The following is a 62409-nucleotide window of genomic DNA, read 5'->3' as shown; positions in this document are numbered from 1 at the left end:
TCATAGCTGTCACAGTCTCTCCCTCCAGTGAGGGGCTGCTGGGGGTGATAGCTCTGACAGCTCTGGGGAAGAAGCTGTCCCTCAGTCTGCTGGTGGTGGTGCGGATGTTCCTCTACCGCTTTCCTGATGGAAGCGGTACAAACAGTCTGTGGCCTGGATGGCTGGGGTCCGTGGTGATGGATCTCGCCCTCTTCCTGACCAGGCCTGCATGTATAAAGTCTAAGTCAGAAAGGGGGCAGCCCAGGACCTGTGAAGTTTTAACCACCCGTGCCAGTTGTCCCCTCTCTTGTGCCGTGCAGCTGCCATACCACACTGTCACACTAAGGCAGAGGATAGTTTTAATTGTGGCCTGTAGAAGTTGACGAGCAACCGAGTTTTCATTCATGTTATACATAGTCATGTATACCTTGTATGTAGATAATAGTTCTGTGTTTATATTCACCTAAATTCTCTCTTCAGCTTTCAGCTCCTTGATTGTACATGTACAGTGGCCCCATTTGGCCAATAAAACTCAATAAGAATCAACATACTGTTTAATCTGTAGCCGAGGCTTATGCTTCCACTGCTTCACTGCTTCCACCTTTGCCAGGCGCACACAGGTTCATCCCATTTATGTTTCCTTCAGAATAACAGCTCTAGACATATGGTGGCAGATTGAAGCCATTTAGCAACTCAATAAAATATCTGACAAATCTATAAAATGACATTGTATTTTATTTGTTGTGTGTGTAAACTAGTAACTCAAGCTGTGAAATAAATGTAGCGGAGAAAAAAAAAACATTTTGAGATACAATATATTAAGAAGAATAAAAATAAAAATAAAGTAAAGTACAAGGACTACAAGCGTGCACCACGTGTACTTCAGTACAATTCAATTTAAAACCTTTATTCAACCCTTGAAATTCGATTATGTCATTACATTAACTATTCTGACAGCTTTTCCTACAATTCAACGGGAAGCTGGATCTGTTTCTGTACAAAAATCTGAGTTTTTGCAGTTTGGCGATGAGATTTTCAAAATGATGTTTAAATGGAAATGAATCATCAAGCCAAATGCCTGCTTAGTTGCTTCTGTGTACAGGAAGAATCAACAGCTCAGCAGAAGTGAAAGTGACATAACTCCACCTTGTCTCTGATTGGAGGAAGCCGAGTTACTAAGCACATTTACTCAAGTACTGTACTTAAGTACAATTTTGAGGTACTTGTAGTCTACTTTACTTGAGTATTTCCATTTTATGCTACCTTGTACCTCTACCCCGCAACATTTTAGAGGCAAATATTGCACTTTTAATTCCACTTGCGTTATTTCAAAGCTTGGGTAACCAGTTAATTCCCACATTCAGATTATTAATACTAAATATAATTAACAAATAAATGTTGTGATTTTATTATGGATCAAGTATAAAGTCATTAAAATTAGCACTTTGGTCAGCTCCTACATTAAAGTGATGATCCAATAATAATCCAATAATAATACTAATCAAATGTACGTTACATAACTCTGCATAATGAGTACTTTTGGCACAATTATATTCTGATGCTATTATTTTAGTACTTTTACTCAAGTTAAATTTTGAATGCGGGACTTTTACTTGAGTATTTATACACTGTGGTGTTCGTACTTTTACTTGAGCAAAAGTCCTACTTCTTCCACCACTGGGTGCACCATAAAGTACGGTAAGGTTATACAGTAAATGTAGCGCACATCATATAAACGTAATGGGGAAAATACAAGCACAAATCATGTCGTGGGAATACCTCATCCCCGCTGAGCCGCCCGGTGTGTGAGGGGGGGCGGACCAGAGGACAGCCGCAGAGAGGAGACGCAACTCTGGTGACACCCACAAACAAACTCCCAACCGACTCCCTCCCGGAGCGGAGAGACGACTGAAGCTGGTACAAACATCAGTGTGGATTAAAGGTGGGGAAAGTCTTTGCTCATTAAGCGGAGAAGCAGCGGAGAAACTTCAGGGTTTTTTTTTTTTTTTTTTTGGATAACGAGGCTTTTTCAGCTCTCGACAGATTCGGACGGAGCGCTGCGGGCTGCGGGAGACGACGGCAGGTAATGGCACGCTGACTCATCTTCTGGGGGAAAAGTTAAAAAAAAAAAGCTTTTAATAAAAGCTTAAAGAGGAGAACACCGTGCAGTCAGATTATCGAGATGACGCCCACTTTCACTTTCTAACATCTGTCGGTTTATTGATTTCTAGACGATCGAATGCTGGTGCGTTCACAGGTAAACTGTCACAAACCCAGCAGCTCCAATGTATGCGGATTCAAACTCCCACCTCTTTGCCCTGCTGCATTCACTGACTGGGTTTGACTGCAGGAGTTACTTCCTGGTGAAAGCAGTAGAGGCCATTGATTGTTCCTGAAGGATATATTTCAATGCTGATGGAGTCATTTTTCTTGTTCTCACTTCTTTTATAGACTAGTCCTTCCAGTGGCTTTGCAGCGAGGTCATCATGTGTTACTGTAAGGGTATAGAGGTGACTAATTGTTTGCACTTAACCTTGTTTCTTTATAAGATTTATATCTGTGTTCCTATTGATGTACTCATTAAGTTGTCTGAAAGAATGTTTTTGCACCGTTTGATCACGATGACACATTTCCATGCACCGTATGATGGAGGATGACAAAGAGCTGAAAGCAGAGAGCGCCACCTTTTCATTCGGCCTATGACTGATTGCAGCTTGTCATGTGAGAGGAATTAGATTATTCAATCATGCATCACCTGAAAAAATGTTCAGGACAACAGGATCAACTTGCTCGCGTCTGAAAGTATTTGCATCGCATATATAGATGTCAAAATGAGCTTCCCAAATGCTTTTTGACAGCGTGCGTTCTCTTGTTATGTGTAATCTCTTTTCTCACGCTCTGTTCTGGAGTGCGTGGCCACCAGCCAGGTCAGGTCTCCTATTCACATCCAACATTTCAGAGGCTGAAGTCATGCTGAGGACAATGACTGACACCAGTTCTTGTGCAAACGAGAAAAACTGGACTCTGGATTTAAGATTTGTCCTTACAAGCAGCCACCGCGTCTTATTTAGGTCATGTCGGTTTGCCCGCAGATGACTCAAAAGTTGTTTCCAAACTTTGAACTCAAGAAGCTCAAATCAAGACGGATCTTGATCCTTCCTGTGTGTGGATTCGGATTACGTCTTTAAGCCTTCCGCAAACACGGGCATAGCAGAATATTGACGTTTGTTGATGTAATTGGGTGCAACCTGCCAACGGAGGACATTGTTTATTCTACAATGTGACACATAAGCCTCCTCTAGTTCCACTTTACAATAGTGTGACCCCACTGATACGAATAGGATTAAAAACACAGACACCCAGGCCTGTGGCACTGCACTCCTCTATAGATAAGATGTCCTTTGGAGACAATATTACAGCACGCAAACGTGATAGTGATATTATTGTTAGATAAACCCAAAGGACCCAATCATTACAGTATATTGTGAGTGGACCTGCTGTGACGACACTGGGTCCTGGTGTCCATCGGCCGTGTCATTTTATGGTTTTATTTTTATATAATGACATACAGCACTCTTGGGTTTAACCCAGATTCAGAGGTTAGTGCCTCCTGCCACTGGAATTATGATGTTAAATGCACTGACTTGCGTATAAAAGTGTCAATCTTAATCTTTTAATAATCTTTTAAGTAATTTTCTCAAGCAGAAATGACAAAGTCTCTGATTTTAGCTTGTCCGGTGTGAGGAGAGGTGAGGTTTTCCTCATTTACTCTGTTTACATGTCAAATTATATGTATAGTCTGGGTTGTGCACAGTTGGTAGGGCAAAACAACACATTTCAAGACTTTGTGCTATGAGAATGTGTGATGGGCACCGAGCGATTGACAGTGAAAATGATTATTAGCACTCCTGCTTGGGACCTGAAAGAGAAAAGACAATTATTTGGCGGAGACTCACTACAGAGTGTCTCCCTCTGAGCCACAGAATTAAACCGCCGTGGCTGAGTGGCACCAGGTCATGCAAATGAGTGTCTAGACAAAGTACAGCCTGCAGAGCTGACACCACTGTGCAGCTTTGAAGTCATGCACTATTCACAGCTGCGAGTGAAGTCACAGGAGATCAGGTGTGTGATGATGATGATACAGTTACCCTTTCTTCCGCTGCTGCGTCCTGCCTGAAGAGTCGGACACCGACTGTGCTGCAGTTCGTGCAGCTTCATCTCAGCTACCTAAAGGAGCAGAGCAGGAGTGGTTCCATCTTATATTTCACTGGAAAGTGACCTCAGATTTTGTTGCATCTACTGTTTGAAATCATTATCAGTTATCACCTGAGCTCATCTCAGTTTACCTGCTGCAGCAGTTTCTGGCCATGGGAGCCAACAAATTTTCACCATTTCACCACATTTGACTCTATTGTTTTCTAGTTGCAGGTGGTTGTAGATTAAACGATACAACAAGAGACAACTTTGGACAAAAAGCAGAGGAAGGTTGAAAAGTGTTGGTTGTTATTGTCTGAACATTGTAGTAACATGACTATTTCCTCCCCAGGCTTCTGGTGGATGGGGAGAAAATGGAGGTGAACAGAAGAGAGGTGCCTCTATATGTAAGTGCCTATATGTTTCACTCAAGTCTGTGATGTGTTGGTGGTCTAGCAGAGAGGTGCAGTTGAACTCTGAAGAGCAGTCTCCCATTTCCCCCCCAGAATTAGAGCACTCTAGTCTTTCCCTCCAGCCATCCCTTTGCACTCTCTCAGTCCTGACTCTCCCTCTGTGCAGCGGTTGACTGGCAAGCCTTGTGTCGCAGGTGAAACTCAAGCCAGGAGGGTTTCAGTCCCTGGGGAAGCCGGGCCTCACACAGCCTGCTCACCGAATGACACGGCCCTCTCAATGCATGGCTCCCACGGCGAACATGGGAGCCAGAATGACCAAACCAGTTTCTTTCTTGGTGTTGTAAGAAGCATGGCAGTGTATGAATTGAATAAATACACATTTTTCTGGAGTGCAGGGAAGGCAGGTGTGTTTGAATTATTGTTTTTTTTTTTGACATAGTAGAACTCTGTTTCTTGTACTACTTTCATTTCTTCCATCTGTCTTCCTTTTCCCCTTCAATCCACCATATCCATGCTCTCTGTCTCTCACCCTCATTCTCCCCTGTGTGTGTGGAAGCCTGGGTGGGCCAGTCACTGAAGCGTTGCCAGATTTCTGGTAAGCAGAGTGTCTGCTTGTTTTGCTGTGTCACCAGTTTCAGAGGGGGGGGCGGCTCCAAAACCTTTGCCTCCTCTCGTTCACAGAGGCCGATTGAGGACCGGTATGAAACCCAGGCGTGTGAATCATTACGGGCTCTACCACTTACACATGCACCTCTCCATTAAGAGGAAGTGGCGTCTCCACCCTCTAAGGTCACAGCTCAACGGGAGCAACTCTCGCTGCTGAATGAGATCCAGATTTCAATGCCGGGCTTTGTGTGGGCAAGCCACGGCACACTGCTGTCATATAAAGGCTGTTATTGTAACACCCTTGGTAAAGTGTTATGGTGCACCTCCACAAATGCAACACAGTGTCAGGCCCATAGCAGGTACTGCTAGGCCAGATCAATGCATAAATGGTTGCATTGAATTGCAGGCAGAGTGTGGGAGTCCCTGCGTTTGAGGAGGTTTGATTGAGCTCCAGTGCAGGACTTCACCTCAAAGGGATTTTGTTCATTCAGGTCCACACGTGTGCATGTGTGAGTTAAAGTGATCTCCCAGCAAGAACACCGGTGTACTGAAATGTGCGAGGTCCAAATCTGCTGCGAGAGAGAAAAAAACAAAACAAAACAAACAAATCATCAAAAAAACATAAACATGTTTTTCTGTTTTGAACCATCTCTAACAGCAAAGCTCTCGCGGTGGCACTGTGGGCCTGTTAGCCTATTAATCAGTCCACCACTTTGGTTAAAACTGAAATATGTGATTGCAGAGGCATTTATGGTCCCTAGAGGGTGAATCCTACACAGGAAAGGAGTTGAGAATCTGGTACATTTTCAAAATAAAACACCCTGTGCAGATTCCTGAATGTACACCAATAATAAATGCAATTAAAGCAGACAATAAAGTAACCATTTAACTACAAAGCCTACATAACCATGGTAGAGGCACAATAGTCAAAGAAAATGACCAAATAAACATGATCTGAGCAAAATAAAGCAAAGCTTGGCAGGCAAATTACCTGCGCCTGTGCCTGGCTGTGTTGCACTGTAGAGCTGTTAAGTGCTAATTAGCAAATGGTAGCATGCTACCGCACTAAACAAAGGTGACGATCATGGTAGACATTACACCTGCTACACATCAACATGTTGGCATTGTTATTGTGAGCATGACGTGAGCATTTTGCTTAAAATCACCACTGTGGCTGAGAGCCCGGCTGTAGACACTGTTGTTTCTTTATGGCAGCTATTAGCTCAACACAGCACAACATCATGTTCACAAGTGGAGATAGTTTAGCTATATCCTCATGCCATGTTTGTTCATTTGCCCATATGGTGTGGTGGTGACAGTTATCACAGTGCTCTTTGAGCTATTGGGTATCTATGTGTCTGTGTTGTGGTATAGGATTTTTCCCTGTTTAAGTGCTGTGGCGATTGCCCTGCTTTGCACATGTCACACCAACAGACAAACTCACCCTGCCAGTCGTTTATTGATGTTTGATAAGCCAGTCAGTCATAAGAGAGGGAAAAAGAGCCTCTTACTTGAACAAATAGCCATGTGCTCTTATTACAGAGGCTTTCTCAAATATAGTAGACCTAAAACTTCAATATGAGTCTTAATCGTGATTAATGTCAGTAAACATTTTGCACAAAATTAAGGCACTTCTTGGTATTATTATGCAACAGCGAGTGTATACTTGGCAGCCCTGGCCTTTGAAATGAAATGTTTGTGGCACCACTCCAGTTTTACTGACAGCATTTTCTGACATGTAGGCTAGTTATTAGTATCTCATTTGCACAGCAGATTAAATCAGAGGTATGTGTCTCAGCTGAGTATGAGAAAAAGCCTGCAGCACAGTTCTAGCTAACACCCAACCAATGAGATTCTGGCCCACTGAATTTCTTTTAGCCCCTGATATACTACATGTTGCTCTGGTGGTGCTTGACTTAGAAATATTCAAAGTATTTTCACTGGGAATCATTCTTGCGAGTTTGAAAATGTCTTTTCTTCATGTATTAGCTTGTTTGAGTGTTCATGAATTCCACTGAGCCTGCGGAAGGTGGTAGAATGACCTAAGCATGTGCTGGAAGCATGATCAAAGTCAAACCATTCAGGTCTAATGATTTATAAAGAATGAAACAGACGGCTTTTTGTGTCATTTCACATGAGGATTTAAGCACACTTCAGTGTTCAGTAACTTTTCTTAATGAGACAATATGTCATTTGTGTCGGCTTCTCGACTGGAAGTGAAAAATACTCTGTCCCCGCCGACGTCACGCCGTCTTCTCACTGAGAGGACTGGCTGTTATTGGAGCTGTTTTTGTTGTTGCACTGGCAGTGATCTTGCTCCCCTGACGTCACCTACGTGTAGCGCTCAGGAGATCATGGCAAAGACCTCTGAAGCTGATGACTGCTGGTTTCCTGGAGACCACAAGCAGCAGATCTAGTGTTGTTTTTCCCCCTCTGAATGGCCAAAAACATGGGGAGATTATAATCATGTCACCGGCGTGTGCTTGGGTTTGATATTCTGCTGAAAACAAATATGAATACCCACCAGTTCTTATGTCATATGAAGTTAATCTATGCAGCACAAATACCTTTTTAGATTTGTCTCAAACTCCTGCTGCATCTGTGAGGAAAAAAAAAGTTTATGTTCCATAATTAACCGTCCATATGGGAGGCATGAAGTAAAACCACAAGGTGCTGAATATTTCATTGTTACTGGATCAGGCTGTGTCATGATAAAGCTGCGGAGAAAAGGCCATAGATCACATCGGTCTGACGTCTTATCGCCAGCCAGCCGTCCTCCTTCCCCTTCCCCGAGGCACAGCAGATACAGCTAGGATCAAGCAAATTCTGTCTGATCAAATTTGCACCTGTGTCGACCAATATTATCTGAGGTTGGGACAATTGAGTGGGAACTACATCCTCCTCGGAGGGGTGAAAACCAAATCAGAAGATATTAGAAATAAGTGTTCACATATGTTTCTGTGTCTTTTAAAGGCATCTAAATCTAATAGCTGCAAAGAAGGAGAATAAATAAAGCTACTTGTTGCCGGTGTGATACATCAGGATACAACTTGTCAGATAACAATAAGAATTCTAGTGAGAATGAATATGATGTTCTGTTGTATTTTAATCAAATTACTGAAGTTCTGTTGCTGTCAGAGTGTAAAATAACTGCTGATGTTGAGCCAGCCGAGGAAGAAATCAGGAAGGCTGCACAAACCACAGGCTCTTATCTTTTTGTTAGGTGGAAAAACAATCACTGATAACATTAACGGTGATAAGTGTGCACTAAGTGGCACTGCAGCGAACCACTTAGTGCACACACTAGGCTGAGAAACTGCAGCCCGAGTCAGACCTTTATTATCAGTACAAACCCACAGCCTGCTAGAACAAGAGCTCAGTCGCATTTCTACCTTTGAACCATTATGGACTGGACTCAGGTTGCAACTCTTGAAAGCTCCAGGAGTCCGGGGGCAAAGTAAAGAGAAGGCAGTGGTTGCTCCCCCACTGGTCCAAGAAGCACAGCAGACTGATATCAGTTTGGAGGAGTTGTAGACTTAATGCTAGCCCTATTATTGATTGGTTAGCCAGGGGCAAGATGTTCTTTCCTTATGGGGCTGTGTAAGAAATCTTTCACCTGTAATAACATTAACAAGACGCATTTTGAAAATAACATCATGTAGCCCTTGTCTGTGTCCTTCCAAACAGCTTGCTATCCCACCCTAGCCCTAAATGTACTTCAATGGCCAAATCTAGAAGAATCATAGAATAAGAAATTGTTCATATTTGCATGCAGCAAATCTTAGTCTCGTATTTTGCTTTTATTGACCGTGATTACAGATGACGGTCAGTCCGCCGCTTCATACTGAAACATCTCAACAACTGGATGGATTGCCATGTTTTTGATTCAGACATTCATTGTCCCCAGAGGATGCACTGACTTTGGCGAGGCCCTGATTTTTCATTGGTCACCACCTTCAGGTCAAACCTTTCACTGATTTAGAGAAATAACTCAATATCTACAGTACCAGATGGACTCGAACAACATTTTGTACGGCCGTTCACGGTTTCCAGACGATGTAGGCTAATGACTTTGGCGACCCCTGACTTCATTTGGCACCACCACGAGGTTTGGATTTGTGGTTTTGAGTGAAATGTTTCGTCAGCTGTGCGATGGATTGTCATGAGATTCATGTCTCGCACAGGATGAAGCGTAGACCGATAAATCTGCCTGGACAACATATAGGCCAATGTTAGCTTATTTTAGATTGAGTAAAGGTTGGACCATAGTAGCTAATAAGTTTGGTAATGCCCTGATTTTTTTTTTTGTCCAGTGCCATCATCAGATCAAAAAATTAAATGTGTTCAATTTGGTTTATGATCAAATACCATCAAAATTAATGACATTCCCATCAGCCTCATTTTTAGTCCACACATACATGGCCTTTTCTCCTTCTTTCTAAAAATCCTGTCCACATAAGCACTGTTTAAAAACAATCTTTGTCCAACTGAAAATATGAATCACAAATGAAGCGATTTCAAGAGCAATGCCAAACCAGCAGGGGGCGATATAACCAGAACCATGTTGTCAAAGCCATTTTGGCCAATCAGAAGAACAAGAACAACAACCAGAGGTCTGACCAATAAATTCCACTTAACATGTAAACAAAGCAAATAACAGCTCAAACTCTGTTTTCCCTGTTTGTACGTCAACAGTGCAAACAGAGTTTCTCAATATCTTCATCCTGGAAGTTTTCCAAAAGCTCCAGTTTCAGTGACCTGAAACTGTGTGAGGACCAGGACGTGTAGAAAATTCTGCAGCTTTACCTGTGTTTAGTGCTACTTGGCAAACGAACATGGTAAACATGTGAGCATTGTCCTTGTGAGCATATTAGCATGCAGATGTTTGCATTTAAAACAACCGAGTTCAGCCTCACAGCTTCTAGACTCTGTTCATACACAGTCTAAGCTGTGCTCATCAACTTGTACATGTGTCCTTCCCTCCAAAATGTTGCAATAATTAAGACTCAGTAGTGCATTGAGAAGCCAGCGAATGCGTCTGCATCAGGTGGCCTGAGAAACGGTTACATACTTCATGTGCAAAGCTAAACTGACGCGGGCCCTAAAAATACATTTTAACATGAACGGTACGAATAAATTAAGGATGACCCCATAAATCACAAGATAATACCCTGAGCTTAGCACAAGAAAACAGAAGATAAGGATGTTGCACAAGGGTGGAACTCCAAGTATGTGATCCCTCTTGAACTTGAAAGATACACTCTGAACTAACCCTCTTGTAAAGGTCATGCTGTGGGGGAAACTAATACTGGGTAGGGGAAGTAAATCTTGTGGTTCCTGTGTTTGGTAATCTATATTGATATTGAGGAGAAAAAACATTTACTCAGTGACTAAGAGGCACCACTTTCACTCCTCCGGCGTGTTGCAATGGTAATGTTAAATGCTGCGTTCGTGCACAACATGAGCTTCTACTCGATAAAATCTCTCTGCTCCTCGTGGCCCTCCATGTCTTCAGCAGATGGTGGACTCTCATGAGAGTCGTGGGTGTCTTTGGGGTGATGCTGGGGAGAAAGCAGGGTTTAGATGAGGTCAATAAAAAACAAGTTCAGTGATGTAACAGAAATAATGAATCTCATTATGAAGGAGGATCATGAAGTGGATGCTCAGTAGGGTGCAGCTCACTTCCTGCTGCCCCATTTTTACCCCTTCCATCCAGTACAGTGAACCAAGCTTGAGCAGGGTGATATGCATGACACTCCCTCTAGAGAAAGCTGCACATTCAAGGCCTCTTACTTATTTTCACTTTCAATTTGAGCTATTACAATGTCTTAATTCAGTACATGATGATTTACATTTTACATTGGTTGTGAGTGATGCTGGAGACTGTGAATTTTACACTTTTGTTGTGTTGTGAAGACAATTAAATGGATTTTTGCTCATCTCAGGGACAGGTGGAGGCCCATGTAAGGTTGCAAACCAGCGCTCCTGAAGATGCAGAGTTTTATGTTGTACTACAAGGCTCTAGACTCACACATGTGACTGCAGCAAGAAGAGGAGATGGTGGGCTGACCCTCTGCTTCACAGTTCCTGGTATGTCCTCCAGTAGACCTCTAACAGCACTTCTCTGTTGCCTGTCACCGTCTCACTGCCTCCCGTCACTCTCTGTCTCCCATAGGCCATGCCCTTGTGGAAGCTGTCACTGTCACATCCTACTTTTACACAGAGGGACAAGCCAAGCCCATAGATGGCGAAGCATCTCTCGAATACCTCATGGACATTGCCCAGGAGGCCGCGGAGTACCTTTGTGCAAACAGGGACCAGCTCGGCCCACAGAGCTACCTAGAGGTCCTGAAGAGGTTTTCCACGTGGGCGCAGGCAGCTGACGGGGAGCTCTGTGCTGAGGGTTTAGACGGCAGTGAGGAGGATGTGCGGCTCAGACGGCGTTCAGGTGATGAAGGCGCTCTCAGGGAGCTGGATGAGAAGATCACGCAGGCTATGGCCAACATGGATTACCCGCTGCAGTGGAAAAACACTGACGGCCAGCCGGGGGAAGGTAATAGGAAGTAGGAGTGTAACACAAGCTGTGCTCTCGTAGGTTTCTATTTACCAGAGGTAATTTTGTAACCCCTCCTGTCCTTCCCTGTTATTGACGCTTTCTGGCACTTTGAAAGCACACTCACGTCCTAGTTTGTGCTCCACTACATCCTAGATCATAGAAAAACCACAGAGGTTAAATATCAGGGATTCCCCTCTGCTCAGCAGATATGGGGAAATCTCTCGGATGGCTGGCAGAAAGTCTGCAGCTCCTCAACTTCCAAACTTTTCTTTTCGTTTCTCTTTTCCCAACAGCTGGTTCACTAAATTCAAAAACCCATGTTTTGTGATTTAACTCTAGTGTTATCTGGCCGCAGTTTTGGTCTAATTTGCCCAGTTTTTGAGATATCCATCCTGTTTTCATGAGCAAAGCTTGCAAAGACATGCTAATGTTGATTTTTTTAACCCTTACCTGCAGACATCATGCAGAAAATTTATATTTTTGCTCAAACTAGTAACCTGATTTCCACATAAGCATATTTTAACGTTTATAACGTAGTCATTTTTATCATCAAATGATCAAACTTAAAGTCACTAGTCTCTGTGTCTGAGATATGCTACTAAGATGCTATGCTACTTAGCCCTGTCAGCTATTCATCTGCAACTACAGTAACATATGCTAGCTGGCTATTGTTAGCTCTCTATGGAGCAGGGTAATTTAATCATGACTGCAGATTTTCTTTTAATCAAGGAATAATCAAATAATAATCAAAGAGTAAATCTTTGATTTCAATTTGTCAATTTGTGAGATAAGCAAAAAATGTAATTTTTGTGAACTGACCTTTTAAGGGACAAACAATATGAATCCTTCTGGTTAATATCATTGCACTGGTGTTCTGGTGTTCAGTAGGTTTCAACCGAGACATGAGATCTGACTGCACAGCCCGACTCTTTCATCACATGATGAGCAGGACCGGCCAGCCAGCCGGGCAGAGGCCGCTGTGCTCCAAAGAAGGAGCAATTACTGCCATTATTCCCCCTCAGTCAGATTAGAGTTGTCTTGCAGACCTCTGTGTCTATTAAATCAACTCCCACAATCCTCCTCTGCACTGCACTCGCGCAGCCCTGCACAGCTGTGTCAGAGTTGTTTTTGGCGTTTTGTTATTTATGATGTTTCGTTTTCAAAGCAGCGCAGTGTTTCCTCATCATGAAGAAACAAGGGTGAAACACTCGCAGCATGCCAAGGTTTTACTGTATATTGAACATGCTGTAGGTGCATTTTCAATGAGATTTAAAGTCATTTAAGACATCACATGCCCTAGTATGGAAAAATATACTGATCTTATAGAGATGGTGCAGATAGTTTATTGCCCACTTACAGTTGTAGTTTTTATTATTTAGCATGGGAGGAAAAAAGAAGTGACACCAGAGCCAGACTGGATCCTGCAGCAAGTGCACATGTCCGGTTCAGTCCTCTGCTGAAGGCTGCGTACAGTCTTAGTGGGTGCCCTCTCATTGGACAGCAGTGCAGTATATGTACAGAACATAGCTTGTGTGGAAAAAAAGCAAATGTCCATGCAAAACATGGGTGAGGTTCAGATGCAAAGTAGCTGTCAGCCCCTTGTCCCTCTATTCTGCACTATTTGCTGGTCTGTTTGACAATGACATTCTTGTTAGTTGAACTTTGCATGAAGAGCATGTTCAGTATTCACTCCTCTCAGTCGGTCGAAACTGGGTCACAATTAACGGCGCCATTGTGGGGGTGACGGGGCGTTTCAGTTCATCTCAGGGCTCCAGCAACAAATTGGAGGAAAAAGAGAGAATAAGAGTTGATTTTTTTCTGCGCATTGTTTGTGGGTTTGAAAGATAGCGCCATGGCAACCTTCAGCTCTCACCCACACTTACAGGGAAGGCCCAAAGATAAAGTACCTCTGGTCCTCTCTGAAACAGCCTTTCATCCTGTGCTTACAAAACAACAAGTGCGTATATGGAGCATTTGTGCCAAGCTGTTGCTACCCTGCGCTGCTACATGACGTTCACCTAGAGAGTGCAATTGAAAGCATCATTCAGAGTCACGACCAATCAGGATTGTATATATATGCCCTTATACTTACTGTTTCTGCTCCCCTGTGCTCCACTGCACACAAGGCAAAAGGCAGCAGGTGTTTTTTACGGCAAGTGTTGACTCAGTGAAACATCCAGTTTTTCTAGATAGTAATTTTTAATACAGTCCGGAACTTATGTAACCCGGAGCCCAACATTCCTTCATCTGAACAGTTTGTTACCGTCTTACATTCCGTACATATGCAGCAGGTGATCTGTACGTCTGCACAGAGTTAAGAGAGCATGTGTAGAATACCACACCATGATCAATTTCAATTTGGATGGAAAGATTTACTTAACGAAAGTATAATATAGCCAATACTGGATTCTTGTGCCTGATGCTAATATTGATTTTTGGGACTTTCCAACATATCAGCCTTTAGCTTTTTTTTTTCTTTCTTTCTTTCTTTCTTTTTTTTTTTTTTTTACATCAATGCATTACACAATCAACAATCTTGACAACTCACTTATTTTTATTTATTTACTTTTTTTTAGGAATCGTAACCAAGATACTCAGCGGCTATTTTGCAGTTGGAAAATCAATTTGTCAGCACCATCTGGTGGACAACTGTGTAATGGTGACACTTTTGTTTGGCGTTTCTGAACTGCATTTTCTTGTTCCTTGTCAAATTCTTTTGCCCATAAATGAGTAGGTCATTTGGACCTACACTCTTCTACCAATGGGGCCAAACAGTATTATTTAATCCTTGTGTGGTGTTCATGCTTTTATTACTCAGCCAATGTTCGTGGGTCTTGTGGACCCATCGCATTATTGGCTTTTTAAGTCAATACAGCCATAACAATTTATGGATGTTTACTTTATCCCAATTACAAACAATATATACAACACATATGGTTAATATTTGCCATTTTTTAATGAATAAAAGTGATTTTTGATTTTTTCAAAAATCAATTATAATCAAAATACGGGTGGAAAAAAACATTTTTATTGTAAACAGCTGTTTTTTCTTCACTATTGATGTTTATTACTTTGAACTTTGAATTAGAAATTGAACACATTCATGTCAGTCAACACAACACATGAACTGTAATAACGTTGCAACCTTATGTGGGAATAGCAGGAGCAGAATTAATTCGATTAAGATGAACGATTAAGATGAACGTACACGAGTTCAGTACTCGTGTACGTTCATTCGTGTAAGATGTGCAAAAGCCTTGTATAACTTCTGAAAATCTGATTCAACATGGTTCCTCTTTAATCTCAGGTAAAAGTACAGCGCACAGCTTTTTTCTGCCTGCACATCATTCCCTCTTCACTCTGTCTCCTCTCCAGCTGCTGAGCTTCAGCCTAAAGAAACCCTCCTTCACCTTGCAGTGCGCTTGGGTTTGGTCCATCTCTCCCGTTTCTTAATCCACCAGCCGAGAGGTCAAAGGGCATTGACCTTGCCCAATCAGGAGGGAGACACACCCCTCCAGCTGGCCCAGAGGGACAGACAGCATGCCATGTTCAGGGTGCTGGCAACGTAAGGCTACGAGTCTATGTGCTTCTCTCTCATTTGTGAGAATACGACTGTTATTAGTTCATATTTTACGTAATATGTTATATTAATATGACATTTTGCTTCGTTAAGCCTTTTTAAAGGGAATTTGTTGAAGTATTTGAGGAGTTTAAAAGTTTTCTGGAACCTTTTTTAATTGCAAGTGAAGCTCCTGCAATTAGCTCCTTATTGAAATAGTAAGCTGCTAAATAACATGATCCAAGACCATGTTAGCCAGGACTCAGACATTATTATGAGCTCAGCTTTTCTTTAGAAGACCCCACATAGAAAGATCATACACCTTTGTCTTATCAGCTGATTGCTGTTTTCTATTGGTAAAACTGCACACAAGGCTCACAGATAAAACCATGTACAGAAAAGGCAGCAAAAGAAAATAGCAGTTTACTGACTGCACAGTGGAGATTCTTCAGGTGTGATAACAGGTCAAATCTGTCATTAGAAGGTAACAGCAGCTGCTTGCTTTGTGTCCTGAAATGTACTATGTGCAAAACACACCAGTGACATATCAAAGAGAACGCATGATGACTAATGACGACCTCTGATAGGGCTGACTCACAGGGGAGGCTCCTATCTCATTAAATGCACCATATGTCAACCTCTCATCCTATAATTTGTATTCTGATTCGTGGTGCTCCTCATCAGTCCTCCAGGTCCTGCAGTCGGCCCTGTTCCAGGTGTGTGGTGTGTGTGGTCCGACAGCTCCTGCATGCTGAGGTTTTGTCCCGGGACGGACTCTCTGACCCTGACTGTGCGACAGACACCCGGCAGCTGCCCTCAGGACGGCATCATGGTCCTCCGAGACAGACTGGGAGACCACGGCGTCCTTCAGCGGGTGAGAGCAAACCACCTTTATTTAAATCCTTCCTGTTATCACATGTAATATAGGACAGAAATGGCTGTGAAATATTCCCATGCGTTCTTGTGCTTGATGTAATGTGTGTTGCTGTCGAGATAAGGCCGTTTGCACAGGTTTTGTTCGAGCTTGTGTAAACAGTGAACCCTTGGCTCTCACACTCGGCAACGTGCAGTTAGATGTTTTGATAGGAGTTGAGCAAGTAACTGCAAGCAGAACGCTGCAGCTATTGCAGCTTGTGACTCAGAGGACATGAGGGGGTAACATGAAAAGGACAGACAGGTCAGGATGCAGTGATAGTGGCGTGTGCAGAGTGAACCTGCATGATATGTTGAAATATTTGATTGCAGTAGTTTTTGCTTTTACAGTTTTACAGCTTTTTTTATTCAATAGATTTGCACAAAGCCATATAATACCACAATTCTTTTTTGTTTTTGCTCCAGATCAATGTGCTCAAAGCTGATTGTGAGGTAGACAAGATGGACAAAGATGAATTTCTTCCTAGTGCTGAAGGTAAGGTGACTTCATACATTACATTACTGTTTACAGTGGACACTTAATACCGTCAGACTTATTTGCAGTCACCTGATAATGAAGTTTGGTCATCAGTGAGGATTCAATTATGCTAACTGTAAGTAAGTACGACTTGGTTGTAATCAAGTGTGTGTTTACTCACGATGCTCCTGCATGAGACATTACCTGCGTTCTCCCTCGTGTGCTGCACGCTAGCTGTCACATGTGCCAGCTGTGTAACATGAGCTGCAACAAACAAACGTCTCTCACACACACACACACACACACACACACACACACACACACACACACACGCACACGTGCAGTGACATGAGCACATTAAGACTCAGAGATGTTGCCGTCTCTCGTGCTGAAATGATTAGTCCATCCAGAAAGCTAATGGACAACAATTAATATTATAATTCACTTATGAAGCAGCTTCTCGGTGCTGATTTCCTCTGTTTTATGTTGGTCTAAATTGAATTTATTTGCGCTGCTTTGTTTGTGACAGAACAAACAATTAGAAGACGTCCCCTCGTGCTCTGGGAAATTATGATGGGCATTTTTTTTTCACTCTTTTGTTACACTTAATGACGAACAGATTGCTTAATAATACAGATAATAATTAGCTGCAGCCCTAGTATTGCCATCACAGAGGTCTCTGCATGCACAAACAGCTCTTGTACTTTGCTGAAGAGCGAACCACCACAGATCCACTTTAGGAAACATTGGTCAGACATCCACCACTTACAACCTAAAGAGACTGAGAAAACACTTCCAGCAGACACCATAAAAGGCACACTCCCCTTTAGACGTGTGTTTCTTCCTCCTCACAGAGTGCAGAGAAAACTTGAGGGGGCAGACTGTGTTTTTCCTCTCCTGAGGTGACATGCTCAGGCTGGCATGCAGCCTCACACACAGAGCGATCCCTCAGTGCCGCCGCTACCTTTTATTTTTCTGTCTGTCTCTCCCAGGCATGCGCACACACATTTGGTAGCTCTCAATTAACCTGCGGGCCGCTGTTTTTGGTAACCATAGAGATGGCAGATGGCAGTATCGACTCATAAACAGAAGCAGGAAGTGTACCTCTGTATTGACCTTAACCCTGGCCCGACTTCAGCAGCCGTCCATTAATCCTCTCGAAATAACAACCTCACAGTAGGGAGTATGTGCTCTTCCTCTGGACCTGCTGCTTTGCACGAGCACAACATCTCACTGGCCAGTTTTCCATTCCTGGATAGTCGAGTCATATCCAGAGGACCTGACTCTTCTTGGGAGGAGGAGGAGAGTATGTCATGCATCAACTTCTGGTGAAATATTTTCATTTTGCACAGGCGTTAGCAAGGAGCTCCGAGTGGAAGAGCACGCGCTGGTGGACAATGTGAGTATGCATACACACATATATGTGGGTCTGTGGCAGAGTGTGTTGTGTGTCTGTGAATCTGTGTTGTTTTAACGTAAAGCTGAATTTTCCTGAGAGCCGTGCTTCCTCTGTGTGTTTTTTTGTTCTGATTTAAAGGTTTTTGAAGAACAGCTTGTTCTGTCTTTGGATGATGACGATGATGTAGAAGAGCACCCATCCTCATTATCTGGTAAGTCTTCGCTTCTCGCACTCGATCTGTCAGCGTCAGTCTAATGATCTGCCTAAAGGTCTCAACATTTTGGCTTGACAAGCACTAGAGCAACTTATCCCGACCAAAATAGTTCCCATTTTTAATACTATGGCAATAATACTTAAGCATCTGTCTTCCATTGCTGGATGGTAGAGTCATATCCAGAGGACCTGATGTCGTGCCATCAACACGACCCTTCTTTGGAGGAGGAGGAGGAGGAGGAGAGTGTTAGTCTGTCGTGCGTCAACTTCTGGTTACACGTTTTTATTTCGCATAGGCATTAGCAAGGAGCTCCATGTGGCTTAAATGATGAAGCAAAAAAACATAACTACATATTTGTGGCTATACTGAACAGCAGGGTGTGGGAACAGCACATAATGAGCTGGTTGAGAAGCCCTGACTGGAATCCTTTCTCTTGTGGCGCTGGCACAATATCCAGAGCTCTGTTTTGAATCACATCATAGGAAATCAATACACTTTACTGTTTCACAAACAGGGATCCACTTCTGTCTGAGGTTGATGAGGCTTTTGAGAGAGAGGGGACAACATGCAGCAAAGGGCCGCGGGTTGGAACTGAACCCGGGCCGCTGCGATAAGGATTCAGCTTTTAGCACAGGGGGGTGCACACTCCACCCGGTGAGCTATCGCAGCGCCGCGATGAGCACTTCTCTTTGATTAAAAAGATGTGTTATTTTTGCTGGATCTTCAGGCGGTGCAGGTCGAGGTCTTTACCCGTCTGGCTTCCACTCTGACTCAGTCTGAGAGTCCAGGAATCTGCCCTGTCACTGGGACAAAGACAGGAATGGGGTCAGGCTTGTCCCACTCAGACTCTGTCTGAGCTTCGAGATGCCCCCTCTCTGGCCTGTTGCCCTGAACTCCCCTCCCCCGACTCCCCCTGGACAGTGGAGCTCTGTGCTTGAATTGAGAGGGGGGACGTTAACAAGCACAAACGTTGTAGGCTTACAAAGGCTGACATTTTGGGCGAGCCACACGCATTAACCTTGAATTCTCTTCGAGCACACGCATGCACGCAGGGTTGTATAACCTTAGCCAGCACAAACGCTCACTGGCTCGTAAAAAACTCTGAGGATGCTCAAATGTTTGAGGGGTTGCCACGGTTACTGTGAACGCCCATTTCCTGTGTGTTGTTGTGGAAGAATGAAGAGTTTGTTGTAAACTCTAGAGGGACTCTGGTGCTGCTGAACCGAGCTCATAAACGTTGTGAGCATTAAGTGGAGTGTGTGTATGATGATGTGTCTTTGTGAAGCACAGGGGGCACTGATCCCAGCGTTTCCCCCTTCAAGCAGACGGCAGATTCTTCTGCGTCGCCCAAGTCATCAACCTCACTGTTGCGCTGAATATTTCTGTTGTGATGAGAGCGCCTCGAGGTCGCTGTGGTACAAAGTTGTCATCCAGAGTTATTGTTTTTTCCAGATCTGCAGAAATGATCGTAAGGCTTTCACTGGTTTCGCTGACATAACTCAGTGCGTGTCAGTTATTGTTGGAGCTAGCCAGTGTGACAATTAGTCTACCAGCTGAGACCGGTGCTGCTTCAATCTGTCACCGTCCCTTAAATTAAACAGAGAGCAGATTTTTTGCATCTGTGTGCGAAGCCGCACACACACTGATGAAAGCAGGCGGATAGAGACGCACAAGATAAATACGATGAATGTATAGAAGATGTCCGCCTCGTATGTTTGAGCTCCATGCTAATGGATTCACGGTGTGAGAGCAGCAGAGAGGAAATGCCTCTGTGATGCCCAGGATTTCCCTTACATTAGTGCAGGCACGGCTGGTCCAGACATCAAAGTGTGGGTGGAGAGTGCACAGAGAGCTATGAAAATGGCCTCTCATCAGCGGAGGTAATTTTCCACATTGTTAAAGTAGAAACATCATCCACCACCCTTGTAGATATGCAGTCATGCCAGCAGTGGTGCATATAACTCTACATATTCTGTACACATTTACTTTACTTTTCTCAGGCGCTTTATTTAAGTACATGTTTGGGGTGCTTTAATAGACTTTATGCTACTCTGCAGGCCTACTTCTACTTTACTACATTTCAGAGGTAAATGTACTTTATAGCTGCACTGTATTCATTTTACAGCTATGGTCACTAGTTGCTTTCACATATAAAGATTTTATTTGCTGCAAAATGTGTATGGATTAAAATGCACAACAGTACTGAGAGGAGTTAAAATAGCTCCACCATGACCAGCAACAACGTCAAAACACTGTTTACATGTAAATGCATATAATTCAATTACAATATATACGATTAACTAATGCTTTTTATACTAATACATGTTTTGTCAGCTTTCTCATGTTAAATATTTAGCTGCTGTTTTGTAGTTATTTGGCAACACAGAAAAGTATTGGACAAATTCTGCACGGAGGAGTTTTCAGTGACACTGAGAAAAGAGCTCAAACCTAATCCAGGTGTTGAAATCACGGTTCCTTCCTCTTCTATTTCTGAGTATCACAAAGGGAACATGTGCATAAATATTGTTCGGCAGATAAAAGCGAGCATGACTCAACACAAGTCAACAAGCCAGTTTTTTCTTTTTTCCAGCCTGCTGGTAATCTTGATATGTGAAAACAAGCCTTTAAAGGTCAAACAGGGAGTGGGTGTCTCATCACATTTGACATTTAAGCAATGAAAGATCAATGAATTACAGCATAATGATCCCGAGTTACTAATATAGAGTGAAGGAGAACAGAAGGCTTATCAGAACTGAGGTAAATCTGATTTAACAGTCCAATGTTATGACATGTTTATTTCCTGTTTTCCGACAAACCGAATCTGCTGAAGCTTTTCTTCTTTTTTATTGTTGTGTTTTTGTTGTCCGCTGTGAGACGGACGTGTCTTCAGCTATCTGGTTGTCTCACGCTACTCTGAGAGCCGCTCTGTGTATCCGACCAGACATTCAAGTTTCTGGCTGATGTTGAGATGAATAGTGGTCATGAGAAGTGTTCTGGGACAGTCAATCATCCGGCGGAATAAAAACAAATTCCGAGCAGACGTCTTGTAAAGTACAGTACTGTGGAGTCGTTGATCTTGAAGGGGCGGGGAGGCAAAGAGAAGTTTGAGTTATTACAAACTGCAATGGAGCTAAGTACTGCGTGTTTATTACAGTGAATGGGCATCCCATGCAGCCCAGTGGAGTCCAGGACCAGTTCACCCAGCGTGCTGCAGACCCTCTGCTCTCCATGATCAACAGCAGCCATCAGGCCATCACACAGCAGACACAGGTCACACAACCTGCCTGTAAACCCAGAATTATCATTTCATCTCTGCTCTTTTTATTTATTGCTTCTTTCCCCTCGGCCTTGTGTTTTCGCCTCAGGTGCAAGATGGCGACATCAAATACAGCATCAGTGGAGTGACCGGGGGCAGCACGGGGACGGACGCCGGGTTATGGGACACGGTGGACGATCTCCTGCTGGCCACTGACACTCCACCTCCCTATTCGGAAGATTTCTACGCCCCCTCTGTTCCCTGCTCTCCCCCGCTGTCCCCTGCTGACCAGGCCCTCGCCAGGCTGAACCGTCCCCCCTTCTCTGAGCAGACCAGTCAGGGAGAAAGTCCGCCCATGGACACCTGCGACCTCAGGTATTAGATATCCGTACATTTCCTCCAATCAGAAGGCAGTGCCCATATGTTTACCTGGTCTTTTACTCCTCCAGTCCCAGTCTCGTGGCTCTGGAAGTGGACAGTGAAGAGGACAGCGCCGAGCCAAAGTCTCCGCTGTCTCCGCTCTCGTCAGATGTCGAGAAAAGTGAAGACAAAGCCTTTCGTCCCTGCCCTGACCTTACTTGCACTCGCAGCCAATCGGCGTCCTTGGCATGTGAACACGCCGCAAAGGTAAAACGCCACCTCAGGCTCTCGCACGCTTTCATCAAACACTTCCTCTCATGTCAGTCTCACGTTTTTATGATTCCTTTTCCTCGTCCAGGAGTCGGGTGACCAGGGGATCCGACTGCGTTCGTACTCCTACTCCTCGCCCAAAATCAGTTTGCGTCCCGCTCGTTTTGCCCGGGACAACCACGCTTCAGACGTCACACCTGGTCAGTAACGCTGGGACTGTTTACTCCATCGCGCAGTTAGAAATGTAGCCTAACACATAACTAACATTGTTTCCATGAACTAACGTCACTTACGGGGCAGTTGACAAGAGACTTTTGACATTTTGTTCATTTTAAATCAGCTTTCAACTGTAGAGAGACTCACTACTAACATAAATACAGTCAACTCCCAGCAGACGCATGTGCTTAAAGAGACAGTTTGTCATTTTAGGGAAATACTCCTGCTCGTTTTCTTGACTTCGAAGAGAAAAGCAGCACCTCTCGCTTGTCTCTTGTGCAACTCTGATTCCAGAGAAGTTGGGATGCGGTTTAAAACATAAATAAAACACAATATGATCATTTGCTAATCCGTTTCTGATGCATACTCAACTGAAAACAGTGCAAAGACAATATATTCAGTGTTTTAGCTCATCAGCATCATTGATTTTTGTAAATCAATGCTTATCCTGAATTTGATGCCAGCAGCACATTTTACGTTGCATGAGGTTGTGTAAAGCTACAGTGAGAAGATGGGTAGCTTAGCTTAGCATAAAGAGTGAAAATGGGGAAACGGCGAGCCTGGCTCGGTCGAAAGGGTAATAAGCGAGCACCTCTAAAGCTCAATAAATAACCCTTTTTCATTCTTAGAAAAAAAGCAGCGTAAAAAAATGACAAATTGTGGAAGCAGTGACTTCCAGGAGTTTGGTCAGCACTGTGACCGCCAAAGAAGTCTGGCTTATAACACTCCTGAAAAACCGCAACAGACAGAAATGAGAGAGGTATTGATCTTCGCCTCAAACTCCAAGAAAGCAAAGAAGCGTGAAGTGTCAGAAATGCTTTAACAATATCATTTTGAGGGATTCCTAGTGTTCACAATGAGCCTGCACCGCTGCGGGAAAGAGTGAATGCAGAGCTGTCACTCTGGAGTTGACTGTACGAGGTGATAGTTTGCAGCCTCTGTAGTCGATGTGTGAGCAGCCCTCTGTCCACTGTGTCCTGTAGATGCTGCGCTCCACAGTGTCAACCACAGCCGATCTCTCCTTCAGGCCCTCTCTCTGTCTAAATCTCTGTCTCTGCTCCACCCTGGTAGTAAGTACTGGACACCTGCAGCCGTCACACTGCGCTAAGGCCCAGCATATCCGGCACGCCGCTGTCAGTGTCAGTGCTTCTGTGTCTGTGTGGGGGGTCAAGGTTGTTATCGTCCACTGATTTCATCACTGAAAATGAAAGATTTCCAACATCTAACTTGATCCAAAGCCAAGAAAAATGTTTTAAAGCTGCTATAATCAATATTTTTAAATGAGCAATGGATCACATGACTAATAATGCAACTAACCCAGTAAGAAAGCCTGATGCTGCAGTTTCCTTTGTTGTAGCATGTTTCAGCTCATTGTTTCGGTTTTACACCCCTCCAACTTTACTGTCATGGTTCATGAACACACATAAAGTTAGCAACTAGCTGGGGAAAATAGTGGCTTGCTCTCCAAATTTAGGGGCATTTATCCATCATTTGAAAACGCAAAAGACGTTCCCCGCCGAACGTGAAATGAAAATTCGACACCAACTGCTGTTTTTCTCCTGATCACATCGAATGCAAATTCGAATCATGAAACTGGAATAACCTTGGCGTGTGTTCGCATGTGTGGCTTTCATAACCGTGACACAGCCTTATTGTAGTCAGAATGGCAGCGAGAGGAAGAGGAGATCACATTCGCAGTGATGAAACGAAAGATATGGTTTGTTTCTGTGGGCTCATCGCTTTCTGTCTGTCTGTCTGCTTTCATATCTATTCTTCTGTCTTGATATTTGGCTTTTTCTGTCCATTTTAAAAGTGTTTTTTTTTGTTCTCGAACAAATATTTGAACAATTTCCCTCCATTCTTCATGTTCACAGAGCAAAGAGCCTCCAGTATATCAGAGCAGACCCATGAAAAAAGGTATTTACGCTTCACTTTTAATTAACGTGAGTCTTATTTGGATGACATTGTATTCCAGGTGCCTTTTTGAGTTTCAGTGCTTCTCCTAATAATAAATGACTCAGCCGATCTCATTGGCCTCGCTCACTGGGGCTTTCGCTTAATTAAAATGACAGTACGTTTCATCAGATATGTAATCCCCGTGCCGGGAGCAACATATGTGGGTAACCATGACGATGACAGGTTGCTTAGTGACAGCGGGAACTCTGTGAAGTTCGCCGCCGTCGTCTCTCATGCAGCTCTTTTGTCCTGGTGAAGCAGAGCTGCTTCGTGTACGTTCTTGGTGATTCGATCCCCTCCCTGCCTTTCCCAGAGACCACAGCGGCAGTGACGTACAGAAATCAGCGTGACCCTGAGCCGCTTCCAGCCCTGTTTTTGTACAGTGCCTTTGCTCTGTTTTTACAGTGTCATCTTGCCCCTGTGAAACTTATCTTTCAGATATGACCAGCATGACATGGATACATGTCACAACGCATAATGAATCTACTGCATGTCACAAAGCGCAGGCTCATTATGGTTTGTGATTTCAAATACAGCAGAATCTCATATGAAATAATGACAAAAAGTGAGCAGAGTATCGGTGAGTCTTTGGACTGTTTCAATCTGCTTCTGAAAGCACATTTTTAATTGGAAATCCTTTTTATAGATCGCCATTCTGTGTGTTTTTGTTGTCTGGTCTATCTCTCATTGTGCTGTTTTATATTGTATTTAACCTTACTTTTAATTTTAACTTTTCATGTGTGCAAACCGCGTTGTAACTGTGTTTTAAGAAGTGCTATATAAACAAAGCTTACTGATTAAAAAAAAAAGAGGTTATCTTTTCCTCTTCCTGCACCACTCAGCCTATTTTCACTGCAGGTTGATGCCAGCTGATAGAGTATTTCCTCTGCCTTTCATACAGTAACTGACCTGCCACCCTTCAGTAGCTCCCCCTAGTGGAAGTTACCAGACAGCACAAGGGATAAAAGAGTCTTCTTCCTATTCCTCTAATCTTGATTGAACTTATGGCTGCTTGGTTTTGTGTGAAGTGGACGACCACACGTCTCCTCGGCCTCTGTGGCGTCTCATCAGTATTAAATGGTCGGTGTGTGTGCGCTGTTCTTCGCAGGGAGATTAGGTTCCGTCAGCAAGCCCAGTCAGCTGACGATGAGGGCAGCGTGGAGCTGGCCGAGTCCCTCCAACATCTCACCCTGTCTGAGTTCCTCAAAGAGTACGTGGGGGGGTCGAGCCCCGTTCCAGCATCTTTAACCGTCCACTTCAAACAAACAAACAAACAAAAAACTTGCAGCATGTTTACCACCTGACAACAACTCGCAACCTCCTCTCCTTCCCTTGATTCCTTGTCTCCAACAATCTCCAAGCCTCCTTTCCTCATTTCCTCTTCTCTGCTATTTTCCTCACATCTCCTCATCTCATCTCCTCGCCTCTTCTCTTGTCTATGTTCCCCCACCTCTCCTTTCCTTGTCTCCTATTGTCTCCTTGTCACCTCTCCTCATTTTTGTCTCTCTCCTTGTCTCATTTTGTCTGCTCTTCTCTCTCTTCCGTCCTCTCCTTGTTCCTCCTCCTGTCCTTTGTTACTCTTCTGTCCTTGTCTCATTTCGTCTCCTTTTCTCTCTCTCCCCTGTCCTGTCTTTGTTCCTCCTCCTTTCTTTTCCTTGTTTATATTTTCTCCTTGTCTCCTCCTGTCATCCTGTCTCCTCCTTTCTTCCCTCCTCTCCTTGCCCCCCCATCCTTTCCTTGTCTCCTATAATCTCTTACCTCCTCTCCTCATTTCCTCTTCTCTGCTGGTTTCCTCTCCTCTCTCTCCATCTCATTTCCTCTTCTCTTTCTCCCATCCTCTCCTTGTTTCCTCTCCTCTCATCTCCTCCTCCTCTGCTCCTCTAACAGCATAAAGTTGTCTTTTAACCAAAAAGTCATTGTTGTTTTGCATGGGTTCTAACAATTCTAATACTAATTTTAATTTACTTTCACAGCAGAGTTGCAGAGAACGAACATTTTTTGCACCTTTTTGTGACTAATAAAGATTTTTTCTGTCATCAGAATTCATTTGTTTAACATTTAAACTACAGTTTGGACTAACTCAGGCCATGAACCAGTTATATGCTTGGGTACTATAAGCATATAAAAATCTACAGCTGTACGTCCTGTAGGCTCAGCAAGAGGACAATCGGGCTGAATTTACCAACTAACACACGTCTGCAAACCAACAACTGTAGTTTTAAAACACAACTGCGAGGGGACATATTTCACTGACGTTGTTTTAATCTTCCTCCAGAATTGAAGAGGAGGAGCAGGATAAGTACAACATCCCAACAAAAGCGGAGTCAGAGAAATACAAAGTCATTCGTACCCTCAGTTTTCTCAAGAGCAGGATGTCCAGCACACGTAACAAGACCAAGGTAAACCACAGCTGCTCATCATCAAATGCTAAATCTCAATGTGTCTGCTTCTAGAAGTATCTAGAAGTATTTATGGTATTGATTATTATGACACTTCTGTAAAGACCTGCATCCCAGGTCTACAGTCAGGTATGGAATATGTGTCTTTCCGCTCTCTGGGAGACACAACCAGGAAACATTTCTGGGAATAACTCAAGGTCACATGCTAGACCAAACATGGTGTCCAGCCTCTTTCCTTTTAATGATTAATCTGCTGTTGTAAAGTCAGCACAGACACTGGAAGCCCTCCCTGACCTGCATCTGTTGTTTATGCTACGCTCCACTTCCTCGTCAGTGGACTTTCAGATTCCTTCCAGGCTCGTTACTGACACAGAGTGTACTCCGCAAATAGAAACTTGATGAAGAACTTTGCAGAAATAAGAATTGAGGGCCTGCTTTGCTTGGATTTCTGAGCTGTAGTGGTCAGTCACGTTTTGCCTCCGTTTGTATGGCCTCTTTGTTTACACCTATGTCTCTGGCATGGTTTTCCAAGGGGAAGGGGAAGGACAGAGAGGCCAAGGATAGACAGCTGAATGGACATCGGTTCAACACAGGCGCCGTTTTAGGCCCCACCGTGTGTGTGGTTTGTGAGAAACCAGCATCTGGAAAGGACCTGCTGCACTGCTCCAGTAAGTGAGCCTAAATCCAGTGGTGGAATGTAACTAAGTACATTTACTTAAGAACTGTACAAGTTTGAGGTGCTTGCACTTTGCTTGAGTCTTCTGTTTTCATGCTGCTTTACACTTCTACTCCACTAATATTGTACTTTTTGCTTCACTTCACTTATCTAACAACTTTAGTTACTTCACAAGTGTTTGATGACATTTCTCACTATTTTCAGAATTTTTACAAACCAAACAAACGATTTATTAAGAGGGAAAAAAATCAGCAGATGAATCCATAATTAAAATAATCCTTAGCTGTGGTCATATAAGAAATGTTTAAAATGAGCTTCACCTGTCCTGCTTTTACATTACAGCATAAGTAATAATAATGTAATGAGACAATATTTACTTTTAATTCAATTCCTGCTTTGAAAATGTGACTTGTAGCAGAGTATTTTTAAACGGTGGTCTAGTAATTTTACTTCAGTACAAGATCTGAGTATTTGCTCCACCACTGCATTCAGCCAAGAAGCTTACATCTATGTTTTGCTTGCACACTTTTTTTCCCCAGGTTGCACTGCTATCGTCCATAAGGGCTGTAAGGACTCTGTTCCCCCATGTTTGAAGGTGAGTACTGTCCTGAGATAAGATAAGATAAGATAAAACTTTATTTATCCCCAGCCAGGGAAATTTGGGCATTACAGCAGCATGTGATAGCAGCGGGAAGAAAAATAGCAGCAGAGGTAGAGAACATTCGAAAAAAAAAAACAAAATAAAAAATAGACTATATATATATGTACATATTATGCAAGCAAAATGAAATTTGACTATATAAAAGAAAAATAAAATATGTAGAAAAAAATATATAAAAATATGTAAAAAGTATGTATTGCCCCAATAGCTGTGGAAAAATAACAATGTAAGCTGCCTTCAGATTAAAAATAATAATAAATAGTGTTACTACTATTGCACAGAAGAATAAAAATTCAAAACAGTAAATGATATGTAATATTGCACAGAATGTAAAAGGAAATATATAATATTGCACAAAATGTATGGATATGAGCGTAATTTGTCAAGCAACATCAGCACAGTCTTATGTTAAGTGGTGCTGGAGTTGAATAATCTGATATATTGGAATAACAAAAATGCTTTGAACTACTTATCCCGACTGGAGCCTGTCCTTGTGTCAGTTGTTTAAATGCTGCACCCTCTTTCATTTGTATTACTTAGAAACTTCAGGATAAGTATGCAGTCGCCATGGTGAAGAACAGGACAGCATCCCTCCCACAAAGTCAGTTTAAACCACGAATGTCATTAACAATTTCACTGTCAAACACTCGTAACTGTGTTGTGGGTGAAATTTCCTGTTTCATTGTGGCTGCACTTAGGATGATTATTGTTCATTTTCTTTGCTTCTGTGACAGATTTCACTGTGAGAGACAATCCTCCACAGTGCGTCATCCCCATCTCTACCTCTCTCCCCGTTATGACCCCCAAGGAGAGGAAAGACGCTGCGACCCAGCCATGCGGCCTCTCTGGGAGTTTCCCAAACAGTGACAGGTCATAAAGCTCTCAGACTTTGTAAATTACACATAATGATGTGGGGTGATATTAAAAAATTGGGGGGTGTTAAGGCTCGTCCATGTTCTTCTCTGCTCACAGTCGACTCAGTGAGAGTTCAGAGACGGAGTCTGATGCCTCGAAGGTGACCAGCCAATCAGAAGAGCTCCTGCCGACTCCACTGTCCTCCACCTCCACTGACTCATCTGTCGGAGAAGGTAAAGAGATTTCCACAAATACCTAAAAAGGAGCAGATCAGTTTCCTTTTTTCTTTTACATGGAATTTATGTCCTTGTGCACCTAAACGTTGATGTGTTTTTCTGCTCTGAGAAGATGCTGACTAATGTAGTTGACAGGGTCCTTTTGCTTACAGACAGTCCCCAGCACCCTCTAAATTTTTTATTTTAAAAATGCTGTTTTCACACAGATCGTATTATAGTTTTAATATTTTAAATGGACTTTAAAAAACAAAAAATAACAAACATAACTGACTTACAAATGTGTATGAAGACTTGTGAGTAACTGACTGTGTTTAAAATCAAAGCCATATGCCATAACAGTTTACTTTACTTAGAAATGTTATATGAAGCTAGTGGAAAAAAAACAGCCATCCGATTTTCCACTAGCACTTAAACGCATCATGCATTTGTGGAGGTTGTGAAAAGAGTTTGTATGTATGTGTATGTAGGTATGTATGCATGTAGAATAGTGGCAGTAATTCATGCTGGGTTGCTGTATGTGTTTGTATTTGTAAAATTTATTCATATCGATAGAAAAATAGCAAATTCAGTGTATGAAAAACATTTGGCACCAGTATTGAGACACATTTCTTAGGTACATTAAGATAAGTGAAAGTTATGAACACTGATTAATGAAACTGAATCCGGGCACTTTTGATGAAAAGTGATTCTGCACCTCTCTCTCTTCTTAGACTACGTGGATGCACATATCCACAGCGACATGTCGCTTGATGCTGCGGATTATGAGGCCGAGTCATGGAGTCTGACAGTAGAGCACAAGTTCTGCAAGAAGCAGGACAAACGAGCTGTCAAGAGGCAGGATGTTATCTACGGTAAGCAGATGTGAAAGAAAACCACTGGAATGTGTCATTTTCTGCCAGTGTCTGTATTTCATATATATAATTGCTGTAACCACATGATTGTCATAAATTGCCATGATTGAGTAACAGATGAGCTCTCTGGTGTGATGTAATCCATGCTTTTCTGTAACTCCGCATGTTTGAACCTCCTGCAGAGCTGATGCAGACCGAGCTTCACCACCTTCAGACGCTACACATCATGGCCGAGGTTTTCCGGCGGGGTATGAAGGAGGAAGTGCAGCTGGACACGGAAGCGGTGGAGCGGGTCTTCCCCTGTCTGGACCAGCTGCTTCTCTTCCACCACGCCTTCTTTGCCGCCATGAAGGAGCGGCGACACAGCTCAGCCAGGCCGCAGGGACACAAGAACTACCTCATCCAGCGAATAGGAGACGTCTTGCTCCAACAGGTCAGCTGTTCTCCTGGGACTACTTTGCTGTACGGGGTAATAGATGGAAACCAGTGAAGTTGTGGATCAATGGGTGTGTGTGTGTGTGTACTTTGCAGTTTTCAGATGAGAATAGAGAAAAAATGAAGCAGGTGTATGGAGAATTCTGCAGTCGTCACAACGAAGCAGTCAGCTTTTTCAAAGAGCTCCAGCACCATAACAAGAGATTTCAGAGCTTCATCAAGGTACTTAACCAAATGTTTCATGCTTTAACCAAAGTAAAATAACAGTCTGCTCAGTGAGATGTGGCTGAACTCTCGGTGCTACTTTTTCAAGCAACAAGGCAACAATTCTTTGGTGAAACGGAGGGAAATCCCAGAGTGCATCTTGCTGGTAACCCAAAGGATTACAAAGTACCCGGTGCTGCTGGAGAGGATCCTCCAATATACTCAAGGTCAGTCATCTGCTGCCCTCTGCTGGCTACATAGTCACATGGTCATAACAGGCAATATTCCAGTCGAAAATATGCAAATAAAACAAGACGCTCTTACAGTCATGTATTTGTTCTTCCTGACCCCTCAGAGGACACAGACGAGCACGCCGACCTCTCCAAAGCACTGGCGCAGATCCGGGAGGTGATCGCAGCCGTGGACCTCAGCGTCAGTGAATATGAGCGGCATCAGAGGTTACAGGAAGTGTGGCACCGCATAGAGAACCGCAGCGCAGCCAAGCTAAAGAACGGCCACACCTTCCGCAAGCACGACATGATGGGGCCGGGACAGACGCTCAAACACCAGGGCCTGCTCCTGTGGAAGACTGCCACGGGCCGGCTTAAAGGTGACACATACCTTCTGTGTGTGTTGTTTGCGTTCTATTTGTGCATTCTTTTAAAACGTTTTCCTGCTTATTCTATTTTCCATAGACGTTCTGGCGCTGCTTCTCACCGATACGCTCATCTTCCTGCAAGAAAAAGACCAGAAGTATACATTTGCCACTGTGGTACGCACTCATCAGTTGCATCAGATTAATCTCAGAGACTACCTGGCTGGAACAGCAATCAGCTGTGTCTGTATTATGCTTTTACACTCTATTTCCTGTTCTATTTTATGTCCATCACCAAATGAAATCATATATTCTACATTTTTCCTCCACAATTCAATGTGCTTCAGGATCAGAAGCCTCCAGTCATCGCCCTGCAGAAGTTAATAGTGCGAGAAGTAGCCAACGAGGAGAGAGGGATGTTTTTAATCAGCGCATCAGCCGCCGGGCCAGAAATGTACGAGGTGCACACATCATCCAAAGAGGAACGAAACACCTGGATGAGGCTCATTAGAGAGGCTGTAGAGAGGTGTGTACAAATACGTCTGTGTTTTATGCGTGTGTGTGTGTGTGTGTGTGTAGACTGAGGATATTGAGAACTATGTAGTTCACCATTTGTGAACATCGTAACCTTCAGTTACTGTTTTCTCTGCTCAGCTGCCCAGAGGAAGAAGAGGAATACACAAGTGAGTCTGAAGAGGAGAAACGAGCTGCTGAGGCTCGTATTCAGAAGATCCATAAGTTCCAAGGTATTTGGAAACCTCTGACGTCATTTATTTGTTGTTTTTTTTAATTCGCGCTCTTGAATATTTTCTGCCCCCGAGTCAACACTTCACAATGCTTAATCTGTGAACCCCGTGTGCATCAGAGAGCCTGGCGAGCCGGGACCAGCAGATCTGCTCCAGCCTGGAGGAGAAGCTGCAGGTCTACGCAGAGCTCTCTGCTCTGAGTGGGAGGACGGACGCTTTGCTGGTCGAACCGCGACTGCTCGCCCAGCCGCACTCGGAGGAGCTGCCCCAGGCTGCCGTGTTGCTGGATGCAGCTCTGCAAGAGGGTGAGACATTTTCAGAATACTGTACGCTGCAGGGACAAACAGACTAACACAGATGTACAGTGCAGTACTTCGCTTGTTTTTCGAAAACATGGGACATGAAAGTGAAAAATGGATTGGGGTTTGGAAGATTTTTTTACATTAAAACTGGATAAGTGATGGTATTGCTCCACTTTGACCCCTGTTTAGTATTTATAAGCATAAGATTAACAGAAGCAATAAAAAGTACAGTTTTTTCTATTTTAACTGTGTTTTACGATATTGTCATTCATTACCAATTTACACCAGCCTCCACTTATGGATGTCCACAGGAGAAGTTGTAATTGTTAAATACTTAAATGAACAATTTAATAGCTACATTAGTGTGTGTCCATCTATGAAATGTTTATTAATACTTGTAGCTGCTAAAAAGGGGCTGTTTAAGTTAAATGTAGTAAAATTAGTAGTTAATGTCAAACATCTTTCAATTTAATAACAAATTAATTGCTACAGTAACAGGAACAGGCATTGATATACTTAATGTAATGGGATACATCTTAAAGGCACAGATACATATGTATATATACTGTATAGTAACTATCTCCATACAGTTTATGTCATTGACGAATGGTTGGTTCTTGGTTGCAGGGTATTTTAAATGTGGAAATATATGTGGTATGAATTTATCCAGGATTTTTCTCAGGTATAACATAACAAAAGAGCAATCAGCTTCAACTTCAATTCCATATCTTTTCATTATCTCTTTTCATTACAATGTTTTGCAAGCATGAGCAAATGAAAGGGACAAGCCCAGAAAATGTCCAGCCACTTTTTTTAGCACACTGTCTCCAGCATTTGTTTTGTCCCTGAGGGACCCTTAGCATGTTTGACTCACAAAATATTGTATTATGCTCTTTCAAAAATCTTAGTTTCACACCTGCATTATTTTTGTTTCCTAGCTGAGAACCTGAAAGCCACTCTGTCATCCAAGGCCTGTTCTCCATCGAGTCACAGCTCGGACTCAGACACAGACTCTGTGTTTCCTGTCAGTCCCGCCCCACCTGTACAGGCCCCCTCAGACTCTGAGGCCTCACCTGAAAACCCCAAGGCCAGTGAGGGGAGCTGGAGTGGTGCCTTCATCCTCGATTCCCCAGCTCCTTTGCAAAACAGAGACATGAATGACATCGACATCAAGGTACAGCACAGTTCCTAGTCTATAAAATGTATTTAGCTTAGAGCGATTCTTCTATGACCCTATGATATAAATAAAGATAGCGGATTAAGTAGGTGTTTTTGAGTTAAATATTGATGCAGCAATTTGATATAATGTTTTTCCATTACTGTAGTTGTGATGGTGGAGGTACACTCGTATTGCAGAGGTATAATAGGACATTATAGCCTCTTACAGCCTGCATCTGAACGTCACCTCTTTCCATTTCTTCACAGATGTGTGGCTCAAGATTGCCAACAGTTGTTTTAATAATTCAGTGCAGCCTATTAGAATTACATTTCAGTCTTAATGTGATGAATCATTGATAAGCTCGTAATAAAGGAAGAGGTCCATTTAGTTCCCAATGGTATTGCGGCATTAAAAATGGATATGGAGACTTATTCCAATTACCATGCCATCGTTGTGCTACCGTTTGCAGCTTTGTGTGACCTGTGAGGTAAATGACTCCAATAAGAGAGAATAAATTTCTTATCAGCTGCAATATAATTTTACCTCTAAACACTGTGGTAGCACACCTTGTGGCCTCAAGGGGGCGCAAATGTTGCATAAATGCAACTTCAAATTTTGACTCTCTTCTTGCCTGCCATGAAAGTATTTTACTTCACTGTGAGTAGATTGTAAAGTGTTACTCAGCAGCAGGAATGTGTTTATATAAAATCATGAAAAAAAGGGGATGAAAAACACGGCAGCTTGTTAATCGGCATACTGTGTGTGATTTTGTCCATTAACAGGTTGCTCAAAGTGTCCAAAGCCTGACCCAGTTACTCTACAGTCTGCAGGTGAGTGCATTACTCAGTATACAGCCACTTTTTATCCTGCTCCCAGCCCTCATCTACACAATGATCTGATCTGCAAATCAGCAAACAAACCTCTTCTGTCCTCAGTGAGAACAGCGTGCTATGTTAGTATCACACTCAGTCAAGAAAAGGCTTTAATGTGCCTGCACGCTCCAGCTGCAGTCAACAAAACCAACTCTGCACTCGGCTGTTTGAAACCAAAGGTAGCGAGCAACAGGAGCGGGAATCCTACTGATCTTTTTTCTGCTAAGAGACATATGAGGGTCTTTTGTTTCAGTATTCACACACACACACACACACACTGTTCAGCCTCTGGTATAAAATGTAAATTTGTGCAGAGAGAACGTGTGCGTATTTGCATAAGGGCATGTGTGCGCGCACTTTTGCCGGTATGGGTGAGTTTGATGTTTTAATCTCAATGATATTTTCATATTCAAAGTTACTGTGTATGAACCTGATGACCGCAGTTCTACCAGTGCCGGTGGGATCACTCATCTTATAAAGAGATCCTGTTGTCTTAACCCATAAAAAGTCACCCAGTTGAGCCTGATCATGATTTCCGTTGCATTTTGCCATTCAAATCACCTTCTCTTACAGCCTGTTGTGAGGATGCTCGTGTGGTTAAAATGATGGCGGAGCCTTTGCATTTTCATGAAGCCCATCTCTCTGCCTGTCCATTTCTGTGCCAGGCTACAGTGACCATCCAGGACAGCTGCTGTGAGGTCCAGAGGCTCCTCCTCCAAGAGAGCGGACGCCCCTCCCCCCGCGCCCAGCGACTGCACCTTCCAAGCATCCGGGGCAACACCCTACAAGAACAGGAGAAGCAGCGCAACCTGGAGAAACAGAAGGAGGAGGTGGCGGCGGCTCAGCGGCTCCAGGGCCGGCTCCGCCAAGAGAAGGAGCGCTGGGAGAGGGAGTGCCAGGCCAGGGAGAGGCAGCAGGGGGAGCAGGAGAGCAGGTTGGAGGAGAGGGAGAGGCAGTGCCACCTGGAGGCGGAGAGGCTGAGGCGCGAGAGGGAAGAGTTGAACGAGCAACTGGTGGAGTACCAGCAGAGCCTGGAGCGGCTCAGGGAGGGCCAGAGGAACGTGGAGAGGGAGCGCGAGCGGCTGGAGACCCAGCAGAAGCTGCTCCAGACATGGCGGCACGGCCGGCAGAGGAGTCTGCCTACTGTGATTCCTCACATGGTCATCCCTCTAGATGGGCAGCAGGTGGGGAGGACACACAACTGACAACTGTTTCTTCTGTTCATGGATTATCAATAACTTCTATTTAATAGGAGACGTTAGACACTCAGTAACGCTTTTGACTAAAGCCCTTGACCCTGACATAAACGCGAGGTTGATATAAGTGTCTATGGAATATTTCTTGGCTCAAGTCATTAATGAGAAGCTTTTCTCAGACAGCTATCGGCCTGAGTTACGTGGGTTCACTCATTTACACAGAGCAGCTCAATCCCCTCTTGATATATGACCTACGATAATGAGAGCAATTTCAGCATCATTTGTCTTAGTGCTCCAGCAGCTCCACTCACCAATAAACATCTTAATGATTGATGATAATTAAACCGTTGCAAATAAAAGCTCCGACAAAATAATTAAAACCAGAAGCACGCAGCCCAAGAAACCAATCAATCGTGTCGGAAAGGACTTAAATTATCAACACTGTTTGAAAAGCACTACAGTGAAATGTCCCCCGCTGCTGGAAGGCATGGAGGATAAAGGGTGCACTGTTCTCCATGCCCTTTTAGTCTAAATGTCCCTCACGTGCACAAGCAGCAGTGGTGAAACTAATATAGCACATGTATGTGAGCCTCTGCTGGGTACGGCTTTGTCCTGCTCAGTTCAGCAGGTGCGACTCTTCAAAAGACGCACACAGAGCGCACTCGAATGGACAGACAAATGAGCAGACTCGCGTTACAATATTCCCTCTCTCCCTCGTTAATTTACACAACACCTTGGGCTTTTACGGGCTAGACGTGATGAGGCTCTCCTAGCTGTTTGCAGACTTATTTCCATTCATCTATTTTAGTCGGTGTGGAGGCTGCACGAACAGCAGTGGTCTGACAAAGGCGTGCGGAGGCAGTGGAGGTCCTAATGTTCCCATGCTAATGTTTTAGCCAGAGGCAGCGGTTCGCAGGGTCAGAGTCAGATCGAATGACATACACACACACACACAGCAGCAGCTCTCAGGTCGTTTCTAATTAGCTGTGTTGCCTCCGCTCAGCAGAGGAAAGGAGGCCATGTTGACGTGAAGATGGGACCGGGGAGAAAGGGTGTTGGTAGAGGACAGGAGGAGCCTTAAGCAAGCTGCAGCATTGACACCTTTCTTTCACTGCACACAAGGGCCAGTCCACCCAAATTACCTCTAGTTGTATCTGGTCATGCGTTTTTCGTTTTATTTGTCAGGGGTTTGAGATATCGCTCTCTGACAGTTTTGCCTGTACACCAAATCCAACAGTGATTTGTTTGTGGCGTTCAAAGCATTGAAAAATTACAGCAAATTTTCTTTTCACAAATTAGTCAGGACAATAATCCCTTTAAAAACAGTTATTTTTAAGAAATGTAATTTTTAAATGCTGTGAGCATCAACAGTGAAATTCCATTCACTTCTATTGTATTTATGTGGAGGCTGAAATCCCAGGGACGGATATCTCAAAACCTGGACAAATAAAACTAAAATGATCTACATACCTATTATCTAGAGATGTATTATACTAGATACCACTAAAGGTAAGTGGGAAAATTGATTTTGGGTGAACCGCCCTTGTAATTCTCTTTAATCAGCGTTTTAGAGAAATTGATCTTAAGGTCTATTAGCAGAGCCTTTTACAGGTTTTACCTGTTGAATTTGAAACTGTATGACTCGCTCCTTCGTGCAAATGCATCAGTGCATTTCAAAGGTGCACTGTTTGCACATGTGTAGAAACTATCCAATCATCACTCTTGCTTTAGAAGCTCTCATCCACTCAGGAATGTGAGCTTCATCTGAATGTCTGTTCGCAGAGTTCTTGATTTTCATCTTTCAGTTTCTTATGTGACCCTGGTATTTGCTCTCGCCCAAAGGACTCGGCACCAAGTCAGTCCAGAGACCACACGGGAAACGGCTCCGTGTTCGTGAACGAGGCTGCGTTCGCCGGCACCAGCGTCAACAACCGTCACGTCCACCACAAAAGAAACGACCCCAGCACGCACAATTGTCTCAACACCCTGCTGGCAAGATCCAACAGCAGACAGACCCCCATAGCTAAGACTCCCCACAGTCCTCACTCAGACTCCCAGGATTGGGTGATGGGGACAGGATACCTCTACAGCTCTGCAGGGAGGCTGGGGCTGCAGCACATGCCCACTGGTAAGAATCACAGCCAAGTTCATGCTTTATCATCTGTTACAGAGAGGAAGTTTAAAGCAAAACACAAATTGAATGGCAACCGAGGGCCTCATGAGGACTCGAATTTTTCATTTTTTTGCTCAACAAACAGTCCAAAAGCCAAATATATTGAGTTTACTCTCATGTTAGACTGTTTCTCCTGAGCTTCCAGCTTCTCACTACTTAGAATAAAGCAGTCTACATGTGACCTGTCATATCTTAGACCCCCAGCATTTTCTCACTCTATGCTTTTGAGGTACAAAGAAGTAAAAATGAAACTTCACAAAAAAACAAAGACTGGAAATAAGAATTCAAAAAAATGTAGTCTTTACCTTTTCAAGTAAGCATGATCCCCTTAGATTTAAATTGTGACCCATTTAAGGGAAACTCTGAGGTAAAAACAAGGAAATCGCAGCAACTAATCAAATAATTTGCTATTTGCTGCCACTCTAGTGCAGACACATTTTTAGAAAGATAATAACTTTTATAGGAATAAAGGGAGGAACGACAGCTACAGAGAAGCAGTGAGAACTTCACTACATGCATTTGCATATTAGATGTTTTAAAATGTTTTTTGCTTTCAGATAACATCTGTGAAGGGAAATTAGCATAGAAAAATCTGCTAATGAATGCATCAGGTAGCTCAGTTACTAATTTTCATTGCTGGTTGTGTTTAATATCCTGCATCTTGGTGCTCACAAGTTTCTCTTGTATTGGACAGTAGTGTGCTGTCAAACTGTCTCTGCTGCTCAACATAAATGAGAAATCTGCTACCTGTGAGAATGTAAACAAACCCTGGTTTCACCCTCATATGTACACACACTCTCTGCTCTCAAGGCTGTGTCCCTGGTGAGGCCTTGTCTGTCCTTCGTCTCAGTTAATCAGTGTCTCCTGACAAAGAAGCCCCTCCTCCCCACCACCTCCACCTGCACCAGCGGCCAGCTGGGGCCCTCGCCTGCCAAAGGAAAACAAAATCAATGGTTCCTCTATCTATCGACTGGCAGGGCAGACAACGGCATGTGATTCACAGTTCACAGGCGATGGCTGACTGATTGGGACATCGATCTGTAAAAATCTTTATAAAACTCATTACAACATGACTTGTCATCGCATCAGGCGAAGGGGGGGAGGCGCAAGGAGGGGAATGAGAGATGCAGACACGCATTAATCTGCGTTACAGTCGAGAGGTGTCAGCGACATTCTCACGTTTGCCCGTCCCCATTCCGAATCCATTCAAGCGTGAGCTCATTCTCATATTTGCGGCAGGCGGGGAAAATTACAGGTTACACGCGTCCCATCCCTGAGCCCTGAACTGCGGCTCATGATGTCGAGTTTCTGGTATTGTTTACCAGCTGTAGCTGGCTGCACAATCTCTTCCTCATTGATCAGCTTATTAACCTTCTCTCGTTATTGAGCACACACGAGCCCCAGTGAAACCTGAGTCACTTGTTAACGAGCCTGGGGTGTATACTTGGCTGCAGTCTACAACGCAGGGTGCGTTCCAGCTGACATCTACCCACAATGCATTCCTCAGTGGATCCCATGAGGGCCTGCGATGACACTGAATAATGTTCCTCAACCTTGACATAATTTCTCATTAGATTTAAACCTCTGTATGGACTCCTTTTAGTATTTTATGTGCAGTCACACGGATCAAAATATGATCTCATTTCTCATCCTCACCTTAGCATGTGAAGATTTCTTCTCATGCTCACACACACAGAAATACACACCCTTTTTTCCTTGAATGGATCTCCATAATTCGTTCTTGCATAATGTCATCCTGGGGAACCAGTTGGATGGAATATTCTGAAATGATGTCTCATCCGATGAGTCGTGTCTCAGACAAAGGATGAGAGCATTGTGAGTAGGCTGAGGAAGAAAGGAGAGATGAATCTGGTGCAGTTTTGCAGTATGTAGGTTAATTCACACCTCGTACAGTATGCTGCACGATGCACAAACCTGATCTGTGACTACTAACAAAGCATCTGGTTAAAGGATGGCTAAATTATGCTAATGACTGCTCAAAACTGAGATCAGGACTAGAGTCGAGTATAATGAAATTCAACTTTTTTGATCCACCAGAGCAGGAAATTTGTCTCATCAATACATCTCATTGGTGTAGACAGGAAATAATCCCTGTATTCAGTATAATCACTGTTGTTTGGGACTGAGCAGTTTTTTGCACTTCAAATGTTCTACTGTCCTAAAAAAAAATATTTTCTTGCTTTCTTTAAATAGCCTGCATCTGCTGTCTGCATTGTAACATGTTAATAATGCTAAAAATCTTATTACTTCATGGATGAAGCTCATGGCTCATAGATTGTTTGTATCATCTGACTGCACACTGATGCCTCATCTATCAGAGGCCAGGCCTATATGGTGGCTAACAGAGCTACTCTAACAGACTCTTATATAATTAATCAAACAGAGACACTTTCCTACAGGGACACAATGAGGCAATTTATAGTTTACACCATCTGTTACCATGACAGCACACCTGCCTTAATGCTAGAAAGCACCCACCATGCACACAAATGTAAGAATGCAAGCAAAGGCACACAGTCTCAACTAGATACCACCCAGAAAAACACATTCTCTTTCAGATCTCCTATAATTGAGTAATAATGTTATTGATCCTCGAAGGGAACACCACAGAAGCTGTGGTTATGTTCCTCAAAAATACTTCAGCAGGCCCTATGTTTGCCAACTCAAGGTTTTAAATCCTTGTTATCTCTTTGAAGGCTGCTCTCACTAAGATTTTTCATCCCTCCTTCCGATCCCTCGTTTCCACATCTCTTCTTGTTAGCCGTCAAGTGTTAGGAGGCTGGTGTCATCCAATCCCAACCATGACGATTGATTGTGTTGACAAAGATAATGATAAAAGTGACACCTCTAAGTAGAGGGGGAATGATGGATAGCATGAAAATCTTTTTGTTTTCATTCTCAGTCGCATGCTCGGCTGCAGGAGGGAGCAGCGGGCTGAGCTGCAGCAGCTGTGGCTGATCTATATGCAGTTAGTGATTAGATGAGTGGGCTAAACAATTAGACTGAGCTCATTAAACAAGTGCTACATGTCCCATCCTGGTGATTATTTATCAGTGGTTAGTAAATGATGAAGTCTCTTTGGTTTGAATTTCATCAGTAGCTGTATTTCTTCTACACTGAGAATAATTTTATTTTTATTTTTTGCATGCCCACTCAGATCATAACAGTCACAGCTACATCGGGGAGACCTGGTCGTCGACAGCAAGTGGAGCTGACCCGTATCCGGTGCTCCCACATCCCGATGACCCTCAGCTGGACATGGGTGCATTGGTTTCCGTGGAGACTGACAGCGGTGGCGAGGAGGGCAGCGAGGAAACCATTGTGTACCTCTGAATGTTGATAAATTTCAGACCTAATGGCCAACCCAGCACTTGGAAAAAGATAAAGACTTTCATGAAGCATCAGGATTGGATCCAGTGTTGCTTCAGAGAGCATTTTTCATTAAGTCTTTTGCCATGCTTTTTTATATATATATATATATATATATATATATATATATATATATTTGAAAGATTGTTTTTGTAAAGTTACTGGAAAGACAGAGAAAAGAATATATGAAAAAACTGAGGTTGTTTCAGACTGAATCTCACATTTGTCATGCACCTTAGCTGGAGGCACCACTGGGTGTTCAGTGTCTCTTTATTTTCTGGACGTTTTTTTGTGTGTGTGCGTGGTCTCTATTGACTGGGTCCCAGCGACACCCTTCCCCTTTTCCCCGAATCTTCCTCTTACCGTCCCTCCCTTCCTTTCTCAAGTCCTGCATACTGTATCTCGTCCCTCGAGCGCTCTATTTATTAAATTTACCTCAAAAGGAGAAAAAGCATCTACCCAATATCAGCAAAACATCAGGCTGCATCTCTCTAGTGGGCGATTGTGTTGGAGCAAACTGCCCCTCTTTCATTTATCAGACAGGCTCTGTTTATGTACAAGCCGAGCATAACGTGAAGCACAAAACATTAGGATTGAAAGATGAGGTGCGACAGCATCAGTCCCACGTTTTTCAGACTCCCCGCCTGTAGCCATCTTTTCTTTTTTTATCTGAAGCACGTTTTTCTTGTTAAGAGAAATAAGCAAAGATGTGGTTTGGAGAGAGATGTTGCAGCTGTCCTAATATGTCAATTTTATCAGAGCGTTGAAGAAAGCGCTCTTGGGAAAAAAAGTGAAAGGAAGCCGTAGCGCAGGAAAACACGTTAGGTCAAACCGTTTTAAGCCCCAATATAATTATTTTATATAACTATTTTCATCATTCATATACATTTTGGTCTTGTTTTTTCTTTCATCATTTTTAGCCACACTAGAGCATGCAACATCATTGCAATGTCAGTCAGTTGGTCCATCAGTTGGATTGATTTGTCATGGGATTTGGTCGAGACTATCATGCCCCACTCAGGGTGAATTGTAAGAAACTTTGGTGATCCCCCTGACTGGCGCCTGCTTTGGTTTATGACCAAATACCTAAAAAACAAATGACATTCCCATCAAGCTCAGCTGTACTTTGAGCTTAGTGCTAATAAGCAATGGTTAGCATGGTAACATTGTAACACTCTAACGCGACATGGTAAACATTATGCACTGTTACTGTGAGCATGTTAGCATGCTGACATTAGCATTTCGCTCAAAGCACCACCTCACATAGCCCCTACAAGGACTCCTATTCTATTGTTTTCATCATTTTCTGTCCTCACTTATAAAAATCCCATCTTTACTTCAAACAAACTGTAAAGAGTGGAAGACAATGTCCCTGAATTATCTTCACCAGTACCCAGAACAATATGAATCTGCCTTGTCAATAATGCTTAAGGCTAAACTATTACACTTGAATATTCATGTGGTCTATTTACATATTATCTCCCATGGGCATTTGTATGTGTAAAGAGGTCCCTGTGCCAACACATTGGGTGTCTCGATGTTTTTTTTACAGACCCTATAAAAAAACAAATTGGCTTAATTACTGTTGTAGTTTGTTAATGGGCCAATGAGGCAGTGTCAGTATTTTAATTTGATTTTAGTACCATGTATATATGTTTGTGCCTTTATTTATTACAGTACGAAGAGTTTTAAGGTTTTTGTGAAGGGTTGAATTGTACATAGAAGTGTATCTGTTTGAACAGAAGAACAGGTGTGTTTTCTTTCATTTGTGTTTTGTGCTTGATAAAATCACTTTTACTGAACCTGAAACAGTGTTTTGTTTTTCTTAAAGCTATTAAATGGGGCTCCATGGAGGTGTCAGTACAATAAAAAAAAGCAAACTGGCTGAAACACAAATACAATGTTCAGCTCGGGTGCAAGTATAACCTCCGTTTTATGGTCTGAATGTGAAGCGTCTCCAACAGTGTAAACAGATGTGTGAGTGAGCCGCCCGTTCAGTTGCCAGCAATGACAGGTGGTAGTCCAGGTGCATGAATGTCAATGATTTCCTGTCTGACTGCACCTCTGAATCGCAATCACAAAAACCACATCAGGACTGGATGAATGCGGTTTGTTGTGTAGCAACTAACAGCTTTCTCACCAAGCTTGTGGGTCATTACATTCCTTATAAAGTATAAAGATTCCCACCGATCAAAGCCTGTCTCTCAAATATAAGGCTAAAAATAAAACAGAGACACCTCAATTGAAGCTCTCAGGATTTCCCAGCAGCAATACTGTGTTTCATATGCTCCACCTGTGTGTCTTGCTCTTTATCTTTTTAGAAATAAGAGCAGATGTCTGAGATCAACAGGATTCTTGCTCTATCCCCAGTACACACCTAATTATTTCACAGAGGTGCTGCATACAAATGCTGCCTCCATTCCTTGTCAGTGTTTTTTGTAACTTTGCTCTATTAAATGTCATTTGCAGGGAAGTCCAGTGTGTAATCCATGCCTTGCTGGAAAGCTGGTCTTGTTTATGCAGTAGAAAGAAGCAAATATTTTTGATATTGGTGCTACGAGACCAGAGAAAAGGGGTTATAGTATTCCTACAGCTCACCTACAACAACCAGAATGCACTGGGCCTGCACCGCACCGCTAAACACTCTGGCTGGTGGGTGATGTACTGCAAGTTGGGCGGTGCTTGGTTTTGGCTCGTGCATTTTCAAGCAAGAAAAAAGGCAGCCTGGTCACAAACATTACGACATCTAAACAGTCGACTAAAATATGTTTCTGAAAACACCTGAGGGAAGAAATATGCAATCCAGTAAGTGAATCTGCAGGCAGCATGGAGGGAAGTTAAACATTGTTCATTGATGCTAGGCACAAGTTTCCCTTTTATTATTATACATACCTATTACCATGTATTCATTGTAATAACTACACTCAAACTTGATAAGACCCAATTAGACCCTATTCTTAATTTATCAGCCCTTCCCAACATGAGTCTAAGAGAGTGAATGAGAGCAGATACGAATAAGCCGTTCTACTACAAGCAGATGCTTATCTTTCTCTTTTATTTAACTCCTCTAAGCCATGTACAGGCCACAAAAATGTGTGCCAGCTTCTTTGATGCTTTAAATAAATACAGCCAATCATTTGCATTCAACTTGACAGTGTGTATATTTCTCAGGGATTTGATGATCACATTTACTCAAAACTCCAAGGACAGTAGTGCCGAAGAACCTACTTTGAACTGAGAGAGACAAGAGACCGACTACTTTGTGGCATATTCGATTTGTGACCAAATCAACAAAATCTGAGCAAGTCAGCAAAATCATGCAGGCAAACCGCTCCATTTCTAAAAAAATGAACAAAACCAGAACGCAACAGAGCTGTGCCCGGTGGAGTCAAACTGTTAGTATCCTTAAACAAAATGTGTCAAAATGTCCTCCAGTAAAGTCTGGTGGCATTCTATATTTTTGTGATTGTCAACAAACACTATGAAAAACCAAAAACAACAATGAACTGATCCTAATAAAAAGTATATTCTGTGTATTCAAAACCTGATAGCTTATTCTTCTATATGAGCTCCATTCTTATCCAAAAACTACTGAAAACACATCAGTGAGTAACACTGGAGACAGACCAAGGCAGTCTCGATTTTGCGTACAGTGAGTAAAATATAGAAGTTCATCAGGCTTAGCCTAGCCTTTAAAACAGGGGTGTAAAACCTATAAAATAATAGACTAACACATCCCTGAACGCAACACGCACACTGTAGTTGTTATTACGTCATGCATTGTGGCCGCTGTCAAGGAGTCCCTGGCAGAACAGATAATGTACCTCAGTGGTATCCTTCAGGTTAATGCATAGTGACCTGCTTTTCAAGACAAAGAAGCAAATGATGCAAGGGTAAAGGGTAAAGGGCAAGGGCGAGGAAGTGTGGCAGGGATGACAAAGGTAATTTCAAACATTAGGTAGAGTAAAATTGTTCCAAATTGTCGGTTTGTCTGGAATAATTCATGGAGATGAAGGAAAACCTGATTTTGTCTTAATGGTGGACATTACCAAGAACCTCTCAGAGCTGTTCCTCAAGCTCCAGCCATCCTCTTAGCTCTCTGCTCTCACATGTCAAAATCATATGAAGTGAAATTAAAGCTGCGGCAAGTGAAACTGGAAAGATGTAACTCCAGAAGCCTACTATGACCTCTGAATATGCGTTAATGTTGAACCAGCTGATGTATCTGACAACCTACAGCATGAAATCATTGAGCTGCAAAGCACCAACCTACTACTGAGAGCAGTTCTTTTTAAAACTGACTCTTGCAAAGACTCCAGTTCCACTCAAGACTGACTGACCCAAACCTGGAGATCCAGGTTCTGGATCTGAGGAGCATCATATCTATGATCTGACATCAGACAGTTCACCAAAGAGAAGCAGTTCCAGAACTCGCTGGAATACTTTAGAAATATAGTGGCAAGTCAATGAATTTACTTAAGTGGGGTGGTCCACTGTGCTACTACTTGTTTTTCCAGACATCTCCAGCTCGGTGTTACTGATAGAAGATGATATACGTAAAGAAACATTTTTAATTTTCTCAAATGCTATTCTATGCTATTATGGTTGTTTGCTTGTGCCTTCTTCTGTTACTGCTACTTCTTTTTGTGCTTTAAGGGATTGATTTTAAAATACTCAAGGCCAAAAATACCTCTCTGATCTGCTTCAGCGTTATGAACTCCTCCAGGCCTCTCAGGTCATCTGGGACCGCTTTGCTTCCAAGGGTTATAACAAAATACAGTGAAGCCGTCGTTAGTTTCCCAGCACCACAAATCTGGAACAAACCTCTGGTAGATCTGAGGTCTGCTCTAAATCTAACCTCTTCTAAATCAATGTTTTTCTGTTTACCACTGCTCTATTAAGTTTGGGGCTATTTTTGCCCTGTAACCACACTGTAACTCCTCTTGATTCCTTCGGCTAATATTCTATTTTTTATTTTATCTCATATAGTTAATTAATTTTATTTGGAAGGTTTTCATGCATTTTTATTTACTTGTCTGATCTTTCGCTCTGATCTTTCACACTGTAGAGCATGTGGAGATGTGGGCAGACTTCTGTTTGATCCTCCCAGTACTTCTGTTATCCCTTCAAGGATCAATTATGCTTATCATCTTTGCCATAAAAATTAAGGTCACACACTTCAATCAGCTCTTTCTGAGCCCGTAGTGTGACACCTCAGCTAATCAGCTTTGAAACACTGCATACGCAACAATGAGCACTAGCTTTTGCACCAATTTTATGGACCATATAGAGGTGCATAATCCAAATGTTCCTATGTTTTATGTTCCTTTGAATCTTGTTCTTCTTGAGCTCTGGTTAAAGGAAACCCGTCAAAGGCACCAAACAGCTATTTGAGAATCGAATGTTTGTATTTGACAAAGAAAGGTGGTAAAAATGTGTAGAAAGAGACAGGAAGAGTAGATTTTACCATCACACAAGCCCCCTCTGTGCATGTCATGATGTGTCTTTGTCTGTTTAGTGTTTGACAACTGCTTTTTCACATGTGCTCGTATGATGATGTAAAAGCCAATCATCCATCTGGGTATTTCCAGGCCAGCTGACAGTCTCTGACATCATTCTCTGCTAACATTACAAAAGCCTTTCATTCCCTGATAATGTTACAAAGTTATAACAAGTTATTGATTGAGATCTCTTTTTGCTCTGTTAACAGGGGACCCAAAAGTGTACCCTCCACATTGAAATAGTGTTAAATACTTAATAGCTCTTCAGTGTTTCACTCCCTCGGCTTCAGTCCATGGAGATTTAATAACCAGAAGTAGTCCCTTCCTCATTACACAGTAAAGAAACCCCAGTATGTGGTCTGTCTTCCCTAGTTGTTTTTTAATGACCACTGTGGAAGGTAACCAATAGCACCAAAGGAAAAACCGATAAAGGGGAAATGTATTATCGCTGAGTCATCTGCCAGGGTGAAACATGCATTGCTGAAGCTTTTCCCAAGGGGAAGTGTAATGATTTCTGTAGGCGCACAGAATAAACCTGCCCAGCCCAAATATAAATAACAGCCATTAAAGCTTATCCCAGTGAGGAATGCTTTTATGAGAAACCTGAACAATATACAGCATATATACAGGTTATTAGATTTCTCTTGGGGTGAAATATAGTGACAGGCTAGACTCAATATATATATACAGACTGTTCACAACTGCAGCTAGAGGAGAAATCTAGGACGACTAACAACTTGTTGTATATTTGTTAAACTTCCAACATTTTGCTAGGTTTTCTTCCTTTCTCTATCAGTACCTTTGGAGGAACGAAATATTTCAATGCAGATTCAACAAGGCTGATAATCTTTGCAGCCTTTGCAAAGAATGCAGTGTTACTTCTGAAGTGACATTTTAAGCGACACATCCTCTGATCTTTACTTTTGACCCTGGATTTAATTGGTCTCACTCATCACTTCCCCTGCAGCTGTGTCAAAGCCAAGTGCATTGCTGTCTACCCCAAAATAAGTGCAGCACTCACATTAGACAGCTTCAGTGTCACAGCCACAAGTTGGAACCTCAAAGCAGCGGCATGCAGCTCAAACAGGGTTTTCTAACATCACTGTGGGCTACAAAAGCAGAGTTTAGCCCATTTCTAGACATCCTTCATCATGCCTGGGGAAATTTCTTCACTGATCAGTTAGAAAATGCACAGTTTGCATCTACAGTTGGCCATTAAATTATATTATGAGCTGGATCCTGCAATTAAATCGGAGTTTGGATGCAAAAAACAAATGCAAATAAGTCCAGACACAGAATTTAATAGCTACCCAAAAATGAGCTACAAAAAAAAAAAAAAAGGTTTAAAGAAGAGTTGTTTATCTCGTAATAGTCAACTCTGGTTGACACAAGCCCATCTGTGCTTGTTTGCTTTTAATATTATGTAAAGTGAAGCTGGATATATTAGAGCTTTGGGAAAAACACATCCATCAGCTGGTCAGAGTTACGACTTGGACATTGGTTTTATACGCTGGAAAATGGTAAGTATGTTCCTTCCGTGTGATGTGAACACAGCATTAATAGGCTTGCCAACACTGTTATTATAAGACTGCTTTGCGAATTTCCAGCAGCCTAAATTGGTCTCCCATAGAGCATAAAAGTTCATCAACAATGCACATTTATCCTGGCGCACCACTGAACTCCAAGTAACTTCAAACATATACATCCATCATCCAAAGGGTAACGCCAAGAATTATCTGAAAGATTAACAGAAATACTGACAAGGCACTTATCTGCCACATCTGATGCACATCTGAATCTACTTTCCAGGACTGAGGCATCACGACAGCTGAAGTTAAAGATGATATGACGCTGCAAATACAAACACACATAAAGTGTTTTTCCTCACTGTAAGACAAAATCGCAATTTGCTCTAGGTAATGAAATATATGATGTTGAAGCTGCAGTGACTGCGGACACTGCGAACACTGGAAACTAACAACGAACACGGCCGACATATTATCACCTTTTAAGTTTTGGTAAACTTGCGAACAAGCAATATTTACACCTCCAGCAGACACAGAGCATCATTAGCATTCATTTGGAGTTGTGTTTGTGTCCACTTGAAGAATGTAAAGTCCAATATTGACTCTCTTTTTAGCTCTTCTCTGGTCTTCACCAGTTCCTGAGGGAAATATCTGGCTGCATAGCTGCTAAATTCTCGACTTGCCTGAAGCAAACTGGGGGTTTATACTGGGGAGACTGATGAGTCAGGCGGTAATTATCAATGGGTTTGTTTAGCAACTAGCAACGCACATTCACATTTGATCCACTGTTAATATAAAAATATTTTTTATAGCGGCTTTAAAACACACCAGTGTGTGTGAGTGTGTCACTCTGACCAACATCCATCAGTTGGTCAGAGTTATGACTTGGGCGTTGATTTTAAAAGCTGCAAATTTGCAAATAGGTTCCTTCCATGTGCCATGAAAACAGCGTTGATGTGGGCCTGCATGTTCACTCGCTTGCCACAAAGTTGGGCAGTGGCAGGGGGTTAACCTCGCGTCACTTAGTAGTGCTGTGGAAGTCAGCTATCGTGATACCATAAACCCCATTTCATTAGAACCACCACTGCGCTCCAATTAAACAACATCACATATATATAATCATCGCAGTAATGGTAATAATTATCTTAGACATTAACAGAAATACTGACAAGGCACGTTTCTGCCACATCTGACATACATCTGAATCTCATTTCCCCCGACTGAGGTCAGAGGCGTCACTGCAGATAAAGTAGGAAGGAGATGTGTGACAGTGGAAAGAGTCAAAACTTCTCCTTCACAAGCGAAAAAATTCTCCGATGAGGTATAGGTGAAGACATATTTCATATTAATGTTATTGGACAGGATATGTCAAAAGGGGTTGGACTTGCTAATCTATGGACTTGTAACAGATTCCAAATCTTTCACACTGCCAGAGGGTGAAAACCAAATCAATACAAAAAAAAAATAATAATAATAAAATCCATATCCACACTTGTCAACCAGGGGCGGGTCCAGAGATTTTTCTGGTGGGGGGCACAGGGGGTGACAACAATAAATCTGGGGGGGCCGCCCAAGAGTAACAAAAATGAAGGCTGCTAACTTCAATATTACATTGCTTATGTTTTCATCTTGCTTTTCTTGGCCACATTAAATCTGCTAGGTATACTTTTACCAAGTGGCTAACACACAGAACACTATGTGGGGGGGCGGGGGGGGGGGGGGGGGGCATTACATTTATTTACATTTTTTCTTCCCCACTGACACTCAAATTCTCACAGTGAAATGGACAACAACAAAAATATTCAAAATCACTAGTGCTCGGCTCTTTACACTGTGTATTTTAAACACTTATGTGTTCTGTATCACAATCAGAGTACGTACCACTCAATGTATCAGTCATTTGAAGGTGCTGACAATTCAAAATAACTGTATTTTGCGATTGCCGTGTTTGCTGCTGAACAACCTTACAAACACGAGGCCCTGAACGCTCTGGTCCTACCCTGTCCGTGCTGGGTGCGAGGGAAGGTCTTCAGGACAGGTTGCGCAGGACCTGCAGCTCTGGTCTGAGAAATGTCTGAAAATATTAAAAATAAATCCAAAATAAGTCTGTGGAAATTAATACTCATGATCAACACTAACAATTAAAGACAGAAATATGCTTTTGTTATTGTTCCTATGGCAAATGTTATATATATATAAAAATATATGCAAAGATTCTGGATTTTTTAAATGAGGATTTTATTAAACTTTATAAAAGTTGAGTTGGATCATTAAGCAACAACAACTTGAAAGTAACATTTTGATTGTCTTTAAAATAGATAAAGGGACGACTGCATTTCAGCAGAAATTAATACAAAAGAGTAATTCAGATGTTGCTGGTGATAGGTTAATATAATTTTTAATAAATATTCTACCTTGTAGACCTTTAGGCGTAGCAAAGGGCGGATGAACTGGGGGCTTCCCGTTGCTGCTGGAGCTGCTGCAACTGCTGTAGCTGCAGCTGTCATCTGACTCAGTACGGTCAGACTCATCACCATTGTCTGTCCTCTCCCTTTGTGCATCTGAAAGTATTGATTGACAAAGTCAGCACTTAATTAACTCATTTTTTAAATTGAACATACATTATAAAGTGTACATGATTATTTTTTAAATAATATATAGCATGAATATATGAACTGTTTAACAACTACACAATTTTAAGTGCGTGCTGGTTTAGTACCATGATTAAAAGGAGGTAGCCTATTTAAATTCCTTAATTCACTAAATAACTGTAATTGTGCAGAGAGCACACATTACACATTTTAAAGCATTTCCCTAATTCCTGCATTTTCACCTGGAAGTCCATGAGCGCTGTTCTGGCCCTGGGAACTTTGGTCAATGTTAGCTTGGCTGCATTCACCCTGAGTCTCACACTCCTCCTGGTCACTGTCCCTAAATTTCTTCTTAGTGAAGAAGATGGAGATATCTCCCTGCCTCCGTTTCATACTATAGTCTACATTGAAAAACGTGTCCACAAACACAACGAAAGGCAACATGTTATTTGTACCGTCACATCACTGTGGCAACGTGATACTCTGTTGTTGACTATTAATTCATGTAGCAAAACGCTCAACTCACGAAGGATGCTAACGCTACTGAAACAGTGGAGAGCTAACTAAAGTAAAACACAGTGAACAATTTCCCATGCAAATTCAACCAAATTAGGCCCAAGTGGAACAGAAGTTGGCAAAACATTGTTTTTAAGAACCTGTAGTGTTCTGTTCTTACCTTAGCCCGGTGCACCTTTGAGCATCACGTCGAAAAAAAAGTCCGTGACTGGTGAAGTTACAGGAGTTCATGTGCGGACCCGAGGAGCCACTTCCTTCTTTTTCCAAAATAAAAGCCTTCATGAGTTTTTAACATAGTCTAATCAAACAAGATTTCAGCTTTGCTTCCGTCTTATCATGCAGCGTCGGTAACTTTACACAAAACAATGATTGACATTATGATGAGTCAATGGCTGTTGGGGGGGCACACGGGGTGGCCAATCAGACTGCAGGGGGGGCGGGTGCCCCCCCGTGCCACCATGGAAGCCCCGCCTCTGTTGTCAACACTGAATTTCTCTTCCATCATTTTCTCCCTCCTCTCATCTACACTTATTTACATATCTGCATAGACCATAAAACTTTGATTGGCCGACATACACTATACTTTTTGAGATGTTCAGGTTTTGTCTTGTCAAACAAAAGTTTGAAGAAACTGTATAAATGCATGCAGCATCTGTCATGCCACCTGTTGGAAGCTTTGCTGCCATGAGCGGTGTCTTATTTTCCATGTTTCTGTAAAAGTGTGTTCACCGCCTGCCGTCCTGTCAGCACTGCTCCATTCTTTCTGTCATCAGTGTCATCAGTTGTTCCTGTGATGTTGTTGGTGTAACAGCATTACAGGAGCGTGTGTGTGTGTGTGTTGGCTTGGATGTAAAGGAGACAACTGTATTTAATCATGCGTGTGTGGTTTAGTCAAGAAAGCACGGTGACATTTGAGCATTAGCTATCTTTCATAAAATTCACAAGAGAAAAGAGAGAGAGAATGTTTTTCCAATAGCGGCTTGACTAAGTGGAGCCATTTTTAAATGCCTCCTTAATTGGCGTCTTAGTGGTTTTGCAATGGGGGGAGGTGAGCGGTCTCCCAGACATACTGATACATGCCAAAGGCCTGTACCTGTCAGCACTCGAGGAGTGTGTGACACGCATGCGATGCCGTTCGTGAGAGCGTGGGGATGAGCTGTTCACTGTGATCCTGCACCGTGACGGCATGGTAGTCCTCGACAATGGGCTCACTCATTAGTTCAACCCACCCACCTGCTTCTCAATAGGACCCTCATTTGCCTGCTTTGTCCTTCAAAATTATAGAGGACTGTTGGCTGTCCATGTTTCGTGCATGTGAGTAAGAGGCAGTATAAGTATTGGGTAATGGATAATGGATAGGTAGGGTGTTGCGCAGGTTTGAAGCTATAGGCTATAGGCAAATTTAACTTAGCAAACCTAACCTCAGTGTTTAGTTTAATTTAATAATTCAGTTTTGTGTGTTTCAGTTCAGTTCAGTTCAATAGTTTCATTAATTATTGGATGAGAAAGCGCTGCGTGATTGTGCACACAGACACACAGATATGAATCCCATCCACTAACATCCTCACTCTACCCTACTTCAAAATTATTGGTCTCGTCGCATCCTTTAAAGGACCAGGGCTCTTATTTTTAGCCTTTATTTCTAACATTTACCAAGAAATGCTGAGCAGAGGCGAAAGCTAAGTATATTTACTCAAGTACTGTGCTTAGGTGCAAGTTTGAGGTACTTTCTACTTTTACTCCACATTTATTTGTTAAGATACCTGTTACTAAGACTAATAATACAAAATGTAATCACCAAAAAAACTATGGTGTAATATATACATTCATTAAAACGTTATTGATCCACAGGGGGAAACTCTCAAGCTACCAATTAGATAAAGTATATAAAGCAGTTGAAACTAGCTCCACCTTTAACATCTGCGACATTTAAGTGATGAACACATTAATACTCAATAATTATAAGCCAATAATAAAATACATTACATTATTCTGAAACTGACCATTCTGAAAAACAAGTACTTTTACTTTCTATATTTTAAACATTTGGGTTTTTTTTTAAACATTTGTTTTTTTTTAAACTTAACAAATTTGGATATATGACTTTTACTTATAACAGAGTATTTCTACACTGTGGTATCGCTACTTTTCATTAAAGCTGGGGTAAGTAACGTTGGAGAACCCTGCAGGAGTGACTACCATAAATGTGGCGGTTCAGAGTTAACCAGGAGGTTGTTCTGTAAATTGTGATGGATGTTCACAACAGACACTTTCGTTAACAATTTTATCGATAAAGTTTTGCTAAAATGTGGGTGTGTTAAAACTTGTATGCTCATCTTGTCTCTGTGTTCCCAGAACCGAGCAATTAGCTTGGTACAAAGTTATTATCAAGATGATCGCAGAAACTACGACAATAGAGCCCAGGTTGACAGAACTGGGGTTAACCTTCATAGCTCATCTGAATGCATATGTGTACATGCAATTTCTTCTGTCTCTAATTGAGTATACCTCTCTGTTGATTGGGCTCACCGTGAGCTCTTTAATGTCAGTCTTTCACTCTGCTTCCCTTTGATAATGTCCTTCCCGACATCAGAGGTGGCCGCAGTTAAAAGACAGCGTGCTGGCCTTCTTGGATGAACACTCGGTCATTAAAACAGGTGAAAACAAGGTCAATCCACACCTCCATCCGCCCGTGCACAAAGAGGAACCGACAATTATTGCTTTCAAGGGTCATTTGCTGTTAGTCACAGGCTCTGCCTTTTGATCAGCCAAGAAGGCTGGAGTTAGTGATGCTCTGTACACCGGCTTTTTAGGCCACATCAGATAAAACAGGTTAGACACCCATAGCTGAAGTGGGTCATCATGCATTTCCTTTGGCCCACCAGTCAAATGAAGAACCTCATCCTGAGTTTGATACTGCTGAGAGGAGAGAGATGGAAATAACGGCTGTCAGATCATCAGAGATTTATGTGGAGGTCATTTGTTTATCAGTACACATTGACCATCCTGTTTGCAACTTATATACCATACTGTGCATATTATATAACCCACCAGTTAACACCTATGTTGTAATCACATACTGTACAAAAACTCGAGTTATGCCTACACACCTTATGTGCACCTCATGTTTGAAATGCAACACTATGTCTGGCGCTCAGATCACCATGCGTCACCTTTAGCAGTGGTGTGCATTACATCAGCCAAACACGGCTGATAACAGGGCAGCAAGGAAAACAAACTCTTGCATCCTCCCAATGATTAATGGTAAATTAAAAGCTGTAACCATTATTTCAGGATGGGAAAGAGCAAGCAGAGAAATCACTACCTTTCATTCAGATGTTCAACAACATCATAATGTCACTTAAGGGTAGGCAGCCAATGCTAAACAGATAGCTTGCATATTGTTTGTCTTGCAAAGTGGAATGATGTAATGCTCTGTGTGTAATGGCTTTTACTGTAACCTCTCTCTCTTTCTCACACTCTCATGGAATAGGGATGCACAGAGACCGCGTGAAGATCACTTTGAAAACTGAATTGATAAATGATGATGGACTTCTCATACGGTAGCATCTCGAGGGGGTTTCACACGGTCACAGGTGAAAAACTGCTATTCTCAAACTGTTGAAAAGTCTGCCGCCATGCCAGCAGCTCTTTGAGGTTTTACACAGAAATGATTCAATTTCAGAGCCATCAGTCCAAGCTGTGAAGATATTTCACTCTGAACTGCAAAGGTTAACCTCATGTTGGTTCTAGTGGGAAAGTTAGGGGTCACCAAAGCCATGCAGACACTTTCTCTTGAGACCATTCATGTCTGCACAAAATTTCATGGCACTCCATCCAAAACTTATTGAGATATTTTAGTAAAGTAAAGTGCTGGACCGACCAACTGACAGCCTGACGCCATGGCTGTCATTGCACTCTCATCTTTGCAGGTATCTTTCCAGTATTACATCCTACAACTCTAAAATGCTTCAGAAAACGCTGTCGTTAGAACATCTGCTTTCATTTTACAGTTCTGTTGAATGATAAGCAACTCTGCAACACTTCCTCAGAAAATTCCTCTCCACACCTGAAGTGTGGCAAAGGTTAAACTCATTTCCTTGTTCTGCAGCACCACTGCTCTGCTAGCCATTGACACCAGTGTGTGTGAGTGTGTCGTCACATTAAGGCTGACTGATGCCCGTGGAAATAACTTTGTACACTTCCCCTGAGGATGAATTCTTTTTTTTAAGTTGTTGGCACTCAGTTTAGCGTTGTGGTGAAATTAAATTGCCTGTTATTAATGGCGATTACTGGCCTGGAAACTCAGGATATAAAATGCAAATCTAAAACTCATTTAGATTTTATATCTTGGTCTTAGCGTGGTCATAGTTTTACATTCCAGTCCAGTGCTATTGCTTAGTAAAAGCTCAAAGTCTGTCAGGTGCAATTTATGGGACACAACTTATTTCTTCTTTTTCATTTACGGTTCAGCTGCCGTTCAGCTTTCATACTCTTTAAGGCAGTATATTTGGGTTATGCTAGCTGTGGTCCACAGACTCTGGACGGTCTTGTGAGATGATACTCATTCGGCTTGATATTGACACTCCATGTTTTCAGCCTTTTGATGTCTTTGATGTGATTTCTCCTCCAGAGGAAACTGCTGCTCTTCCCTTTCCACCCCGACAGAAGGAGAAAACTGCTCTGAGCTCATCTGTACACACACACACACACACGCACACATGCACACGCACACAGCAGTTGGGGCATGAGTTAAAAGGATTTGGTCTCATTAAAAGATTTTAGGGGATATAGAGGAAGAGGGATCAGACTTTATTTGATAGCCTGGGGCTGGGGAGTACTCCAATCACAGAACAATTGCTTTAAAATCACAGCCTCTCTCTGTACGAGCTTTCCCCTCCTCTCAGCTAAACTGCTGAGGCTCGATGTTTGTTTGTTGTTCACACTGCTATATGTGATTGATGTTGCCGCGTTGTGCTGTGAGGCAATAATCAAATGTTATTTCTCTTCAATGAAAAACACATTTCATAGCTTTGTAGCAGGGAAACTGGTATTTTAAATGAATTTACGCATCAGTGAGCGAGCAACAGTTGCACTCAGCAGCAACGACTGGCATACTTCATCCTGCAGATCCACACAGATTTTAGTTTATTCACATTTGTAGATTCTTAACAGGGTTACTGGAAATTATTTTAACAGGTTTTTAACCAAAATGCTTGCTTTTAAGCCTTAGACACTGTACATAAGTCATTGGAACCTACAGTCACATAAATGGACCAAACAGGTGTTTTTGGAGCATTGCACAACTTTGCCAGTTATTTGTTGCTTCTGTCCCAACTTGAAATGTGTCGCTGCATCAAATTCAGAATAAGCGTATATTTCCAAAAATCCATGAAGTTGATGAGTTAAAACATTAAGTATATTGTCTTTGTACTGTTTTTAATTGAGTATGTTAAAGAAGATTAGCAAATTTTCAATGGGAGGTAGTAATGATAACAAAAAACTTTTTTTTTTTTTTCCCTCTTTTCTCCCTATTTTCTTAGGAAGTAAATGAGGTAAATAAAGTGCATGGCAGGAAAGAAAATGAAAAAAACAAATAGTTTTGGCCCAACTGTGCATTGGTTTAACAGTATTATGATGAATTACTTATCCAGAGACTGTTTTGATGAGTGCTGTGAAGGTGAAAGGGAACTTGTGCAATGAGGTATACCTCACAGTGAACGCTTTATTTTAGTGGATTAATGATCTTGGGTGGGTAGCAGTGTTAAAAACACACAAGCACACAATGTTCCTCTTCTTCTTGAATGTGTGAGGCCAGTTCTGTGCATGCCTGAAGCAATTTGATTGAAAAGTTTGTCTGTAATCAAAGTACAATGTTGCGTTACAGGGCTGTGAATCAGACGCTGGCAAATATTACCCTGCAATGGTGGAGAAAAGAAAGGGAATGAGGGAGAAAGCCAAATGTACAGTACAATGCTTGGCTTTATTTCCAAACAAGTGGGGTGCCAAAATAAACAGTCAACCTGAGAGTTTGGCTTCAGAAGTGGATTAACAGCTCATAGGATATTAGCGATACTGAAATGACCCAAGAACTGTGAGAACCCTTCTCAGTGTCCTTGTAGACAAATAGTGGGTGTCTCTCTAGGAAATTAGCCAGTGCTCGTTAGGCTTCAGTAAAACCTAAAGAAAAGAGAGATGTCGGTGTTGGATCTGTCTTGAACAATTTGGTATAAAAAAATCTGGTCAGACAAGTGTAAACTGAGATCAGGTCTAGATCGCCAGCCTCTACAGGGTCCTGTCAGATTTGATATGTTGGGCTGTTTATATGTTGTATTTTTGAGCAATTGCAAAACCTAACAGAGGTAAGTGGAGAACACTGTGAGATGATACAGTGGTCGACATGTCAAATGTTTTATTTTTTTTTATATTTTTCTGCCTTTCCTTCCCAGATTGAAACATTCAGAAGTTCTTGCTCCACACCGCATTTCCAGTTGTTGGTTGAAAGCTACACTTTTTATCGTTTCACCAGCTGGGAGACTGGACTGCGCATGGAAACCGAGTTCTAAGACCTTCACAACAAAACAGGTAATTCCTCAGTGCTTTGACCCAAAGAAGAAATTTGGTCAGAAGTGAGTCTCTCCCAGTGCACACACATTGCAGAAAAGTGCATTCTACAGGGGGTAGTTAAGCAGTCAGCCAAAATGTGGTATGAACTGGCTACAGGGTTGTGGGGCTCTCTAAGAATTTGTATTAACAAAAATCAGGAAGATGACATTTTCTCAGTCAATGCTGGATGCATGTGAAATATTTTTGCTTCTGTAATAAAAGTTATAAGAGAATATTGTGCAACCAGCAGCCGCAATGATGCATCTATCACTTAAAGAAATACTGTATAGATACTGTATTATACCCTAATGACTAAGAGACTCCAAATACTCGTGGAAATGAGCACTCAGACAGCAAGCAATGTAAGAGGCTCACTTCGTTAAGATTATTTCTGAGCAAAAAGACAGAGAGGAAGTGAACCAAAAGCTATTTATATAGTTTGTTCCATTATCACCAGTCAATGGGTCCTGTTGGGCAGGATCTGAACGCACCTCCACCACCACAAACAGGTGTAAAGAGGCAGAGAAAAGCCCCTCACCCCTCTCACCACATGTACACTCACATTGGCCCATGACACACCACTAACCCCTGAGCCCCGTACGAATTTAAATCACAGAAGGGTAAAGCAGTGAAGTGCAAATTCAGACGCGATGCCACAGTTATCAGGCTAGCGGCAGTTTGAGGGGCCCAATTAGTAGCAGAAAGAGCAGCGGAAGAGCGCCGTGTTAGGCCTTGTTTTGGCTGACAAGAGGCGTGCGACAAAGGTCAAAGAGCTTGTTATACACACATTTTGGTTAATTAAAGTACTGTTCAAAATGTGTGACACAGTAAAAGTTATTTCACCACTGCTGGCTGTTGCTTACATTCATCTTGTTAAAGTACAAGTAATTAATTTTAATGGCAATGAGCTAAGATTCTAAATGCAAGCATTTACCACGAGAAGGCCTGAAACTCTTTAGCTATGGAAACCCTCTCCACATGACTCATGTGTACGCTTAACTTAGCGACATTTAATGAGGGAACGGCATTTAACACTCACGGGACGCTCTTAAAATACCACAAATGAGACTTTGATGTACAAAGTTAAAGGCTATTAAAGTTTTCTTCTCATTTAATAACAAATGGACACGTACTTTGCCATGGGTGACTTACTTCTGGATGTTTTGGGCTACTTCTTAAAAGACCAGTTCACAAAAAAGACAAAAAATATACACAGTTTTTGCTATTTGGCTGAAATGTATTATCATGAGCTGAACAGGAACCTGTATAATTTGTGTCAAATGTTGTCAACTCCTTCATCTGAGACAACTGCGCCAACATCAGGACATGGTAATCCTGTGAATGCATGCTGGAAAGCAGAGACGAGCTGTGCTGTCTGGAGCACAAAAGGGCATCTGCATTTCATTATAGCACAAGAAGGTATGGAAATCCAATAGCAGTTGCGCCTCTCAGGGTGTGTGAGTGTGCGTGGCACCTGGCACACATTACATATTTCTGCGGTTTGTGCTTGTTAAGAAAAACAGCAAACAGACAGTTGTGTGCCAGTGCGGAAGAGCATGTTTGTGTGTGTGCCCTGCATTCCTTATTCCTTATTAACGGCCGCTTTTTTTTGTCTTTATCCAGGGCAGAAGTATGCAGCACGGTGGTGCAATGAAAAACAAATGTATTCATGAAGGACATAATAATCATACGGTAGAAAGAAGAGGAGGTGGAAAATGGGAACTGTTCCTGAATGGTGATGGGCTGCTGCGTGTCCTTGGTGCCTCCATGGCTCAGAGGTGGATACACAGATGGATACACTCACTCTGAAAAGGGTGACTGACAGCTCCTGTATCTGTCTGTGTTTAATTTACACGCCGGGCTGTTCGCACTGATAACCTCAGTGATATAGCTGCCGCGGCTGCGACCGAGAGGAGGGGGGAAGTGTTTAATTGTGATTCATCTGGTGGTCACTCATCAAGACTGCAGAGAACAGGCCGGCTGGGGGCCGATGATAGATCATGGGTAATGAGAGTATGAGAAGTTCATGTGTCATACAAGTCACCAGCCCCTATTCCACCTCACTCAGTTTGGTGAATCACCTCCTCTTGTGTTGAGCGAGAAGGAAAAGCAGCCGAGGAAAGACCCTCTTGTTTAATTTGTGTGTGAGAGCGTCGCCTGTGATCTATCAGCTGGTGGAAATGTCTTCCTGAGAGGAAGTCAGGATGTCAGATGGAGCTCAAGAACAACACAAGAGTGACTCACTGCAATGGGGGCGTCATGTCTGGGAATGTCCTCAGTCATGACCTTTCACTCCCCGAAGATGTTTACCCCAAACTTTTTCAAATTACACATTTTATTTACATGAGCGGTTCCCCAGGCCCGATTCTGACCAACCCCCCTATCCACACGTACACAGACGAGATGGAAGACATTCAGACGTTCTTGTGGAGATGGAGGGAGATGGGGGAGGGTGCATGATAAATCATGTCAGGAGCACACGAGGATGAGAGCGCGGTGCCATCGATCACCTCTGCTGTGTCATAGCGACGCATTTAATGAGAAAATCTGGACAGACAAGGGGTGGAGACAGCAGTCTGTCACTGTGGGCGGCTGTCAATCTCTTTCAAATTCAAGCACTTAGCAGACGCTCTTATCCAGAGAAATTTAGCACGATGCAGAAAGAACTGAAATAGTCTTGCCAAATGCTTTTGTATGTTAAATAAAAGCAGACACAGGATGCAGCCTCATAATAAAACTGGAGTTTTACCCCCACGAGGAGACATTAGATGGAATTTGAGCCGTGGCCATGTGACACTGTGCTGACGGATTGCTGACCATGACTGGTTACTAGTGAATTTAGTTTCAGAACAATAAAGGATCCCTTTTTATTACAACTTAGGGGGTTATTTTCCATAGCTTTGGCCATATTTTGATTTCATAAACATTGCTATAATGAAGTACGACAGGCGACAGACAGTCAGAAAATCAGACAGAGCTGTTTAGCCAGATGAATTCAACCTTTATCAGGAGATAACATACTGCAAACTTTATAGCAGGATCAATTCATTGCTTCAGTTTTGGCCTTTTTATAGAATTTGTAGACAAAAATGTGAAATATCACCAGACCTATTTTTTATTAAAGTCAGATGCTACTCAGCTTCATTTCAATGATGAGCTGTATACAGCCCAAAGGGTTTTACTGTAATAGCTCACATTATGTTACTTTGCATTGAAATTAGAGTAATTTTGCATCTGTGATGGCCTGTCTGTGTCTATATAATGTTTCTGTCACTCCAAATTGGGGTAAATTATTTTAATGGAGATGAAAGGGGAGTGTGGTCTGGCTTTGTTAGACTCCTTTTAAGCCAAGCGGCCATTACTGTTGAGGGAAATACAAAAAGCCTCGAGACCAATGGCCAAGAGGACGTGATGTAGTTCAAGCTCTGTTGCCTCAGGGGAGTCTGTATTGGAGTGGTTTTATTAAAACGGAGGGAGAAGAAAGAGTAATAACATTTAATGTAGAGCAGTTTTGACAATCTTATGTGGCTCAAGTAATAGGATCCTGCACACCTGTGTCTGTTGTGCAAGTGGAAAATTAGTTCTGGGGGAGTCATTATAACAAGAGCTGCTCTGTGTTTTTGCCTTCATACATGACAGAGATGACATACGAAAAGAGAGCGGTAATTGCATTTTTTTTCCCTCTCCCTTCTCTCCCCCAGTTCATATTACAGGAGAAATATGAGAGAGTTGCTTCTCTTCTGAAGGGTCGTCTGTGGCAGCTTTGACAGCCAATTTAGTCCTGCAGACACAGACCTCTCCCTCCAGCAACTGGGTGTTCAAGCTGTCACACATGCACCCTCGTAGAAAAGACCCCTCTCGCATTTTTTAACCCCATCACCCGTCCTTTTCCATCTGCCGTAGTCTTGTCTTGATTAGAGGCAATTCAGATTTGTCGCTATAAACCTGCTTCATACTGAAGGGGGGGTTGTTTTTTTCTTCTGTACCACAGTTGTATAGAAACTGCACTTGGCTCTCTGCTACAGCGAAAGAAAAAATTCTATTATGGATTTATGAAGACAAAAAAATCTCTGGACCGATCACTGGACGAAGATGAATGGTTTCATATTTTGGAATTTGCTGTTTTTGTGGGAGGAGGGGGGCTTGGGGAGCCTTTCTTACACTGTTGAAACTGCTGAAGTGCAACAAAAATGGGAAAGGTCTTACACTTCTCCCACTTAAAGCACAGTTTGGCTATCTGCCTCGTTTTGTTGAGAAAGGGCAATATAAAACTTCTAGTCTGACTCTGATGATTTACTTTCTATTGGCACTGTTTTTGTATAGATTTTCAATTAGACCTTGAAGAATCTTAAAGGAATACTTCAACATTTTGGTAAATATGTATATTAAATCTTTTGTCTGAGAGGTAAACAAGAAGATTGACGGCACTCTCATGTCTGTACATTAACTTCAGGAGCTAGAGCCAAGAGTTTAGCATATAGACTGGAGCCACTGGGAAATAGTCAGCCAAGCTCACTCCAATGTCAAAATTACTAACAGCACCGCTAAAGC

General features: G+C 42.5%; 1 protein-coding gene across 2 annotated transcripts; it reads left to right on the top strand.

Annotated features, from left to right (window-relative positions):
* The first annotated feature begins 2007 nt into the window (after positions 1-2007).
* On the top strand, positions 2008-42920 carry arhgef28a (Rho guanine nucleotide exchange factor (GEF) 28a). Of its 2 annotated transcripts, none has more exons than XM_041960133.1 (34): positions 2008-2062; positions 4526-4580; positions 11138-11282; positions 11368-11745; positions 15124-15313; positions 15992-16181; positions 16646-16715; positions 18050-18096; positions 18235-18307; positions 21465-21580; positions 21676-21941; positions 22016-22193; positions 22285-22396; positions 24287-24329; positions 26644-26767; positions 27300-27435; positions 27983-28038; positions 28645-28705; positions 28839-28974; positions 29077-29192; positions 29906-30046; positions 30229-30479; positions 30578-30703; positions 30795-30912; positions 31041-31295; positions 31381-31457; positions 31628-31806; positions 31935-32026; positions 32146-32331; positions 33267-33502; positions 34270-34317; positions 35025-35543; positions 37398-37683; positions 40907-42920. In XM_041960133.1, the coding sequence occupies exons 2-34, from the start codon at positions 4548-4550 to the stop codon at positions 41080-41082; spliced, it is 5160 nt and encodes a 1719-aa protein (XP_041816067.1). In that variant the 5' UTR covers positions 2008-2062; positions 4526-4547; the 3' UTR covers positions 41083-42920. The 2 variants fall into 2 exon arrangements, with proteins under 2 accessions (XP_041816067.1, XP_041816068.1); XM_041960134.1 differs by lacking the exon at positions 2008-2062 and adding an exon at positions 2455-2489.
* Positions 42921-62409: the final 19489 nt, after the last annotated feature.

Source organism: Chelmon rostratus, chromosome 19, assembly GCF_017976325.1.
Source record: "Chelmon rostratus isolate fCheRos1 chromosome 19, fCheRos1.pri, whole genome shotgun sequence".
Lineage (NCBI taxonomy): Eukaryota > Metazoa > Chordata > Actinopteri > Chaetodontiformes > Chaetodontidae > Chelmon > Chelmon rostratus.
The sequence above is the reverse complement of the archived record's forward strand: the minus strand, read 5'-3'. Positions and strand labels throughout refer to the sequence as shown.

Excerpts from the sequence above, each read along its gene's own strand:
- arhgef28a (XM_041960133.1), top strand. The coding sequence starts at position 4,548 with ATGGAGGTGAACAGAAGAGAGGTGCCTCTATAT. Across the intron at positions 26,768-27,299 it reads GCACACGTAACAAGACCAAG|GGGAAGGGGAAGGACAGAGA; the intron begins GTAAACCACAGC and ends TGGTTTTCCAAG. Across the intron at positions 32,027-32,145 it reads GAAGATCCATAAGTTCCAAG|AGAGCCTGGCGAGCCGGGAC; the intron begins GTATTTGGAAAC and ends CGTGTGCATCAG.